We start from the raw sequence: 72,089 nt of genomic DNA, 5'->3' as shown, positions 1-72,089 counted from the left end.
CAAGCCAAAAAGACGTCCTGTCTATCACACAAATGAGCAATGTGATATATGAATTTTAATGCCAGTGTGATGCTAGGTATATAGGTCGTATGTCCCAAAGACTGGTGGATCCTATCAAACAACATGTCCCTTCCACTGTTCGCAACGGCCAAGGTACAGGCCGTACCCAACTAGCCCGTGCGTGCAAAACTCAAAACACAGTGTCCAATATGAGATGTGATTTGCGATTGGACAACATTTGCTAAATAATCCACAGTGCGCTAAGAATTACGCTGACAACCAATTTAAGATTGTTAGTAGAGTTTGCAGTGTGGTGCATTTGCACGTACTAGAAGCTACATATATTAATACACAGGGCCCTGTTCTTTGCAGACATAAAAAATATGTAAACACATTGCACCTGTTTCAGCTAAACAAAATAAGTGACAGCCGTTCGCTGGTTCATTCCTCAGGGCAATGCCTTGACCAATCAGAGTCAAACTGCCTGGTTAAAATTTCAAACAAAGCTTGGCAATTAATTGTCAGTCACTGCAAACTGGTGCATTCTCCATGGCAATGCCTCTACCAATCAGAGTTCGCTTGCCAACCAATCAACACTCTCTGCTCATGAAGTAAAGGTGGTTGTTGTCCCTTACATTGGTTATTCTTGCATATTGTCTTGATGAGTGCAAGGCGAAAAGCTTTGCCAACATCTCTCTATTTTCAGCAATTCTCAAGTTGTGTACTCCCAAATGAATTCTCAAGTTATGTACTCCCAAATGACTCATTATTTTTATGTTGTCTGATGCAACATAAATGAGATGCACAGAGTTCAGTTGGTTGAGTATCTCAAAACAGGTTTATTACAGCTAACTATTATATACAGTACAGAGATAACTATTTACAGACCCTTACTCTGGGTGTTACAGTTGCACAGTGACTCAGGCTCCAAGTAACATGACTGCATCCTGATACTTAGCTCATTAGCATTCTCAGATCTTAAAGGGACATCACTCTTCAAGGCAATCATACAACACACTGCAGCAGGTCGCTACTATATTCCAGTTGTCCATTCATATTTTCCATACTCAATTGGAGTCAATATAGAAACCAATGTTTACTGTCTGGGCTTCAACTCATTTATTCTCTCATTATGATGCATTGCTTTCATAAGAACTTGGGACAGATCTGGTCCATTTTTGTCATGATTATGTCAGAATTAAGTGATACAATACTGTTTCTTTTAACAGAAAGGTATCTTTCAACATGAAGTGCATCACTGCACTAGGAATTTGGCACGCAAACAAAAAAGGCTCAGGAAATGCTTTTGACAAATAATGTCAATGACATTTTTTTGGTTTGAAATCAAAAGTACATTGCTGAGGTTTTTTTATAGTGACCATGGAAATGGTGCTAAGTGGTGATTACAGAGGTGTAAATGTAGTGATGAAATTGGTAGAACTGCTCCCGCTGAAAGCATGCAGGGATGACATGTTGCTACAGCAGAAGGATCAGGCAGTTGGAATGATGGAGTGACCATCAGATTTGATGAAGTGGTTAAGCATAACTTGCAAACTGAAGAAAATCAGGGCCCTGATCTTATCTGGGAGCCACAGGAGGAGCAGGGGTGGGTGGGTGTCCAACATCACGTGGGAAAACCAGAAGTATGTTAAGTGTACCTGCTAGTAGCTTTTTTAATACAACTACCTCGTTATCATTTTATTGACCAGTTTGGCCAATGAGCAGCAGCAGGTGTGATGAGGATCTGTATGATGCACTCTCAACTCCAGTGTTTAAGAAGAAAATGCAATGAGGCAATTTGGAGGCGTTGGGAGTTCATGAAAAGAGAGGAAGAAGTTGAGGGATAGAAGTGTGACATGCAAAGGCTGTGCCCTGTTTCAATGATGCCTCCCTGGATATGCTGCTGGGGGCTGTGCCCAGCTGGATAGAGAAACTATTCCCAAGTAATGGGAGGAAGAAACATGCAACAGAAAGCAAAAATACTTGGTTGGAGGTTGCTGAGGAGGTCAGCAGCAGGGAGATAGGGCCATGCTCCTGGCTGCAGTACAGGAAATACTTTAATGACCAATCCAGGTCAGGGAAGGTAAGCACAGCGGCACATTCACCAACATCCTGCTGTGCGTATCACCCCACCCCCTCAGTCTGCTTTCTGGACTGGCCAAATCAAATTGGCAAAGGTATACTGGAAAAAAAAGTTTGTAGAATGCTTGCACAACAGTTTTCTGGAACAATATATTATGGAATCAACTAAGGACAAAGCAATTTTAGATCTAGTATTGTGCAATGAGGCAGGGTTAACTAGTAATCTCATAGTAAAAGATCCACTGGTAAAAAGTGATCATAATACAATTGAATTCCATATTAAGTTTGAAAGTGACATACAAAAGTCTCAAACAAGCTTCTTAAACTTAAACAAAGCCAAATGCATACCTATGAGAGAAGAGCTGGCTGAGGTTGATTGGGTAAATAGGCTGAAATGTATGGCAGCAAATAAACAGTGGGAAGTATTTAAAGAAGTGATTCAAATTGTTCAACCAAAATACATTTGTCATGCCAACTTGCTTTGTTGAATGATAATTTTCTTTAATCCACTGATTGGAGATCTGAATTTATATTGTTTTACAGAAACTTTAAAAAAGAACAGATAAAAGATGACTTTGTGAGCAACTTAAAATGGCCATCTAATTTGCAACACTGTATCCTACAATCCAAGGTCTGTGAGGTGGGAGACAAAATGCCTGCTCATCCCAGAAAGAACCAAGACCCAGGAAGTTTAAGGGAACTTCTTGTTCTTTGTCTTTTAGCAAGAAGAAATACTGCTAACTACTATAATAAAAGCAAAATACTGCGGATGCTGGAAATCTGAAATAAAAACAAGAAATGCTGGAACCACTCAGCAGGTCTGGCTGCATCTGTGGAACATATAACATATTATAACATAACATAACATTAACATATTGTTTGCCTTTGCTCCATGACCTCTTGGTCAGCTTTGTGGCCTTGTCCAATCTACACCTTCTCCTTTGTTATCTCTTGCCCCACCCCCGGCTCACTTGCTTATAACCTTTGACATTTCTAATATTTGCTAGTTCCGAAGAAGGGTTACTGACCCGAAACGTTAACTCTGCTTCTCTTTCCACAGATGCTGCCAGACCTGCTGAGTGGTTCCAGCATTTCTTGTTTTTATTTCTGCTAACTACTATGTTTGAATCATGGAGTGACTGTCATGCGATAAGCCCCTCCCCATCTGAGAATACTGAGATTCAGACTACTAGGCTAGATGGGATTGAGGTTCACAAGGAGGAGGTGTTAGCAATTTTGGAAAGTGTGAAAATAGATAAGTCCCCTGGGCCAGATGGGATTTATCCTAGGATTCTCTGGGAAGCCAGGGAGGAGATTGCAGAGCCTTTGTCCTTGATCTTTATGTCGTCATTGTCGACAGGAATAGTGCCGGAAGACTGGAGGATAGCAAATGTTGTCCCCTTGTTCAAGAAGGGGAGTAGAGACAGCCCTGGTAATTATAGACCTGTGAGCCTTACTTCGGTTGTGGGTAAAATGTTGGAAAAGGTTATGAGAGACAGGATTTATAATCATCTTGAAAAGAATAAGTTCATTAGCGATAGTCAGCACGGTTTTGTGAAGGGTAGGCCGTGCCTCACAAACCTGATTGAGTTTTTCGAGAAGGTGACCAAACAGGTGGATGAGGGTAAAGCAGTGGATGTGGTGTATATGGATTTCAGTAAGGCGTTTGATAAGGTTCCCCACGGTATGCTATTGCAGAAAATACGGAAGTATGGGGTTGAAGGTGATTTACAGCTTTGGATCAGAAATTGGCTAGCTGAAAGAAGACAGAGGGTGGTGGTTGATGGCAAATGTTCATCCTGGAGTTTAGTTACTAGTGGTGTACTGCAAGGATCTGTTTTGGGGCCACTGCTGTTTGTCATTTTTATAAATGACCTGGAAGAGGGTGTAGAAGGGTGGGCTAGTAAATTTGCGGATGACACGAAGGTCGGTGGAGTTGTGGATAGTGCCGAAGGATGTTGTAGGGTACAGAGGGACATAGATAGGCTGCAGAGCTGGGCTGAGAGATGGCAAATGGAGTTTAATGCGGAAAAGTGTGAGGTGATTCACTTTGGAAGGAGTAACAGGAATGCAGAGTACTGGGCTAATGGGAAGATTCTTGGTAGTGTAGATGAACAGAGAGATCTTGCTGTCCAGGTACATAAATCCCTGAAAGTTGCTACCCAGGTTAATAGGACTGTTAAGAAGGCATATGGTGTGTTAGCTTTTATTAGTAGGGGGATCGAGTTTCGGAGCCACGAGGTCATGCTGCAGCTGTACAAAACTCTGGTGAGACCGCACCTGGAGTATTGCGTGCAGTTCTGGTCACCGCATTATAGGAAGGATGTGGAAGCTTTGGAAAGGGTGCAGAGGAGATTTACTAGGATGTTGCCTGGTATGGAGGGAAGGGCTTACGAGGAAAGGCTGAGGGACTTGAGGTTGTTTTCGTTGGAGAGAAGGAGGAGGAGAGGTGACTTAATAGAGACAAATAAGATAATCAGAGGGTTAGATAGGGTGGATAGTGAGAGTCTTTTTCCTCGGATGGTGATGGCAAACACGAGGGGACATAGCTTTAAGTTGAGGGGTGATAGATATCGGACAGATGTTGGAGGTAGTTTCTTTACTCAGAGAGTAGTAGGGGCGTGGAACGCCCTGCCTGCAACAGTAGTAGACTCACCAACTTTAAGGGCATTTAAGTGGTCATTGGATAGACATATGGATGAAAATGGAATAGTGTAGGTCAGATGGTTTCACAGGTCGGCGCAACATCGAGGGCCGAAGGGCCTGTACTGCGCTGTAATGTTCTAATTCTAATTCTAAAGATCTGTGGGTTTAAGCTTGTGTTTCTCTGCATCAGCAAGGAGAAGCATCTGGACTCTGACACATGCAGACCCAAGTGGGGGGTCTCTCTCTCTCTCCAGTTCAGCTTAGAAGCTTCAAACTCTGCCTGTTGACTGACCACCTTTGCATACTCCAGCTACAATCAGAAACCCCTTTGGAGGAAATCAAGCACATCATTGTCTCCAAGAGACCCACCAAATCCATTATCTATCTCTTAAAACTAAAAGGGTCAGAACCACCGAATTTAGCTCGAAGCCAGCCAAATCACCAAACTCCACAGATGCTATACTCTTTTTTCTATGGACTCTCTCGACCAATCTACCTTTCCCCATTCTGTAACCTATTTGTCTGTGTGTAAACCTCTAGTTAGTGTGTGTGTGTGTGTGTGTGTGTGTGTGTGTGTGTGTGTGTGTGTGTGTGTGTGTGTGTGTGTGTGTGTGTGTGTGTGTGCAAGTTGGAGTGTAGTTTATTATTTTAATTAGTTTGGTTTAAGTATAATCAAGTTAACCTCTTCCTTTGTTAAACTCAAGAAAACCTGTCTGATTACTTACTTGCTCTGATCATAACAAGAACCAATCAAACACCTACTGAATTGGCCAGTACATCCACTTTTAAAAAAGAATTAAACCTGTTGTGTGCAAATAAGGAGAAGGAAAAGATGGAAGCCCTTCAATCCCTCCTCACCTGTCTGCAACACATTCCATTAAAAAAAAAACTCAGCAAGAAAGATCCATCTGTGGCTTACTAGTGAAGTTAAGAATTAGATTAAAAGAAGAGGTTTGCAATGTTGGCAAAGAATAGTAGCACTCTGAGGATTGGATGTGTTTTAGAAACCAGCAAAAGGTCACCGAAAAGCTGACAAAAATGGAAAAAAAAGAATATGAGACAAGGAATATAAAAAAATGATAAGAGCTTTTACAAGGATATAAAAAAGGACAGTAGCTAAAGTAAATGTTGGTCCCTTAGAGGCAGAGGCAGGAGTAATAAGCATGGGGAACAGGGAAATGGCTGAGATGTTGCACAAATATTTTGTGTCTGTCTTACCAGTAGAAGACATGAATTACATACCAGAAATAGAGGGTAACCAAGGGACTAATGAGAGTGAGGAACTTAAGGTAATATATCAACAAAGAAGAAGTATTGGAGAAACTTTAACGAAATAAAGGCCGACAAATCTCCAGGATTTGATGGTGTACATCCCAGGGTTTTAAAAAAGGTAGCTGCAGAGATAGTGGGTACGCTGGTTATGGTTTTCCATAATTCCCTAGATTCTCGGACAATCCCAGAGATTAGAAGTTAGCAAATATAACATTGTTATTCAAGAAAGGAGGGAAAGGAAACAGGGAACTACAGGCCAGTTAGCCTGTCATCAGTCATCTGGAATCTATTAAGGAGGTTTTAACTATCCACTGAGAAAATCATAGGACTGAATTTTCCGAGCCTGTTCGAAACAGGTTGGAATGTGGGAAGGCTGGCAATATGGGCCGGTAGGGGGTGGGAAGGTGGTGGTGGGTTGGCGGGGAAGCATAAGAAAGGGGGCCCAATGTCTTCCCAGAGCCATGGCATATTGCCAGGGGTGGGCACCTCAGCGGTGCAGCCACCTGCTGGATGGCCAATTGGGCTACTTAAGGGCCCAATTAAGGCCACTTGTCCTCCAGCGGGCATTTTGCACATGTCACGTAGGGAGATTGCCAGGTAAAGCATATCACCACCAGATGTGTCATTGAACAAGCCATTTGGCATGTTGAAGATGTGCTTCAGGTGTCTGGACAGATCTGGAAGCATTATTCAGTTCACAAAGTGGATGATCATTGTGTGCTGCGCTCTGCAACACATTGTCCCGCAGCAAGGTTTGGACCAGCAGGAGGACTGAGATGCAGAGCACAGATCGTCTTTGCAAGATTCCGAGGAGGAGGAGGAAAGTGATGAAGACAGTGCATCAGCAGCTGCACACATTGCTGCCCAGGATGCCTGATTATTGCAAGGTTCACTTAGGTTCCACCAATCGATTCAATCTAACAATCATATGCAACAGTGACTTTTTTGGCCCCACCCCAGTACCACGAACACAAAGCAGTCCTGCAAACAACAAACTACCTTTTTCAAATCCCTGCCCCACCATTGGTTGCTGTCAATTGATGTCCTTCCAATCATCAAACAACTTAAAAGGCCACGAAGAACCAAGAACTTGTGAGATGGAAAGTGGTGCAAAAGGATAATATTTATGTGTTTCAACTAAAGAACAGAAACTTAACAGGATAACAATGTCTAAGACAACCATGTGCATACCCTTATTCATAGACCCATAGGCTGGAATATTTTGCTTGTCGGACGGGAGCTGACAACTGACCGAAAAGTCGGTGGCGATCCCACCTCTGCCGGGCCTGGGGATCCAGACTGGATTTTACGGTGCCCGGGCCCTGAATTGGTCTTAGGCGGGACTTACACCTCATTGAGACAGGAAGTCCCGCCTAATGGAACTACTGGCCAATTAGTGGGCTGGCAGCTCTTAGTCCCAGCGGTGACACTGTGAACAGTGGCCACTGCTGGGTCTACACCCAGCTTCAAGGTGAAGAGGAAGGACGCCCCGCAAAAGAAGTAGGTTTTTGGGGCCTCATCAGGGGTGATTGGTCAGGCCCTGGTGTGGCAAGTGGGAGCGACTGGGGCGACAGGGGGCATGTTAGGCATTGAGGGTGGTTGGGGCATCAGGGGCAGCCCTCCATCAGGCACAGGGTGCCCGATTAGGAGGGCAACCCCCCAGGCCATCAGTAGGCCGCCTACATTTGTCAGGCGGCTTTTCTCAGGCCTGGGCTGCCCGTCTGCCAACTGTAAAATCCCAGTGGTGTCGGACAGAGGCCCTTTAGTGGCAGTCAATTGGCTACTTAAGGGCCTTGATTGGCCTGGGGTTGGCGGACCGTTTCCCACCGCTGCCCCGCGTAAAATGGTGACGGGGACAGGTTGGGAATGGCCTCCCTGAGCTTCCCACTCCATTTTACACTGCCCCACCCCCCTCCCGCCTTCGGGGTGGCGTAAAATTCAGGCCATAGAGTCTTATATGGTATAGAACTATTAGGTCCATTGAAACCATGCCAGCTCTCCAGTCAGTTCTACTCCCTCGCTCGATCTCCATAGCCCGACAAGTTTATTTCCTTCAAGTGCCCATCCAATTTCCTTGTGAAATCATTGATTGTCTCCGCTTCCACCGCCTTTGTGGGCAGCGAGTTCCAGGTCATTACCACCTGCCTCGTAGAAAAGTTCTTCCTCATATTCCCCCTGCATCTCTTGCCCAAAACCATCACTCGGTGTCCCCTAGTCCTTGTAACATTAGATATTGGGAACAGTTTTTCCTTGTCTAACTTATCTATGCCTGTCATAATCTTGTACACATCTATTAAATTTCCCCTCCATCTTCTTTGATCTAAGGGGAACAACCCCAGCTTTTCCATTCTAACATTGTAATTAAAATCCCCCATCCTGGTAAATCTCCATTGCACCCTCTCAAGGACCCTCACATCCTTTCAAAAGGAGGGTGGCCAGAACTGGACACAATACTCCAGTTGGGACATAAACAGAGGTTTTTAAAGGTTCAGCATAACTTCCCCCACTATTGTACTCAATGTCTCTATTTATGAAGCCCCAGATCCCATATGCTTTACTAACCACTCTCTTAACATGTCCTGCCACCTTCAAAGATCGATGCACCCCCAGGTCCCTCTGTTCCTGCAGGCTCTTTAGAACTGTGCCATTAATTATATATTGCCTCTCCCTATTCCTTCTACCAACATGAATCACCTCGCACTTGTCAGTATTAAATTTCATCTGCCACCTGTCTGCCCATTCTGCCAGCCTGTTTATGTCCTGTTGCAGATGGTTCATATCATCCTCTTGTTTGCCACACTTCCAAGTTTGGTGTCATTGGCAAATTTTGAGATTCTACTCTGTATTCCAAGATCTAAGTCATTTATATATAGCAAAAAAGTCAGTGGTCTCAGCATTAACCCTTTGGGAACACCACTGTTTATCATTCTTCAGTTTGAAGAACAACCATTTACTACAACTCTCAGTTTTCAGTCCTTAATACAATTTTTTAAATTCCAATTAGACACTGACCCTCCCATTCCATGAACCTCAATTTTGCTAACTAGCCTTTTATGTGGGACTTTATCAAACACTTTCTTAAAATCCATATGAACAACATCCACTGCATTCCCTTCATCAACCTCCTCTGTTACTTCAGCAAAAAATTCAGTTCAATGAGTCAAGCACGGTCTATCTTTTACAAATCCATTCTGGCTCTCCTTTAATTGACTCGAACCTTTCCAAGTATCTGTTGACTTTTATTTTTGATTATTGTTTCTGAAACCTTACCCACCGCTGATGTTAAATTAACTGGCCTGTACTTTCTAGGAATGTCCTTTCACCCTTTCTTGAATAAGAGTGTCACATTTGCCACTCTCCAATCCTCTGGCACTTCTCCCATATCAAGGGAAGATTAGAAGATGATGGCAAGCCCTTCCACTATTTCCACACCGACTTCCTTTAGCAACCTGGGATGCAAACCATCTGGACCAGGTGATTTATCTACCCTCAGCATAGCCAGCCTTTTTAGTACCTCCCCCTCTCTTAACTTTTATCCTATCCATTGCCTTTACTCTCTCCGCTTCTACCAATATTTTGTAAGATTCTTTTTCCCTTGTGAACACTGATACAAAGTACTCATTAACTATATTAGCCTTGCCCTGCACCTCTAAGCATGCATTACTCTCTTTGTCCCTAATAGGCACCACTCCACCTCTTACTATTTACATGCCGGTAGATGATTTTTGGGTTCTGTTTTATGTTGACTGCCATTGTATTCTCATATTCTTTCTTTGCCAGTTTTATTTTCCTCTTCACCTCCCCTCTCAACTTATTCTGGTTTTTACCTGACGTGCATCCATACACCCTCTTTTTTTGTTTCATCATAATTTCTATCTTCCTTGTTATTCAAGGAAACCTGTTTTTCATTCTCTTAGCTTTTGCCCTTGCTGGAATGTATCTAGCCTGTACCTGAAGCATCTCTTCCTTAAGGATAACCCATTGTTCTGATACAGCTTTTCCTGTCAGTCTTTGGTTCCATTTTTCCCTGACTAGGTCCCTTCTCACCAGACTGAAATTAGCCCTCCAGGAGTCCCATTGAAATAATGATACAGGGAAGTCTCCTGAGGCTGGAGGATCAATAGGAGGCCCTCCAGCACTGAGAGATCAGCAGTCCCACCGTCAGAGGTGGCAGCTGCCAATGTAGGTAGGAGAAAGAGAGGGTGCCTCAAGGTGGAGGCACCTTCTGAAGAACCTTTACTAATTTTTAAGATCAAAGAGGCCAGAGCTGCCAGGATATCATTGTGGATGGGCAACCCCTCCACTGGCTGCAGCTGTGGCCCTATTGGCTATAGTGGGTCTGGGAGAGGGGGTTTTCTACCTGGATGGAGTGCTGGAGGCCGCCTCCATCCCTCAGCTGTGTTTTGGCCCAGGTTGGACCCGCATTCCAAATAGAAAATTCAAGTCGGCATGTGCAGAGTGGCCTAAATAGGCCCTTCAACTGGCCTACTTGGCTATCTGCCACCTATGGGCGGGTAGCCTACTCCACCCGCACCCCTCCTACCCCCAATTCCTGCCGCCATGAAAATTGCCCAGAAGCAGGAAACCGGCAGACCGTGCTGGTAGTGGGAAATTGCGGGCCGTCTGCTTCCGGCTCTGCTTCTGCAGCCAAATGGAAATTCGGCTCAACGTTTCAGGTAGCAGATGATGAAAGTTCTGATGAAAGGTCATCGACCTGACACGTTGAGCAGGATTTGCCTGTGGACTTCGGGAACCCGTCAGTACTAAATTGGGTTTCCGAGCCCACACTTGGCCAGGAGTCAAATTAGAGGAGCTATTTTCCCAGAGGCAGCCTCCTAATTTGCCACCGACGAGCTCACCATCCAATTAAGGATGGCAAAAGGGCTCATGATACTGCTGGCCAAATCACAGGACCAGCAACTCTAGAGCTTCAGCAGCCTCGACAGGAGAAGTGGTTGCTGCTGAAGCAAGAAAGAGAACCCAAGGGCACCTCAAAATGGAGATGCCCTGAGAGGGGTGAAAATTATTTCATCTTTTAGGGGACCAAGCAGGCAGGCCTCTCCAATCAGAGGGAAAACCCTTCTGGTGGCAGCATTTAGGCCACAGGTGCATCCTTTGATGCTGATGGAACCCTCTTTGGGGGATGGAGCCTCTGGCTCCAATGGCCCCCTGACTGCTGCAGGAGACTGCCCCCTTTAAGCTGGTCCCTCCACCGCCAAAATGCCAGTGAGCACTCGAAATGGCCCCCTATTGGGCCTTAAATATGCAAATTGATTGCTCGACACCTTGCCCTGGAAAATTTTCCCAGCGGTGGGAATGCATCAGGGAGCCATCGCAACACAGCTTCCTGCTATTTTCCTGACCCCACAGCCTCCATTACCTCAGTTTCTCTCGCCACAGATGCTGCCTGACCTGAGTATTTCCAGCATTGTCTGTTTTTATAATCTTCCAAAGTTTTCTCAATTCAGGAACCATTCCTTCAGATTGGAAAATTGCGGATGTCATTCTGGTATTTAAGAAAGGTGAGAGAGGAAAAGCAGGCAATTATAGACCAGTTAGCCTAGCATCTGCTGTTGGGAAGTTGCTAGAGTCTATAATTAAGGACAGAGAGACTGAACACCTTGAACATTTTCAGCTGATCAGAAAGGATAGACTATGCCTGACAAACCTGATTGAGCTTTTTGAAGAGGTGACTAAAGTCCATCCCAATCCATTAGTCTTTTCGACTATTTCCTGTACCTGTTCATGATATTTTAATAATCTGTGTATCTGGACATCCAAGTTTCTTTGGACCTTCACTATTTCTAGCTTTTCACTATTTAGAAAGTACTCTGTTTTATCATTTTTATGTCCTCACATTTGCCTACATTGAAATCCATTTGCCAGTTTTGGCCCATCTGCTTAATCTATTCATATTTCTGTGAATGTTACGCTTCCATCTACACTTCTTACAATGCTGCCTGTCTTTGGTAATTGGCAAATTTGGATATGTGAATATTAGGGATGTTATTTATATAGACTTCTAAAGATATTTGATAAAGTCCTTCACAAGACATTGTTAGCTGAATTTGAAGCCCATGAAATTGAAATCAAATATTGACCCGGTTAGGAAATTGACTTAGTGGTAGGAGACAAAAGGTCAGGATAATGGACAGTTACTCTAATTGGTAGGATGTGACTAGTGGTGTTCCACAAGGATCTGTATTGGCCTCCAGCGTTCACCATATTTATTTGTGGCTGAGATGATGGGATAGAAAGCCACATATCCATTGACAATGACACAAAGACAGGTGGCATTATACGGGACATAGTGCCCAGGCATGTGCCATGGAGAGGTCACTTGATAGTTGCCTCACAGCGACTGAAACAACACGGAAGGCAGCAGTTATGGGTTATGAATCCAGCTAAATTGGCGTACAGATTGGGCGCCACGGGTTGCCTTTGTCGGTGGGAGAGGTCATCGCACCTCACTGGACAGCTACCGCCCGCCTCAAACCGGGCAGCCCCCGGTCAATAAGGTTCTGTCCCGCCACAGTCCACCTGCTTCAATGGGTGCTTGGAGCTCAGGGTCATTGCCCGAAATGTGGACTGCAACACCGCATCAAACAACATGAAAAAAGGAAAGAAGGTACCAGCCCTTCGCTTTGCAAGCCGGAACGTCAGAACTATGTGTCCTGGCCTGTCGGAAGACCTTACACAAATCAACGATTCTCGGAAGACCGCCATCATTAACAACGAGCTCAGTAGACTCAATGTGGACTCAATGAGCACTTCAGGAGACACGCCTCCCCGCGAGTGGATCTCTAGCAGAGCAAGACTACACCTTCTTCTGGCAGGGCAGGGATCCTGAAGAACCAAGACAGCATGGAGTGGGCTTCGCCATCAGAAACTCCTTGCTCAGCATGATAGAGCCTCCCTCAAATGGCTCGGAACGCATACTGTCCATCGGACAGCTCACCACCTCTGGTCCAGTACACCTACTCAGCATCTATGCTCCAACACTCTGCTCCCCGCATGAAGCTAAAGACCAGTTCTACGAGGAACTCCATAACATCATTAGCAGCATCCCCAACTCCGAAGACCTGTTCCTGCTGGGGGACTTTAATGCCAGGGTTGGGGCCGACCATGACTCATGGCCCTCCTGCCTTAGGCGCTATGGCGTTAGAAGGATGAATGAGAATGGGCAGAGACTGCTTGAGTTGTGTACCTATCATAACCTCTGCATCACCAACTCGTTCTTTCACACTAAACCCTGTCACCAGGTTTCATGGAGGCACCCAAGATCGCGTCGTTGGCACCAGCTAGACCTCATCATCACAAGGCGAGCCTCCTTAAACAGTGTTCAAATCACGCAGCTTCCATAGTGTGGACTGCGACACCGACCACTCCCTGGTGTGCAGCAAGGTCAGACTCAGACCAAAGAAGTTGCATCATTCCAAGCAGAAGGGCCACCCGCGCATCAACACGAGCAGAATTTCTCATCCACAGCTGTTACAAAAATTTCTATATTCACTTGTAACAGCCCTTCAAAACACTCCCACAGGGGATGCTGAGACCAAGTGGGCCCACATCAGAGACGCCATCTATGAGTCAGCTTTAATCCCCTACGGCAAACGTGCAAAGAGAAATGCAGACTGGTTTCAATCTCACTTTGAAGAGCTAGAACCTGTCATAGCCGCTAAGGGTACTGCCCTGTTGAACTACAAGAAAGCCCCCAGCGAGTTAACATCCGTAGCACTTAAAGCAGCCAGAAGCACTGCACAAAGAACAGCCAGGCGCTGCGCAAATGACTACTGGCAAGACCTATGCAGTCATATTCAGCTGGCCTCAGACACCGGAAACATCACAGGAATGTATGATGGCATTAAGAGAGCTTTTGGGCCAACCATCAAGAAGATCGCCCCCCTCAAATCTAAATCAGGGGACATAATCACTGACCAACGCAAACAAATGGACCGCTGGGTTGAGCACTACCTAGAACTGTACTCCTGGGAGAATGTTGTCACTGAGACTGCCCTCAATGCAGCCCAGCCTCTACCAGTCATGGATGAGCTGGACATACAGCCAACAAAATCGGAACTCAGTGATGCCATTGATTCTCTAGCCAGCGGAAAAGCCCCTGGGAAGGACAGCATTACCCCTGAAATAATCAAGAGTGCCAAGCCTGCTATACTCTCAGCACTACATGAACTGCTATGCCTGTGCTGGGATGAGGGAGCAGTACCTCAGGACATGCGCGATGCCAATATCATCACCCTCTCTAAGAACAAGGGTGACCGCGGTGACTGCAACAACTACCGTGGAATCTCCCTGCACAGCATAGTGGGGAAAGTCTTTGCTTGAGTCGCTCTAAACAGGCTCCAGAAGATGGCCGAGCGCATCTACCCTGAGGCACAGTGTGGCTTCCGTGCAGAGAGATCGACCGTTGACATGCTGTTCTCCCTTCGTCAGATACAGGAGAAATGCCGCGAACAACAGATGCCCCTCTACATTGCTTTCATTGACCTCACCAAAGCCTTTGACCTCGTCAGCAGACGTGGTCTCTTCAGTCTACTAGAAAAGATTGGATGTCCACCAAAGCTACTAAGTATCATCACCTCATTCCAAGACAATATGAAAGGCACAATTCAACATGGCGGCACCTCATCAGACCCCTTTCCTATCCTGAGTGGCGTGAAACAGGGCTGTGTTCTCGCACCCACACTTTTTGGGATTTTCTTCTCCCTGCTGCTTTCACATGCGTTCAAGTCTTCTGAAGAAGGAGTTTTCCTCCATACAAGATCTGGGGGCAGGTTGTTCAACCTTGCACGTCTAAGAGCGAAGTCCAAAGTACAGAAAGTCCTCATCAGGGAACTCCTCTTTGCTGACGATGTGGCTTTAACATCTCACACTGAAGAGTGCCTGCAGAGTCTCATCGACAGGTTTGCGGCTGCCTCCAATGAATTTGGCCTAACCATCAGCCTCAAGAAAACGGACATCATGGGGCAGGACATCAGAAATGCTCCATCTATCAATATTGGCGACCACGCTCTGGAAGTGGTTCAAGAGTTCACCTACCTAGGCTCAACTATCACCAGCAACCTGTCTCTCGATACAGAAATCAACAAGCGCATGGGAAAGGCTTCCACTGCTATGTCCAGGCTGGCCAAGAGAGTGGGAAAATGGCGCACTGACACAGAACACAAAGGTCCGAGTGTATCAAGCCTGTGTCCTCAGTAATATAAAAGCAAAATACTGCGGATGCTGGAAATCTGAAACAAAAACAAGAAATGCTGGATTCACTCAGCAGGTCTGGCAGCATCTGTGGAAAGAGAAGCAGAGTTAACGTTTTGGGTCAGTGACCCTTCTTCGGAACTGACAAATATTAGAAAAGTCACAGATTATAAACAAGTGAGGTGGGGGTTGGGCAAGAGATAACAAAGGAGAAGGTGCAGATTGGACCAGGCCACATAGCTGACCAAAAGGTCACGGAGCAAAGGCAAACAATATGTTAATGGTGTGTTGAAAGACAAAGCATTAGTACAGATTAGGTGTGAATATACTGAATATTGAACATCAGCAAGTGCAAACCTGAAGAAAAACAACCTGAAAAAAACAGTGGGTAAGCAAACTGAACAAACTAAGATGAAATGAAATAAATGTATTTATTTCATTTCATCTTAGTTTGTTCAGTTTGCTTACCCACTGTTTTTTTCAGGTTGTTTTTCTTCAGGTTTGCACTTGCTGATGTTCAATATTCAGTATATTCACACCTAATCTGTACTAATGCTTTGTCTTTCAACACACCATTAACATATTGTTTGCCTTTGCTCCGTGACCTTTTGGTCAGCTATGTGGCCTGGTCCAATCTGCACCTTCTCCTTTGTTATCTCTTGCCCAACCCCCACCTCACTTGTTTATAATCTGTGACTTTTCTAATATTTGTCAGTTCCGAAGAAGGGTCACTGACCCGAAACGTTAACTCTGCTTCTCTTTCCACAGATGCTGCCAGACCTGCTGAGTGAATCCAGCATTTCTTGTTGTTGTTGTTTCTGTGTCCTCAGTACCTTGCTCTATGGCAGCAAGGCCTGGACAACGTATGTCAGCCAAGAGCGATGTCTCAATTCATTCCATCTTCGCTGCCTCCGGAGAATACTTGGCACCAGGTGGCTGGACCATATCTCCAACACAGAAGTCCTTGAAGCAGCCAACATCCCCAGCTTATACACACTACTGAGTCAGCGGCGCTTGAGATGGCTTGGCCATGTGAGCCGCATGGAAGATGGCAGGATCCCCAAGGATACATTGTACAGCAAGCTCGCCACTGGTATCAGACCCACCGGCCGTCCATGTCTCCGCTTCAAAGACGTCTGCAAACGCGACATGAAGTCCTGTGACATTGATCACAAGTCGTGGGAGTCAGTTGCCAGCGTTTGTCAGAGCTGGCGGGCAGTCATTAAGGCGGGGCTAAAGCGTGGCGAGTCGAAGAGACGTAGCAGTTGGCAGGAAAAAAGTCAGAAGCGCAAGGGGAGAGCCAACTGTGTAACAGCCCCGACAATCTAATTTTTCTGCAGCACCTGTGGAAGAGCCAGTCACTCTAGAATTGGCCTTTGTAGCCACTCCAGGCGCTGCTCCACAAACCACTGACCACCTCCAGGCGCTTACCCATTGTCTCCCGAGACAAGGAGGCCAAAGAAAGAAAGTCTGAATATTAGAGCCAAACCTTTCAGGAGTGAAATTAGAAAACACTTCTTCACACAAAGGGTGGTAGAAATTTGGAACTCTCTTCTGCAAATGGTAGTTGATGCTTGATCAATTAATAATTTTAAATCTGAGATTGATAAATTTTTTATTAACAGATATGGGATATGTGGAGTTAAATTGCGAATCAACCATGATCCCATTGAATGACAGAACAGGTTAAAAGGGCTAAATGGCCTGTTCCTATGTTCCTATGCTTTAGAAGGTAAGTTAGTGAGAGTAGCATGCTTTACAATATCATAGTTTACATTGTCCATTAGATCCAGCTGGGAAAATACAACAAGTGTTGTACCCCAAAGTGATAGTATGAGTATTTTGGTTCAGGTTTCTTTATTCCACTTATGGTCTTCTTCTTTGGCCTCCTTATCTCGAGAGACAATGGGTAAGCGCCTGGAGGTGGTCACCACTTATGGTGGTTTGCGAATAATTCTAAAGCTCCCATGATATAATCTATCTCCTTCCCTTCTGTAAAACGTGACTTGCTGTTGGTACTGTCAATTCAAGAGCACACTGCTGCTGGCTTTCAACTTTGGCCACCTTGTGTTTGTTTCTCCCCCAGGTCTAACAAGCTACCCCATAAACCCTCACCTGCCATGATTTGTTTGCTCCTGCTCCCTGCAATCAGATCCCACCCGAATATTATCTGCTCCCCCCCGCCATTGAATTCACTATCCCAGGTGTTTAAACCCCCTCCACCCCCAATTACCACGCCTCTTCCCCATGATCTCTTCCACCCCCTCCAAATCTATTTGCTCTCACTTCAGCTCAGCTGTGACCTTGTGTTACAGGCTTTCTTACCCAGCAAGCAACCAGCCCATTCGATCAGGCTGGCTGTGGGTAGGAAACCCACAGAATGACAATTAAAGACGTCCTGCATCTTGGGAAAACTGTACTTCCAGGTTTTCTAACCTTACAGCATCTTCACCTCCACCACATGCAACCACCCCACCCCCCCACCCCCACCCCACAACCTCGGTCTCCGAGCTAGCATCCAGCCCTATGTAACTGAAAGTCATTTCAAACAAACTACATTTCAGTTTGATCTCCAATTTTTTAGGCCAAAATCTCTCTGCTGAATCAGCTTCCTTTTCACTCTGCTGGACTCATGCCAATGGAATGCCTCCCACTGTACCACCTACATAAATTCACTTAATCAACAATCCATGGAAACAACTAATTCAAACACAGGTACCAATTTTAAAACTGTCAAATCAGTAAAAGAAATTGCAACCGGTATCCACTACTTCAACACAATGAATCAATGACAATGCTTGTCAAGCAAATCAGCCCCATTTATATTTCCAAAAAGAAACCAACCCAAATTAACAGCTAACTTTTTTCAAAATATAATTTAATACTTATCCACTCACTCACTCACTCCAGGTCAGGTCAAAATCCCTCCATCCATTCAGCTGCCTAGCCTCTGCTGGCTCTAGCAATTCACCTGAGTTGATAATGCTTGGGAGAAGCTGTTGATCTGTATCATGGGGAAAGTAGCTATGTTATGGTTGCCAGACAAACTGTCCAAATCACAATTTACACTATGGCACTGCAATGGGAAAAATAGCCTGTTTATTGCAATTAGAATAATGCTACAAATGACTATATAAAACCATATGGGTCAGCCTGCCTCAGTATAGCACTTTTACCTCTGAGTCAGAAAGTTGTGGGTCCAAGCCCTATTCCAAACTGACACTTCAGTGCAGTACTGAATGCGTGCTGTAGTGGTAGAGGTGCCATCTTTCAGATGAGACATTTAACCGAAGCCCTATCTGCCCTCTCAGATGGAGATAAAATAAACCCATGGGATTATTCAAAGAAGAGCAGTGGAGTTCTCCCTGGTATTCAGGTCAGTATCTGTTGCTTAATCAATGTCACTAAAAAAGATTATCTAGTCATTATCTCGTTGCTGTTTCCTGTGTGAAAACTGGCTGCTCTGTTTCCTACACTGCAGCAGTTCCACAATTCAAAAGTATTTAATTGGTTGTAAAGTGCTTTGGGACATCATGAGGTCATGAAAGGCACAATAGAAATGCAAATTCTTTCATATCCCAGTGGAACAAACTTGAATTCTTATAACAAACTATTGTTTCTTCTTAACTAAATACAACAGGGTGAAAGCAGTCTGAGTGAGAAGAAATCAAAATGGAATTCCTCTTTAGATGCAGCATAAGTCTATAATCAAGGCTGAAAATACTGCATGATTGGGACATTTTTGAGATATTAATTACAATCAATTTCAAATTGGACCATATGTCCTTTCCAAACATTTCAGCTAACTTCAGGTTAATTTCATACATTTCAAATCATTCAGCAGATGGTAATCTTTCTGAACTGAAGCTCTTGTCAAAGCATAATCAGAAATAAACAAAGGGAACTTTAACCACTAAAAACAGGTGGGTTTGGTCTGTCGGCATGTAAAAATATGTATTAAAAAATCTGAATTCAGACCCTAAACTGCCTCCAACCCTCCCACTTCTAGATTTAACAGAATGGGGGTAGAGGCGAGTAACCAACCCAGCCGCAGGAGATGGGTTGGTTATTTAAATATTATAATAAGATGGTATAGCTCAGAATTAACTACCCGCTTAAATTTAACCCTGGATGGCTGGTTTCCCAGGCTGTGAGAAATCTGGCAGCTAAAGGGAGGTGAGGACTGCTGGATCCATACCTGTTGGATCCAGTTTACCTGCTTCACCCAGCCCACATGATCAAACATTCCCTCAACCCTTCCAATCTCCCCCTTGACTCTTCTGATCTCTACCGCCCACCCCCCCCACCACCCAAGGCCCCTGATCTCCACCCTTCCTCACACCCTTGAGACCTCTGATATCCTCCACCACCAACACTTTCGCTCTCCTCTGAGGTCCTTCTGATTTCCCCGAGACCCTTCTGATCTCCTATCCCACCAAATCCTCAAATCCCCTCCACCACCAACCTTTCTGATCTCCGTCTTGAGGCCTCCAACCCCTTCCTCCCTCTTCTCCACTCATCTCCCCAGCTGTGCCCTGGTGCCAAAGGCCTATCTGCCTGACGGCCATCCAGCCTCACAATCTGGCGGACTGCTGCTGGGAAACAATGACTAAAATGTTAATCAAGTCCTGCTGTTAAATTTGGCAGGACCTGAGGGAAACTCATTCCTCTGGGTTCCCCAGCCACCAAACAGCTTCCGCCACCCTGTCCTCAGTTCTCTCCCCACCCCCAGGCTAATATCTGGGCCAAAGTGATCATTGAAATGACTGGAATAAAATAATTCCATTGGAACAGGTGCAATGCACTTACTGGTATTGATTTTGTAGAGCGGAGTGCCTTAGGAGACAAAACCACAACTTGAATACTTTTAAAAACCAAAAATTTACTGAAAGTGCTCAGATGGCTAAATTGTACTGACTAAGCATTATATTTTAGAATATAACGTACTCAAATTTGCCAAACTCAGTTGTTTTCAGGGTGCCTAAATGGAATGCATCCCAATAATTTAAAAATATATTCTGTGTCAGTCTCACAGGCATGTAAACATTAATGTACTATCTTTTCATCCATACAGAATCTTTCTTGTCTCTCATCGACAAACACTCTCCCTATTGCCAGCATTCTTGTCTTTCTCTGAAATTAAAATTACTACAATCAATGCTCCTCTGAAATTTCCTCTTTTATTCATCCTAAAGCCCAAATATACCACCATAAAGTCATAGAGAGATACAACACAGAAACAGGCCCTTCGGCCCACCGAGTCTGTGCTGACCATCAACCACCCATTTATTGCTAATGAGGGACCTAACACATGTTTTCAGATCCTCTCTATCATATAGAAGTCCACAGCACCATCATTTCAGCTCTGGAACAAAATTAGTAAGCGTGTCTCTAACAGAGGAGAAAAATGAAAAAAAATCTATACTTTAGACAAGTAACATTTCAGCATGGAAATAAACAATGTACCAGATCTTGCTCCAGCAGGGCAATGAATAGTGTTTGCTATTAATTAGATTTACCACTGCACTCTTCCGTGCAAAACAATTTTCCCACAAAGTTGCTGAAAGCATGAGTCAATAATGGTGCAGCAAGGGAAGCAGGGCATCTGAGACATAGGTGAACAGGGCAACCAACAGGCTATCTCCTTAAATAATGAAATTCAAGGACTCGGAAATAAATAGCATAAGGACTGAGAAGGAGGGTGAATTAAAGTGGGTGAATTTAATGTCAAAACAGGTACAGAAAGGGAAATCAAGAGAAGAAAAGATTCAGTTGATTAAGAGAGTGAGTAAAAAGAGACAGAAAGGAAAAGTAAGGGAAAAAATTTTAACATTGAACATTTGGCATTTTTAAAATCTCCTAAAACAATTTACAAACTGAAGAAATGAAATTCCACACATATATTTGTTCATTTTCAGTGCCAGAGAGGTTGGCTGTCATTAAGACTTATCACATCGTTAAAAGAGTATTTATGCTTGCAATTATTTGCAAATATCCCTAATATTTATAGTGAGTTTTGTTTGTATCTACTGCATGAATACAGCAACTTCATGACATTCAAGACATGGCAAAGGTGTATTAGAGAGTGAAATGCGTTTTTGCGATCCTAAAGAGGAGTGGCGCAACTTGGTGAGCAACTTTTGGATATTTGCATTTAAACATACATTTGCTTCTCACAGTAGTTACTGTGTAGTTACACTTGTTAACAGTCTTTCCCCAACAGTGAGAAAAGTGTAGCTACACGCAGCTGCTCTCGCTTGTTAATTAAATCTGTCGCAATAAATAACGGTGTTTGGGACAGAAATGCAATACTGTACCAATGTGCCTCCTAGCTTGCCATAGTCATGTTACCTCTACCATGAGGCACTCTGATTGGGAGCAGCCATTACAATCAGTTTCATTAAAGGCAGAGTACACAACAGACTGGTGTCCTGTGAGCTCATAACATGGTGTCAGAGTGGAGCTGAGATTGAGTGTTCCAGAGTTGTTTACAAGCACAGCTACAGAACAAAGGCCACACGGATGGTCAGAACTGCTAAAAGCTGCTAAAAGCCACAGGAAGTCATAGAAAAGGAACAAAGAAACAGCTGAAAGCACAGGATAAGACAATGGCTGCAAATTTTCCTCTGCCTGCCCTGATTGAAATGAAAGGTGATATGAAACAGAACTGGCAGATTTTCACTCGCAATGGCAAAATTACAAAATTGCGACAGATTTAGTTAAGCTGTGAGTTGCTACACTTTTATCACTGTTGGGGGGAGACTGTTACCAAGGGTATTCCACCCTAAATCTCTCTGAAGAACAAAAAAAAATGAACAGCATAAATTTTGAAAGGCCTGAAGGCATGCTTTGAACCCCGTGAACATAACCTATGAATGGTATATGTTCAATATTAGGGCCCAAGGTGAAAAAGAGTCCATTGATCAATATGTGACTGCATTAACACAGCTTGCAGAATCCTGGGAATTTGCGCAACTAAAAGATGATCTAATTAAAGACAGGATTGTTATTAGGCATGAGATCCCGCAGTGAGCGCATGTCTACTGAGAGAGGAAAAATTGACTCTCAGGAAAGTGATCGACGTGTGTACAAGCACTGAGGTTGTAAGTCAGCAGCTAGAGCATATTCATGGCAGAACAGACCAGGCCTTGCATTATGCTGATAGACATTCCAGGCCAAAAGAGCAGAAAGATCATGGACAAAGGGCAGGATGCAAATATTGCGGAGGACATCACACACAGGAAAAGGCATGTCCAGTGTGGAGACAGCAGAGATCTCACTGCAAGAAGCTGAATCATTTTTCACGCGAATGCTTGGCTAGAAGGAAGCCCGGCAAGGAGGTACTGATGGCCAGAGGCGAGACATCAGCTGAAGATTCTGATGAATCACTATACAACAGACAACGGGTTGCTTCAGACAGGTCGATCGGTGATAAATGGTTTGCGACTGTTGAAATGATGACTGGAGAAGGAGAATATCAAGTCAACATAAAGTGTCAGATAGACACCAATGCGTCAGACAATATCATGACCTTCACAGACCTGTGTGAAGTGGCTCAACATGGCGATCCAAAAATGAAGCACTCAAAAGTAAGGTTGAGGCTATATGATGGCACTGTACTAGTGCCAAGAGGACAAGTTACTCTGAGAGCCCATTGCAATGACAAGAATGAAGATCTGGCATTCCAAATCATAGATGGCAAGCAAAAGTCACTCATCTCAGCAGAAGCAAGTCTAAAGTTTGGACTGGTAACCCTAAATGTGCAAAAAGAGAAAACTCAGGAGATGGCCTACAGGAGCGGGCGCCGGAACGAGAACCCCTTTGCCAGTCGCAAGGTGACGCAAGTCATACAGGTGGTGAGGAAGAAGAAGATCTGACAGTCGTCTGCTCAGGCATCCGGGAAGATCTGGCAGTCGCCTGCTCAGGTGCCCAAGGTGGAGCCTGTGGGGAAGGAGCGCTTGGATTCCGCAGAGCAGGCAGACAAAATAAGGTGAAATGGCAGAAAGCCAAATTTCATTTTGACAAAAGTGTCAAACCATTGCCAGAATTAAGCATTGGAGTGTCAGTCGGAGTACAAACCTTCAACGCGCTCAACAAGAGTCAGCCCAAGTGGCAATTTAGGACCTGCATAGAGCAGTTGTCACCTTGATCGCATGCAGTGGCAGTGAAGGACCAGAGATACCATCACAACCGCAGGCATACACGCACAACTGGAGAAGCTGTTCCAATCAGGAAGTTGAGAACTCACCAACTGCACAGACCACAGAACAACCAACATCCCCAGAGGTCCACAGCACCCCAACAATGGAAATGAACTACAGTTACTGGGGCAACAATTGACAAGGGAGTGACTCTCACTGAAGAAGGAAAATCAACCAGATGAGCAACCAACGACAATGCGCACACGAATCATTAAGAGGCCGGCACGATTTAATGACTGTGTGCAATGCATGTGCAGAGACTGACAAGAATGACAAACTACTAATGCATGAGAACATTTGTGTGCATAGTGGGTAACTTGAGCAACTCACAGTGTAAATGATAATGCATGCACATTTATTTTGTGTTTTTTTCTATGAAAAGGCAGATGTTTGGGATAGAAATGCATTGCTGTACCAATGTGCCTCCTGGCATGCCATAGTCATGTGATCTCTACTGTGAGGCAGTCTGACTAGGGGCAGCCATTACAGTCAGTTTCATTGAAGACAGAGTGCACACCAGCCTGGTGTCCTGTGAGCTCGTAACAAACAGCAAGTACCATTAGCTTCACTGTTATTGTGACAACAGTATCTGGCCCAAAATGCTCTTCCATCTGCTCAGTGTCACACGCAAATCTATTCACTTTAGGAAGAGATTATAGGAACCATTAAAAAACTAGTGATATTTGAAACTGAACCACGATGGAACCTGACTCATTTTTAAACATTTTCTCCCATTCATTGCTTCTCTTGTTAAAATAAATAGGAAATATTTCCATGACAGGGGCAGTGTCTAACTTGGAATGTGGTATTACAAAAAGAAACTCATCTCCTCATTACTTTCATTTGAAAGTTTCCAGGCTGGAACATTCTAATCTCCTAAGAGGTCACGAGGATGAGAAAAATGGATAAAACATACTTTATAGTTGCAACTTTACAAATTTGTGTTCCTGGCATGGAGCTTCACCTGCTGAGAACATACAGTAGGAATTTGGGTGGCAGCTCCCCAGAATTATCCATTGGTCGAAGCTCCTAGCTGGGTGTCGAATTTGGAAAATTGTCCATTACATGTACAGTAATCTAGGACATGGTCTAAAAAAGCTTCTTATAATCAAACTTATACATAACATGTAGTGGAGATGAAAAGAAAGTCTGTAAATGTTTTCAATATGACATAGATTTACTAAACTGATTCCTGGGTTGACAGGATTGACATATGTGGAGAGATTAGGTGGACTAGGCCTATATTCACTAGAGTTTAGAAGAATGAGAGGGGATCTCATAGAAACCTATAAAATTCTAACAGAACTGGACAGGTTAGATGCAGAGAGGATGTTCCCGATGGCTGGGGAGTCCAGAACCAGGGGTCACAGTCTCAGGGTATGGGAGTATGCCATTTAGAACCGAGATGAGGAGAAATTTCTTCACTCAGAGGGTCGTGAACCTGTGGAATTCTGTACTGCAGAAGGCAGTGGAGGCCAAGTCATTAAATATATTCAAGAAGGAGATAGATATATTCCTTAATGTCAAAGGGATCAAGGGATAAGGGGAGAAAGTGGGAACAGGGTACTAAATTAGACGATCAGCCATAATCTTTTTTGAAGATTTTTTTGAAGAAGGCCCGAAGGGCCAAATGGCCTTCTTCTGCTTCTATTTTCTATATTTCTATAAAACAAAAAATATGCTGGACTCGCATCATCATTTGATAAATTAATATTTTGAAACAGCAGATAGTTTTAACTAGCAAAGACCAGCAAAACATTTGAAGTCAAATTAGTATCTTTATTGCAACAGTACTTCTTTAAATACAGGATTAAAGTTTTTGATGGAAAAAATAACCATATACTTTTTTCTTTCATGGGATGTGAGCATCACTGGCAAGGCCAGCATTTGTTGCCTGTCTCTAGTTGCCCTTGAGAAGGTGGTGGTGAACTGCCTTCTTGCACCAGATGGATTGCAGCTATTCAAGAAGGCAGCTCACCATCACCTTCTCAAGGGCAATTAGACATTGGCAACAAATGCTGGCCTTGCCAGCGATGCTCACATCCCATGAAAGAATAAAGAAAAAACATTTCTAGTTATTATTTCATCAAAGACTTTAACAGAACCAAAACGTCTTACTCTAGGAAAAGCTACATAAAGCTTTCCATGTGTAAAAACAGGCCTAGGAATATACATACAAATTTTGTCAAAAGTCTGGCCTTGTGGCTTGTCTATAGTCATAGAATATGAAAGTCTGATTGGGAACTGTTTTCTCCTGAGTTGAAAAGGCTCAATATTATTTATGGAATGAACACTCAATTTCCTTGAAATCTGCCTATTATAATTTTAGCATCTATCATCAAAGAAAACAGCTTCCTAACTACCAATCTTGTTCCATGCCAAAGTCCTTGTTCAGGATTCAGGTTTCCTTGCAATATTCCAACAGCTCCTTCCTTGAGTCTAAGTTTGTGTGGTGGCATGTCCATTGGAGTTAGACTGTGTAGAAACTCTGGAGTGTATAGACTGCTATCATCTTTTTTTATAGAATCAGTGCTGATGTATTCTTTTAATTCACCTGACAGATTGTCTAAAACTCTTTCATTCAAATCTAGTGAATCTTCATTTTTAGCACAAAAAATATATTTTGAATAATAGTTGTATCAAATAATTGTTTCCGCCATTTTGCCACTCATAACCAATTCCATCATCTCATTCACCCCTCCCATGCTATTCCCTCCCTCCCTTGCCATGCTCATCCCATGCAATTCTATCCTTCCCATGCCATCCACATCTCTCTCTTGCCATCCCCATCCTTCCCATCAATTCCACCCCATCCCTCACGGAACCAATCTCTCCAGCCAGGGTAGCTTTGTTGTTGGGCTCCCCTTACCTTCTGCTGTTTATTTTTCCTCATCAACATACACCCAATCCCACCATCACCACCAACCACTGGCAGCCACACGTGCGTCACGGGCTCCAGTCCTCCAAGTGCCCCATAGACCTCCACATGCACCAGGCACTGCTCACCAAATAAACCCATCAACAGACACGTCCCATAAATTTACCAATCAAAACAGTCTGGACAGATAAAAACTATTATTATTACAGATGTAACCCTTCATCAGGACTCTTCTGATAACATTAACCTACTTTTCCCTTTTAGCTGATGATCAAACTGCTGTGTATTCCGAAGAAGGGTCACTGACCCGAAACGTTAACTCTGCTTCTCTTATCACAGATGCTGCCAGACCTGCTGAGTGATTCCAGCATTTCTTGTTTTTATTTCAGATTTCCAGCTTCTGCAGTATTTTGCTTTTATTATTATGCTGTGTATTACTGATGTTTTCTTTTACCATTCCGTTTTTGTCCCCGACATAAGCAGCACATGCCCCAATCAAGAGACCCAAGGCCAGCCTGAAATTAGGCCTAAGGTCTTATTAACATTTTACATGCAAGCATCCTCGTGCTGCCTGTCCTGTCTCCACAGGCAGCTCACAATTTGAAGACCACAGAATTTGGAACCACTTGCCTTGCTGGGAGAGACTTGAAGGTCAGTCCCGGGATGGGGATTGGAGCAGGCAACCAGGAAGGTTGGCGGGGTGGGGTCAGGGGGCTGGGTTGAGAGAAGGGGTGGTCACCATGGTCTTGACTGCACAAAAATAAATTTTTTTCAAACAATATGTCTTTGAAAAAAACCTACCTTTCATCGTGGCCGCTGCTTCGGCTGCAGTAGCCACTGAAGAATCCTGAGTGGAGTAACCTGCCTGATGTCTGTGAGGTGACCTAAAACAGACAGTGGACCCCTAAGTTACAATCTCAGGGACTTAGTACCTGTTTCAGGCGACCACCAAGGTTGCCCAAAAAAAAACTGACCCAATATCAAGGCAGACATTTTTCAGACATCCTTGGGGCACAGGACATTAGGCTCCAAAATTGAGCCTTGCTGCACCCCTTTTACATCCATAAACCGTGTGCAAGGAGATTGCTAAAAACCTGAAATGTACGTAGTTTCAAATAATGGTAATAATAAATTGAACAGTTTAGTGTGGAGACCGATGTGTAACACAGTTCAGTCTCACTTTGTGGGCGGATTGCTCACTAAACGGGCCACAGCTGCAATTTATGCTTCAGAAGCACTGGAGAAAAATAACTTTGTGTTTCAAATCTGAGCCAAATCTTTCACAAAGCCTTTGTTTGTGGAGCATACCAATAATTTCTAATTAGCTATACTAAAGAATTATTGTTTGGGCAATGATCACATCTTCCCTGAAGCTATTATTATTTTGTGGTCACTGTAGTTAAAAAAAAATCAGAGTTTAACAAAATTGGAGCAATCCTCACTCTGCCAGCATTTCCATGTAATCCTCAGGGAGAGACATAGCTGAAGTCTTTAATAATGCGAGACAGCCCTACCATTAGAGAAGCACGCGTTAGAAAAACCTTTTTTAGTCGCTATGAATGAATGAATTACTGACACAAATATCAAACCAAAATAAATGGTAATAAATAGCCGACTATTCCAGATGCAAAAGGTATTCCTTATAAGTGCAGAATTTGAAAATGTAATACTCTTCAATTTAAATTCGATTAAAAGTAAAAATATTTGCAAAACTTCCTTTTTCAAGCTTGTCAACACTCATGCATGATATATGAGAATAATTCATGTTGACACCATTTTGCCTTAGTAAATTTTTAAATGTCACGATAAACCAAGAGTAGGGTAAATTTGTAAAAGAAGCAGTCAGCACTAGACCAGTAGGACTGGATTCAAATGGAAGGAAGGCAATGCCATTTCAGATATTTTAAAGTACTGATTCTCTCCTGTTAGTGGGCCTTGTGCCCTAGTCTCAGAAGTTGTATCTCTTTGCAGTCTTCCCTGGCAGAATGTATATGGACCATAGGACCAATTATCTCCTTGCAGTAATCCATGCACAGGAATATACACAGGGGCCGATTTCCATCATTGGCACTTAGTGGGCTGGCAGTGGGTGAGGAATTCACTCTGCCCACCCAAGGATGTCAGCGAGAAGCTCAATTGATTTAGGTGGTCAGGCCTCATTTGAATAAAACAGGCAAGTTGTCAGCATCAATCATGTTGCTATTAGGCAGCTGGGTGTTTGGGAGGGCAGCTGACTGTCATAGGCCTGCAGCAATATCTTAAAGGAGTACAGCAGAAGTTTTGGGATTAAAATAGAGTGACAGTTTTCAGCAGGAAAATCTTTGCAGCATCCAGAGCAGCAATGGATGAATTATTGGAACAATAATACAAAAGCAAAATACTGCGGATGCTGGAAAACTGAAATAAAAATGGAAACATTTAGCAAGTCTGGCAGCATCTGTGGAGAGAGAAACAAAGGGCTGGATTTTGTATTGGAGGCAGGGCTCCCGGTGTTGGGCGGAAAAGGTTGAGGAAAGCCTGCATTTTTGTGCCGCCCCCCGGAGCGATCCTCCGTCTTTTTAAATCAAAGTTTCAGGAGTCGGGATCCCCATCCCTCTAAAGATAGGGATTCCACCTCCAAGAGCTGCCAACCAATCAGAGGGCTGGCAGCTCATCAGTATTGGAAGCGCAGTAGGAGCGGTGGACACTGCCAGTATAAAGAGATCTCAGACCCAGGACCAGCATTGGAACTCCACACCCAAGATGAGTGAGGCGGTGTTGCCGAATCCAGTCCAGAACGCCCCGGTGAGGTGGGGTGGGTGGGTGGTTGTGCATCCAGGGGAGAGGCTCCCAGGGGGTAAACTGGGTCATGCGGAGGTCCTCTGTGGGTTACAGATTGTCGACGGAGGAGGGATCTCCCCGCCAATTCTGCAGGGAGGGCGCCTCGTTTTACAAAGCCCCTCCCCGCGTGGTGGGGGTCCCCCTCGCCATTGGTAAGATCCCAGCGGCAATGGGAAGAGGCCCTTAATTGGTTGTTAATAGGCCACATAAGGGTCTCAATTGGTTCTGGTTGATTACTTTTTCTACCTGTGCACTTGCTTTTAGTGATTTGTCTACTGGAAGACTTAAGTGTGTTAGATGTTGGTAGTAGGCTCACTGCTGATTCAGAAGGTTGTGGGTTCAAGTCTAATTCCAGAGGCTTGAGCACAAAAATTGAGGTTGATGCTCCAGTGCTGCACTGTTGAAGGTGCTGTCTTTTGGATGGGAATTTTATGGAGGCGATGGAGAGCTCAGTCACCTCCTTTGGGGAAGGCCTGCTATATGATGAGCCAATCAGGCACTTGAGAGGCTACTTGCGGGTCTTTGCCAGGATCAGGACCCTGGGGGTGGTAAGTTCCGCCTGCCGGCCAATCAGAGGCTGGCAGCTCTTTTACTCAGGGGCGCCACCAGAGAGGCAGTGGCTGCTGCCAGAACAACATCCATTAAAGGCCCAGAATTGCGAAGCGACCCAGCTCAGAGGTGAGTGATGATGGGAGAGGTTTTGCGGAGTAGGGGAGGCAGGTGTACAGGGGTTGGCAGCAAGGGAAGATGGGGTGGCTCTAGTGGGCACTGACTGCCTTGGAATGAGGGACCCCGTCTGGGAGACCACAAGCAACCCCACATGTGTTTGCATGTCATGCTCCCTGGATGGTGACAAGCCCACCTGCTGCTGGGTTAATACCAGTGGCAGTGGGAAGAGGCCCTTAATTGTGCATTAATTGCCCCTTAAGGGCCTCAATTGGTGGTGGGGTGGGAAGGCTGTCCATAGGCCTTCCCACCATGGACTTAATCAGGGTCGAAGCAGGAAGATGTTAGGGTCCCCACCCGATACCATTTCATCTGATTAATTGCCCTCCCCGCCTCCAAACTGGCCATGGGTGGAGAGCATAAAATACCGAGACCCTGACTGCTCTCTCAAGTGGACATAAATGTTCCCATGGAAGTAATTCAAAGAAGAGCATGGGGAGATATCCCCAGGGTCTGGGTCAATATTTCTCCCTCAATCAACATCACAAAAACAGATTATCAGATCATTATCACACTGCTGTTTGTGGCAGCTTGATATTTGTAAATTGGCTGCAGTCTCCCCCCATTTCTCTCTCTGTCCCTCTCTCTCTCTGTTCCCCTTTCTTTCTCTCTGTCCCCGTTTCTCTCTCTGTCCCCCTCTCTCACTCTCCCCACCTTCTCTTTCTCTCTGTCCTCCTTTATCTCTCTCTCTCTGTCCCCCTTTCTCTCTCTTTCTGTTCCCCTTTCTCTCTCTCTCTGTTCCCCTTTCTCTCTCTCTCTCTGTTCCCCTTTCTCTCTCTTTGACAGTTGCAGAGAGTGGGAGCTCTCAGCAGACGGTTGGTCAGTTTTTTTTTAATTTGCACTGAGTTTCACAGTTGACAACTGCTGACATTGGAAACAGCTGTTTCCCACCTTCGGAGAGATTCAAGATTTTCTGGGGGCTTCTGACTCTTGTTTAAAACACCGAATCTGTCTGAAGTTGAGAAACTGCTGTTTTCGATGTCAGCAGCTGTCAGCTGTGAAACTCAGTGTGAATTTTTTAAAAGCTGGTCTGCAAGAAGCCAATGGGAAATATCTCATCTCCAGTCATGGACCCCCGGCGAGGATAAGGAACATTTTGGGTACAGTTTACATCTGCGGACCAGTTGGAAACCTTTGGCGGGCCAGATTCTGGAATTCAATTGAATGCCTTTGTTACAAGCTCCAAATATTTCTTGTCTAGTGCTCTGTCCAATAGTATAAGTACTGATAGGGGGCCTAATAAACTACTCTCGCCAGTCTTTTCCAAGCTTCGTTACTCTAATCTCCATCCATTCCTGATCTTCTGCGTTGCGATCCTTTCTTACTACTGTCCCAATGTCACCTTTTATTATCAGGGCTACTTGCCCTCCTTTTCCATTCTGCCTGTCTTTTTGAAATGTTGTGTACCCTGGAAAATTTATTTCCCAACCTTAGTCACCTTGCAACCATATCTCTGTAATGGTGACTATTGTCAAGCCCATTTAGTTCTGTTTGTGCCATTAGTTTGTTTATCTTGTTACGAATATTTCGTGGATTCAGAAAAAGAGCCTTTAGTTTTATTTTTTTACCACTGCTCGTTGCATGGATCTTACTCACTGGTGCACTATTATCATTAAACTCTGGGCTGAATTTTCGACACGGAGGCAGGAAACAGGAGCTGGGTCTGTTTTTGCATCAGAAATCTGCCTTCGGTGGGAAACAGATTAAAGTTAAGATTTTCAAGGGGAGGACAAGCCCTTAATTGATATGGAGATGGGTTTCCTGTTCATTTAGAACCCATGGGGATGGGAATGGAGGTAGATCAGATGAAGTGTGGGACTCATTTAGACACCCCATGGCAGCCATTACTGAGGCTGCTGATGTCCTGAGGGACAGATTTGCCATTTGTGTCAAAGCCATCCACTGTACCAGAGGGAACTGAGATGTCACAGGGGAGCCAGAGGCCTGGCACCCAGGGCAGGGCAGCCCCTCGCTTCATTGATGCCAACTTGGATCTAATGCTCGAGGCCATGAGGGAGAGAAGGGAGGTCCTCTTCCAGGAGGATGGCAGGAGGAGGCCAACTTGTTGTGCAGCAGAAGCACCTCTCTGTCCAGTGTTATCTCCTTTAACCTCCAATTCCTCCTCCTCTCTTACCTTTTGCTCCTGCTCCTACCCTGTCAAGCTGTCTCGTTTCAGGGCATCACGTCCTCAAGGTCCACAGCTGTCCGGAGGGCTATGTTATGGAGAGCACAGCAGACCACAATGACTGACACTCTTGTCGGAGGGTATTTGGAGGGCACCACCCGACTTGTCTAGGCATTGGAATTGGCACCTCCTCAATGGTTGTCCTACTGAGCAGATGGCATTGGATGTTATTATCTCTGTACCTATGTCTGGTGCTCCCATTAAGGCGTCTGTAGTCATTTAGTTTAGAGAGATACAGCACTGAAACAGGCCCTTCGGCCCACCGAGTCTGTGCCGACCATCAACCACCCATTTATACTAATCCTTACACTAATTCCATATTCCTACCACATCCCCACCTGTCCCTATATTTCCCTACCACCTATCTATACTAGGGGCAATTTATAATGGCCAATTTATCTATCAACCTACAAGTCTTTGGCATGTGGGAGGAAACCGGAGCACCCGGAGGAAACCCACGCAGACACAGGGAGAACTTGCAAACTCCACACAGGCAGTACCCGGAATTGAACCCGGGTCACTGGAACTGTGAGGCTGCGGTGCTAACCACTGCACCACTGTGCCGCCCAAGGGATTTCTCTTGTCCCCTATCCATGCACTTTGGGGGTTGGAGTGAAGATCTGAGGCAGCTGCAAGGAAAGCGAGGGCGCGCATGGAGGAAGCTCTTGTCGTGGTAACAGACCAGCTGAATATTGAGGGAGTGGAAGCCCTTCCTGTTGATGGATCTCACTGGCCGGTCACTGGGTGCCTTGATGGCCACATGGGTGCAATCGATGATGTCCTGCACCTGGGGGAATCCAGCGATGGAGGTGAAACCCAATGCCCTCTGTCCCTGTAAGGCCATACCTACCATTATATGAATGTGCTGCCAGCTGGGGCAAAGAGGGCATCAGTGACCAGCAAGATGCAGTGGTGTGCAGCTGTTTTTGAGATGCCTCTAAAGTCCACAGCTGATCTTGGAAGAAGCCAGGAGCAAAGAAGCTCAAGTCCATAGTGACTTTGACAGCCACTGGCAGGGCATGGTGACCAGTGCTGTGAGGTGCGAGGTCTTCGGCATCGAGGTGACCGATGTCTGTGACTACCTGCCTGGAGAGTCGCAGTCTCCTGCGGCACTGGGTCTCAGTCATCTCCAGGTAGTTCTGTCTTTGCCACTGTATCCTGTGTTGAGGGTTTGGCCTCCGTTGCCTTCCTGCCCTTCTTTTCTGTCCTGTGCCCTTCTGATGCTCAGGGTTCTGTTTTCCTTGTGGTGAGTGTTGCCCCTCATCACCACTGGGCCCAAAATCTGACAGTTGCGCCTCCATTGACAGCTGGAGCCTTCTGGGCAGATGGCCACCCTATTGTGATTGGCAGCCTTGCCTCTATTCTTCTGCGCCTGCGATGGCAGGTGTTGCCAACCATGTTCAAAGCCCGGGTGCTGAGTGCCCACTCTCCCTGCCACCTGTGCAGTGCCAAGGGTATCCCCTTACCAACTTTCCTGGCCCACTTTGCCCCACTGACCCTCTTATGGGGCCAGTTTGATCAGCCATGACTGACTCCCACTCTTTACCCCCATGCCTTCAGCTGTTCAGTTTCTGAAGACGTGCCCACCCCTTTAAAAATTAGAACTTTAGCCCCTGACAAGCTCTAAACAAGGTTTTTAACTAGTTTAATTGGACTGAATTGGAAGGAGAGTGGGATTCTTGTCCCGCCTTCCCCCATCCTAGCAATATTGCTGCACCAGGATCAGTGACATGAAATTGACATGCCACCCGGCTCCAGTATTTTTGAGGTCCCCCACCTTCATTCCCAACTTCGGGATGCCCTGAAAATTCAGCCCTCTGTCCCTTCCTGTCCTACTCTTCTTGTTTTTACCCAAATCACTACACTGCTCTATTGCCTTTTTTCTTAGATTTCCAAACCTCCCTTCACCCTGACCCCTTCCCCCTGCTCCACCCCGGCTTTTAGTTTCAAGCCCTATCCACAGCCCTAAACACACAATTTGCCAGGACACTGATCCTAGCCTGGTTTAAGTGGAGCCCATCCCGACGGAACAGCTCCTTTACCCCCAGTTCTGGTGCCAGTGCCCCATGAATCAAAACCTCTTCTTCCCACACCACTCTTTGAGCCACGTGTTTAATTCTCTAATCCGTTTTACCCTATGCCAAGTGGTCTGTGGCTCAGGAACAATCCAGAGATTATTACCTCTGAGGTTCTGCATTTTAATTTGGACCCTAGCGCCTCAAGCTCTCTCAGCAGAACATTATTCCAAGTTCTACCTATGTTGTCAATTCTTATGTACAGCATGACAACTGGATTGTTCCCCTCACAGTTAAAGTTCATATCCAGTCGTGGGGAGATGTTTTAAATCCTAGCACTGGGCAGGTAACATAACATTCGGAACTCCCATTTTGTGGCTGCAGAGAACAGTATCTATCCTCCTGACTAAACTGTTCCCTATCACTACCACATTCCTTTTCACTTACCCCACCATGGTGCTATGGTCAGTTTGCTCATTCAGCTGACAGTCGTCGTTCTGATCCACATAGGTAGCAAGCACCTTGAACTTGTTGGTCAAAGCCAAGGGCCGAAGCTCCTCCATCACTGCATCCTAGATCCCCATACCTCCCTGACTCGCAGTCATACCCTCCTGTCCCTGACCACTGACCAACTCTAGAGTTCTACTAATCTAAGGGGTGTGACTGCCTCCTGGAACAAAGTGTCCAGGTAATTCTCCCCCTCCCAGATGCCCCATAATGTCTGCAGTTCAGACTCCAGCTCAACAACTCTGATCTGAAGTTGCTCAAACTACAGACACTCACAGCAGGTATGGTTGTCTAGGATCACAATGCTCTCCACATGCTGCAATTATGGCACATCATCTTTGTAAATGTAAGTCCTTCTTCAAATCTCTTTGTTCCTCTCACCATTAAGAAATTATTCTGATTCATCCTTGTAACAAAGATTGCATTAGTGATATAGCTAATGTTTCATCTTCTGACTGCATATGTAGTGATATAATACTACAAAATATATTTCAAATTTCAGCAAATTTACAGAAAGAAAATTTACCTTAAATGGTGATTACATATTTGTTTTTCTGTTACTCATCAGTGCAGCAGTCAAAACAATTTAGATTAAGTATGATGGAATGTTTTTCTGGAATATATATTTTAACAATTTTACATGACTGTCAGAAATTGCTATAAACAGTGAAGTGATTGTAAGTTTGACATTTTTGGATGATGTGCTTTTAGCACTCAGGAAGGGCCAGGAGCTCTACTGGTAGGCAACTGACAGATTTTCTCAACTGGAAGGATTTAAACCACTGCACCTTTTATATTCACTTCACTGCAAATCCCTTGATAGTGCATCAAACCCATGTGGATAATAGAACACAGAGTGAAATAGGGAAACTATGACAAAAAAAACACCTACTGATTAATGACCCTCAGTTGGATGTGTCGATGAATAATTTTCACTCGCAAACTAATAATAGGTTTCTAATTTGACCGTTGCTGAGGGCAACTTCTGTTGCGCGTGGAATCCATCCACGTAAATAGTGAATTAAAGGGTTTCATATTTGCCTGGAGTAATAATCTGCACTTGATTCATTCATGAAATGTCATGTGCTTAAAAGGAGTATTCCTTAGCACCATCTTTTACCTGGGTATATTTAGTGCATTGATATCAAATTGCTTTAGTAAAAGAATCACATTTAATGCAATGCAATTCTTGTGTAATACTGTTACTTATTTCCCTAATATTCTCAGTTTTATCCTCCTCCCTTGAAGGGATGTTGATTTATACTGAGATATATGGCGGAACCTTGTCCACTTAGTCCCTGCCGGATTTGCGGGTCTACGTTTGGGTCAGGAATCTGATTTCCTAATGAGTGAGCTATGGTGATGCTCTTTCCCAGAGCAACAGCATTAACATCCTACTACAGGCTCCCCGACCAATTAGGAAGGGTGAGTGGGATGACGCATCCATTCTGTCAATGGAATGATTTCCAGTTAAAGGGACCACGACATGAGTTACAAGGGCTCACCACTAGAATTTTTGAGTCTGCAGAAACCATAGGAAAGGAGAGGAGACCTACAAAGGCTGCTCCCTGGATCTCAATCTTACCTGGAGGTCTTGAGCGATCTTGAGGGGCTGCTGTAAGGCGAGCTCTCTCAAGGATGGGAGGAAGAGCACAACCTGTTGAACCAAGCAAGTGTGGATGGAAGTGGCCAAGGAAGTCAGCAGCAGGAGTGTGGTTCCTCCAACCTGGAGATAGTGCACCAAGAGGATCCATAATCTCAGGACGGCATGCCAGATGAGTGGCACAGCACTTTCTGGTGCCAAGCCCACACTCTGACCTATCCAGCATTCTGCTGCACAGCACCCCTCAGGTCAACACACCTTGCAGCTCCACTCATTCCCTTCTCTCCAGGCATCTCACATCCCTGTCTGAGCAACCAACAGTCACACTCACCCTCAGGCTATTGCTCATTCTTAACAGTGCCTCACAGTCACCCTCCACTAATGTTGTCCTTCCCTCCTCTCCACACAAGCTGTTATGAACACTCACATTTCTCTGCTTTCTCTCCTTGTAGTAGAAGAGAGCACACTACTTGGTGAGAGGCAGAGATCTGGCCCTGGCAGTAGGGGAGAGGTGAGTGGTGATTGGGGGTGTGTGGTGGGCTGGTGGGAAATGGCTCTCTAATGACAGGCACCTTGTTGGACGTTGGCAATGTATGCCCACCTGCTCCACTGGAAAAGGAGGTCTTTTTCCAGGTGGAAACAGAGATATCAGCAGCAACCTGCTGTGACAGCCTGACCTGAAGCACTGATGCCCAGACATGTTGAGAGAGCTGGTACTCTGTCTGTAGACCCTTTGTTGGAGGTTGCGCCTCCTTCCAGCTGGATTTCATTATCCATCCCATCTGCCCTGTGGAGAGACATGCAGCAGAGGAGAAGGCAGATAGTGCTTATGCTGCTGGTTCTTCTGCTGTTGTTGGCGCCATTGACAGTGGTGTGGCTGCTGCTCTTGCCCATCAACAGATGTAGGTGGAGCTATATAAACTGCTGCCATGTCATATTGAAGGCTGGCAGTAGGGAAGTGCATCTGAAGGTGAGTAAAGTACTAGACAGGTGAAGTGCCTTTAACATGGTGGCAATCACCTGTCAAGCAACAATTGCACTCTTTGAGAGAAGAAGTGCTTTGAACAGCAGTCTGTCAATGGCCAAGGCTGGAGCTGTTCAGTGTAACTGATCAATCTTCCCAACTTGTCAGTTTGACTGAAGCAGTTCTCCTCGCTGTGCACTCATCTCGGTCACCCTGGAAAGATGTAGACATTGCATGGAAGCTAGGCACTGTTGGGAAAGAAGAAACTCATGGATAAAAAGGCTGTTTGTTGCATTTTTAATCACCCCAATTGCTTTCTTACCATACCCCTGGAGGATCCCCGCTGGACTCAGATCCCAACCTAGGAATTGCTGGAAGAGGGCAGGATTACATCAGGATGCCGACTTGATATCATTTTCAGGGACTTTCCCACCCGCATGTACTGGAACTTGCCTCCACCTGGTTGGTAAAATTCTGCCCATGGTTATTCTGCACTGCAAGGGCCCATTCTTTATGTGTAAGCTATAATTTTACACATTTAACTCCTAGCATGAAACTTCACATATATCTGAACTTTTGTGGGATTCTGCATCCAAATTCCCAATATGCAACGTTCTGTATAAAATCTATCCTTAAGTGACTGCAGGCTATCAAAAGTATTCTAGATATCCATACATGCAAACTTCACATGAGAAGAACACTGAATTGTAATCAGGAATCTGAACTCTGCTTCATTTCTCTCATCCTAGCTCAGTAGCGCTGAGACGATTTGAAACGACCCAGTGCTATCCCAGCTGAGATCAGTTAACTCAGCAATCTAATGATGTTATGAAGTCTTCATGTTGAAACTGAGTTCTGTACAGCTTGTGGTTTTGAGACAATCCCTGATTTGGGGCTGGGGGTTTCCCGGGTAAAAAAACACAGTCCTGTGATATAAACAAACAGTTGTTTTTGTTTTTACCAAGGACATGTGACTGGGAAGTTACATTTCAGTTTCAAGAAAATTCTACAGTATTGGAGACAGCTGAAAGAGTTGTGTGTGCTTTTCAAAGAAGGATTTCAGAATTGTGAAGGTCTGCAGTGGTTGTTTAAAGAAGCCTAGACTGAAGGCTGACCATTGGTTGTCCATGCTGCTGCACCATCAGGACGGTGGTGTGAAGGCCGAGGTGGTTTGAGAGGCAACAAGACCAAGCCATTCAAGGGAAATTTGCATCACTCGCTATCAATGGGACATCATTACTTCCATATCTGCATCCTTGAAGACTCGACTTGGAAAAACTACCTGAGGAAGATCCTGATCTTGTTGTACTGCAGAACTGTTCAATGCCATTTTGCTGATAAGATTGTTCAGCGGACTGTAAGGACTACCTTTGTTGCATCTGCTAATTAACATGTAACCTTTAAGATATAAAAATTGATCGTGATTTATCTGTTAGTTCATTTTGGTTTTATGTTTGAGTGTTAAAGTAAAATTTATAAAAGTGAAATCTTGTCCTTTTTTTTTGTTTTTCTAGATTAGGGTCAGTCGGTGGATTCGATTATTTTGGTTTGTTGGTAGTCCACAGGATCATACATAATCAGACCTTCTAAAATTGCTTCATCATGACCTCATCAGCGAAAAACCTATAACTACCTTAATGTTGCATACCTCAAAATAGTCTCACACACAGTCTTAGTTTGAAGGACAAATCTCTAGAGTAAATAAAAACAAAAAAATGCTGGAAATACTCAGCAGGTCTGGCAGCATCTGTAGAGAGAGAAGCAGAGCTATTTTATTTTATTTTAGTGTTTAATTCACTGCCACTTCTCTTCCAGCTTTTATTTTAATGTTTAATTCTCTAACTATATTGTTGTGTATGCAAGTGGATATAGTATGAAAATTCCACAAATCGAGCATCCAACTTTGCTGAAATCCTTGTGATCACAAGATATTTGCAGAAAAGGAAGCCCATCTGAATTCATCCAATAGTAATTTAAAAAATGCACATATAATAATGCCTTTAATGTAGACAAATGTCCTAAGGTGCTTCTCAGAGATGTAATCAAAGAAAAATGGTTGCCGAGCTAAAGAAGGAGATATTCATCCAGAAAGATCCTGCAGTTTCCACCTTCCATTGCTGCGTCTAATTGTATATTAAACATTACCAGAATTTTCATCTCCATTCCAAGTGCTGATTATTCTCTGTATGAAGTACTTCCTGCTACCTTTTACTGGGTTGAACGTGTGTCCCCTAATCCTACTTCCGTGGTTTAATTTAATGTTCTGGAATAACCATACTGAACATTTTATTATAGTATGTACTTCTACAAGGCCACCTTTCTGACACCTCCTTTCCATGAGTCTTTCCTCATAACTCAGATACCTGTCACTAACCTCTGCCTCTTCTCTACGTTACTTGGTCATCAGAACTGGATATAATTCTCAGTTATAATCAGAGCGCCATACAATTTGATCACAAACATCCTCTGACTAGTATTCTAACAGCTTGGATCATGTACATCAACAATAACTGGCATTTATTTAGTACCTTGAATGGAGCAAATCATCCCAAGGTGCTACACAGGATTGATTATCAAATAAAATCAAAGTGATAATCAAATAAGTTAGGGCACAAAATGTACTCTGGGTGGGGGACTTCAATGTCCATCACCAAGAGTGGCACGGTAGCGCCACTACTGACAGAGCTGGCCAAATCCTAAAGGACATAGCTGCTTGACTGTAAAGGCTGGCTACCTGACCCGAGCCCGACGGGACCCGATGACATGTGTTGGGTACGGGTCAAGTCGGGTTGCACTTCCGGGTGCAGCATTGGGGCTCGGGTTGGACACGCGCTATCACAGGTAAGTGGCTCCAAAGTTAATTTAATTTTTGGACTAGAAAGGTGGTTTTTATAGTTATTTTAAGCTTGTGCAGATCAGCAACAAAGTGAAAAATGGAAGGTAAGTGAACTGATGGTCGGGTTGAGTCGGGCGCGGTAAAAAATGGAAGGGCTCGGGCCGGGTCAGGCTCAGGTCGGATGTAGTTCTGTTGGGCTCGGGTCAGGTTTTTTTTTTTGCAGACCCGAGCAGGCCTTTACTAGATTGGGTCTGTGGCAGGTGGTGAGGGAACCAACAAGAGGGAAAAGCCTACTTGACCTCGTCCTCATCAATCTACCTGTAGCAAATACATCTGTCCTTGACAATTTTGTTAGGAGTGACCACTGCACAGTCCCAGGTTCACATTGAGGGTACCCACCATCATGTTTTGTGGCACTACCACCGTGCTAAATGGGATAGATTTCGAACAGATCTAGGGTCTACAAACTGGAAATCCATGAGGCGCTGTGGGCCATCAGTAGCAGAATTGTATTCAACCACTATAACGTCATGGTCTGGCATATCCCCCACTCTACTATTACCATCAAGCCAGGGGACCAACCCTGGTTCAATGAAGGGTGCAGGAGGGCATGCCAGAGCAGCACCAGACATACCTAAAAATGAGGTCTCAGCCTGCTGAAGCTATAACATAGGACTACCTGCATGTCAAATAGCGGAAGCAGCATGCAATAGACTAAGCGATCCCACAACCAATGGATCAGATCTAAGCTCTGCAGTCCTGCCACATCCTGTCATGAATGGTGGTGGACAATAAAACAACTGACAGGAAGAGGAGGCTCCACAAATATCCCCATCCTCAACGATGGGCAAGCCCAGCACATCAGTGCAAAAGACAAAGCTGAAGCATTTGCATCCACCTTCAGCCAGAAGTGCCAAGTGGAAGATCCATATCATTCTCCTCCTGAGGTCCCCAGCATCACAGATGCCAGTCTTCAGCCAATCTGATTCACTCCATGTGATATCAAGAAATGGCTGAAGGAACTGGATACTGCAAAGGTTATTCCAGTAATAGTACTGAAGACTGGTGCTCTAGAACTAGCCGCGTCCCTAGCCAACTTGTTCCAGTACAGCTACAACACTGGTATCTATCCGGCAATGTGGAAAATTGTCGACATGTGTCCTGTGCCCAAAAAGCAGGACAAATCCAACCTGGCCAATTACCAGTCTACTCTTGATCACCAGCAAAGTGATGGAAGGGATGATCGACAGTGCTATTGCGGCACTTGCTTAGCAACACCCTGCTCACTGAAGCTCAGTTTGGGTTCCGCCAGGGCCACTCAGCTCCTGACCTCATTATAACCTTGGTCCAAACATGGACAAAAGAGCTGAACTCCGGAGGTGAGGTGAGAGTGATTGCCCTTGACATCAAGGCAGCATTTGACCAAGTATGGCATCAACGAGCCCTAGCAAAACTGGAATCAATGGGATTCAGGGGTAAAACTCTCCACTGGTTGGAGTCATACTTCGCACAAAGGAAGATGGTTGTGGTTGTTGGAGGCTAATCATCTGAGCTCCAGGACATCACTGCAGGAGTTCCTCAGGGTAGTGTCCTAGGCCCAACCATCTTCAGCTGCTTCATCAATGACCTTCCGCCCATCATAATGTCAGAAGTGGGGATGTTTGCTGATGATTGCACAATGTTCAGCACCATTTGTGACTCCTCAGATATTTAATCAGCCCATGTCCAAAATCAGCAAGACCTGGACAACATCCAGGCTTGGGCTGATAAGCGGCAAGTAATATTCGCACCACACAAGTGTCAGGCAATGATCATCTCAAACAAGAGAGAATCTAACCATCTCCCTTTGACGTTCAATGGCATGACCATCGCTGAATCCCCTACCATGAACATCCTGGGGGTTACCAGAAACTGAACTGGACCAGCCACATAAGTGCTGTGGCTACAACAGCAGGTCAGAGGCTGGGTGTTCTGCAGTGTGTAACTCACCTCCTGTTTCCCCAGTGCCTGTCCACCATCTAAAAGGCACAAGTCAGGAGTGTGATAGAATACTCTCCATTTGCCTGGTTGGGTGCAGCTCCAACAACACTCAAGAAGCTTGACGCCATCCAGGCCAAAGCAGCTTGCTTGATTGGAACCCCATCTACAAACATTCATTCCCTTCACCACAGACTCACAGTGGCAGCAGTGTGTACCATATACAAGATGCACTGCAGCAACTCACCAAGGCTCCTTAGACACCACCTTCCAAACCCGCAACCTCTACCACCTAGAAGGACAGAGTCAGCGATGCATGGGAACACCACCACCTGCAAGTTCCCCTCCAAGCCATACATCATCCTGACTTGGAACTATATCGCCATTCCTTCACTGTCGCTGGGTCAAAATCCTGGAACTCCTATCCTAACAGCACTGTGGGTGCACCTACACCCCAAGGACTGCAGCAGTTCATGAAGGCAGCTCACCACCACCTTCTCAAGGGCAATTAGGGATGGGCAATAAATGCTGGCCTAGCCAGCGATGCCAACATCCCCCAAATGAATATAAAATAAAATAAGTTTTTACACCAAGCCACATAAGGAGATATCGGACAGGTGACCAAAGGTTTGGTCAAAGAAGTAGTCAGGGAGGTTTAGGGAAAGATTTCCAGAGCACAGGGACTAGGCAGCTGAAGGCATGGCCACGAATTGTGGAGCACTTAAAATCAAGGATGCACAAGAGACAGAATTGGGGGGAGTGCAGAGTTTGGAGTGTTGTAAGGTGGTTATAAAGACAGGGAGGGAAAAGGCCATGGAAGGATTTGAAAACAAGGATGAAAATTTTAAAATGGAGGCGTTGCAGAACCAGGAGACAATGTACATCAGCTTTGTTGATTGTTGCTCTGCATCAGCTGAACACGTTCAGCATTGAAACTGCTATGATTCCTAGGTCTCTTTCAACTTCATCTTTAGCTATTTCAGCACTATTAAACTGCTATCATCTGCTCATTGATATCAGTAGTGAATGATATCAGTAGATAATAAAACAGCATATAGTGCACCTGTTTCACAGAACACAAGTCATGGCTCGTACAAAATGGTGAACATTTTTATTCCTTTAAAACAAAAATTCTAAGTATATAATGAAAGAATGATCACCTTTCATGGGCTACGAGATTGGTGATTGAATCTTGAATTATGAAAGTGGCCAAGAATGTACAGCTTTTAGTCTTTAGTTTCAGTCAGTAACTCTCACATTCACTTTATGGTTACAGAACACAACCCCAGTCTCTCTGAGCAAATGAAAAGTTGATTAGTCCAAGAAAGAATATAACTATTTAAGCAGTTTGCCAGCACTGGGATATTAAGGTATCACATTGTTAACCACAAGGCACCTTCCAATTAGCTTATAAATAAAAATGTCTGGCAGGCTCTCCAAATGGTCCAGGGGGCAAATACAAGCATGGAGTACCAGTGAGAGGAATTTTGAACTCTGATCTGTAATAAATCAATTGATCCTCAGCTGGACAATCAGTGCCCTGCAATTGGATTCAGAGTCTCTTGGCTGGGAAGCAGAAAACTAGGCAACCAGAGTTTCAGCTTCTGATCTTGATCCAAATGGGATTGAAGGCTGATAAATCCCCAGGGCCTGATAATCTACATCCCAGAGTATTTAAGGAAGTGGCCCTAGAAATTGTAGATGCATTGCTGTTCATTTTTCAAAATTCTATAGACTCTGGAACAGTTGCAATGGATTGGAGGGTAGCTAATGTAACCCCACTATTTAAAAAAGGAGGTAGAGAGAAAACAGGGAATTATAGACCGGTTAGTCTGACATCAGTAGTGGAGAAAATGCTAGAGTCCATTATCAAAGATGTAATAGCAGAGCACTGGGAAAACAATGACAGGATCGGACTAAGTCAACATGGATTTATAAAAGGGAAATCATGCTTGACAAATCTACTGCAATTTTTTGAGGATGTAACTAGTAGAAAAAATAAGGGAGAACCAGTGGATGTGGTGTATTTGGACTTTCAGAAGGCTTTCAATAAGGTCCCACGTAAGAGATTAGCATGCAAAATTAAAGCACATGGGATTGGGGGTAAGGTACTGACATGGATAGAGAACTGGTTGGCAGGCAGGAAAAAAGAGAGTAGGAATAAACAGGTCTTTTTCCTAGTGACAGGCAGTGACTAGTGGGGTACCGCAGGGATCAGTGCTAGGACCCCAGCTATTCACAATATATATTAATGACAGAGATGAGGGAATTAAATGTAGTATATTCAAGTTTGCAGACGACACAAAGCTGGGTGGGAGTGTGAGCTGTGAGGAGGATGCAGAGAAGCTCCAGTGTGATTTGGACAGGTTGAGTGAGTGGGCAAATACATGGCAGATGCAGTATAATGTGGATAAATGTGAGGTTATCCAGTTTGGTGGCAAAAACAGAAAGATTATTATCTGAACAGCGATAGATTGGGAAAGGGGAAGGTGCAGCGAGACCTGGGTGTCCTTGTGCACTAGTCACTGAAAATAAGTGTGCAGGTGCAGCAGGCAGTTAAGAAGGCAAATGGTATGTTGACCTTCATAGCGAGAGGATTTGCGTGCAGGAGCAAGGATGTCTTGCTGCAATTGTACAAGGCCTTGGTGAGGCCACACCTTGAGTATTGTGTGCAGGTTTGGTCTCCTTATCTGAGGAAGGATGTTCTTTCTATGGAGGGAGTGCAGCAAAGGTTCACCAGACTGATTCCTGGGATGGCAGGACTGACGTATGAAGAGAGATTGGGTCGATTAGGCTTGTATTCGCTAGAGTTTAGAAGAATGAGAGGGGATCTCATAGAAACCTACAAAATTCTAACAGGACTGGACAGACTAGATGCAGGAAGGATGTTCCCGATGGCGGGGGAGTCCAGGACCAGGGGTCACAGTCTAAGGATAAGGGGTAAACCATTTAGGATTGAGATGAGGAGAGATTTCTTCACCCAGACAGTGGTGAACCTCTGGAATTCTCTACCACGGCAAGCAGTTGAGGCGAAATCATTAAATATATTCAAGAAAGAGTTAGATATAGTTCTTAGGGCTAATGGGATCAAGGGATAAGGGGAGAAAGCAGGAACCGGTTACTGAGTTTGGATGATCAGCCATGATCGAATTGAAGAGCGGAGCAGGCTCGAAGGGCCAAATGGCCTACTCCTGCTCCTATTTTTCTATGTTCTATGTTTCTATCCCTTCTGAAAATTGAGGCTTGGATTTCACCCTGGGGTGAGTACTGTGTGGGGGGACTGTTGTGTGGTCAGGAACCCCAGAAGAATGAGTTTCTCAAATGTCCTGCAGAATTTAACTGCAGGGCTTCTTTAAGTGTGGTTCCCACCCACAGGCAGCCTGATTGACAGGTTAAAGGCCAGATGGACAGGAAGTCTGCTTTACAGGGATGAAGCCTACAACAGCAGTTAGATTTATTGGGGGAATGAGACCGATTGGGGGCGGGGTGTTGAGTGCATGGTGATTTGGAATGCAGGGGTCCAAGACCCAATGGTGGTCCAGGAATCCTGAGTATGGAGCAGGGAGGGGGTCAGATAGTGGTCCCGGGGTTCCTGATTAATCGGGGTAGTCCTCAGATGCTGGCCTGGGGAGAAACTGGTGATCAGAGTGGTTTCTGATGGGTGGCGGGGATGGGGGCATGGTGGTGTCTGATGTTGGGGGGTGGTTGGCAGGGATGACACAGACAGATCAAGGGTTGATGCAGTTTGCTAGGTATTTTGATAGGTCTGGAGGAAATATTCCTGCTTCCCCTATTCTATAAGGGAGTGCTTTAAAGGCACCTACCTCAGATTCAGCCCCCCGCACCTTCTTTCACCCGTTGGTTTCCCAAGGTCTGGGAACCCTGGCCATATGTGGTTAAAAATAGAACAGTTGCTAAAATGTACATTAAAGATTTAGACGTGAATATAGGAGGTATGATCAGTAAGTTCGCAGATGACACGAAAATTGGTGGTGTCGTAATTATTTATTTATTTAGAGATACAGCACTGAAACAGGCCCTTGCCCCACCGAGTCAGTGCCGACCAACCACCCATTTATACTTACCCGACAGTAATCCCATATTCCCTATCACCTCCCTACACTAGGGGCAATTTACAACGGCCAATTTACCTATCACCTGCAATTCTTTGGATGTGAGAGGAAACCAGAGCACCTGGTGAAAACCCATGCAAACACAGGGAGAACTTGCAAACTCCGCACACGCAGTACCCAGAATCGAACCCGGGTCCCTGGAGCTGTGAGGCTGCGGTGCTAACCACTGCACCACTGTGCCGCCCATAGTGAGGAGGAAAGCCTTAGATTACAGGATGATATAGATAGGCTGGTAAAATGGGCGGAGCTGTGGCAAATGGAGTTTAATCCTGAGAAGTGTGAGGTGATGCATTTTGGGAGGACTAACAAGGCAAGGGAATATACAATGGATGGTAGGACCCTAGGAAGTAGAGGGTCAGAGGGACCTTAGTGTACTTGTCCAAAGATCACTGAAGGCAGCAGCACAGGTAAATAAGGTGGTTAGGAAAGCATATGGGATACTTGCCTTTAGTAGCCGAGGCATATAATAAAAGAGCAGGGAGGTTATGATGGAGCTGTATAAAACGCTAGTTAGGCCACAGCTGGAGTACTGTGTACAGTTCTGGTTACCACACTATAGGAAGGATGTGATTGCACTGGAGAGGGTACAGAGGAGATTCACCAGGATGTTGCCTAGGCTGGAGCATTTCAGCTATGAAGAGAGACTGAAAAGGCTGGAGTTGTTTTCCTTGGAGCAGAGAAGGCTGAGGGGAGATATGATTGAGGTATACAAGACTATGAGGGGCATTGATCGGCAAGATAGGAAGAAATTTTTTCCCTTAGCAGAAGGGTCAATAACCAGGGGGCATAGATTTAAGGCAAGGTGCAGGAGGTTTAGAGAGATTTGAGGAAAAAAAATTTCACCCAGAGGGTGCTTGGAATCTGGAATGGACTGCTTGAAGTAGTGGTAGAGGCAGGAACCCTCAACATTTAAGAAGTATTTAGATAAGCACTTGAAATGCCATAGCATACAAGGTTACGGGCCAAATGCTGGAAATGGGATTAGAATAGTTAGGTGCTTAATGGCCGGCACAGACATGATGGGCTGAAGGGCCTGTTTCTGTGCTGTATAACTCTATGACTTTATGACTCTAAAATGAAAGCATGCAGCCTCACTGTAACATTTAAGTGATCAACCTGCTTCCCGCAAGTCGATTGGTCCTCTGTCCCTCGTCCTGCCTCCATTAAAGCTGGAAGTGCGCGGGTTCACCGTGGGTCGGGTTCCTGTTTCAGACTTCTTGGATTTTAACCTGTGACACAAACCTGCCCATCCATTTTTGGGAGTTAAGATTTAGCCCTGCATGTCTGTGGATGCTAGATTAATACAGGATTAGATTTCACTATATGCCTCTAACGATCAACTAACCTTCCAACATTGAACATGAGAATGGTAACTTATGTGAGGTACTAGCAGACTGGCAGTGCCCAAGGAACTAGCCCTATTGTGAGTCAGTGCCATCTAGAAAAAATGAAAAATTCGGGAGATAAACAATCAATGTTAGATGAAGATTTATCTTTTATCTTTCTGAATTATGGAAGAATTTGTTTTAAATGTTGTAGTAGGATTACGTGATGCAGCTGTCATAATTTATAATCTGAAATTGAAAACGGTGTGATGTAGAAAACAGATATTTATGTTATGAACTATGTTCAGTTTTTTGGATCCAAATGAAGTGCTTTGATGTGAAGAGCAGGAAGCTGCTGATTGAATCCTGAATTACGCAGCTCATTAGGTAAAATAACATTCTGTCCAGGGAAAAGAAAAGAACAATTATTATTAAAACCTTCGCTGTTCAGAATATGAGTAAAATGAATTGCTAGATGGACAGCAAGGCTTTTGATCGATATACACACTGCTTGAACAGACAAGCAAGTCAAATGATGAAATAGCAACAGACAACTTGTCAACTGATAGCAAGCAAAATTTTGCAGGACTTAGTGAAATATTTTTTGCATCAGTTGTTGTTATGTAGATCTTTCACTGTTTCACATTTATTGCTAATCAATGGTATTCCATAAAAACATGAAGGAAAGATTATAAAAGTGTTTATACATTTTTTAAAGAAAAGGCAATAGCCATAACAGCAAATCCAGATATCCAGCAAATGTTGGCTGGTGACACAAAACAAAAACATCAATATCACCCGATGACATATTGTTACATATAATCAATTCCACCAACTCCTCCTCAGTATCTTACAAAACAACAGGGGCTCTGGTCTGTTCTTAGGTCAACTAGAGCATTTCAAAATGGCTACTCACAGATGATATCCCCACTAATTTAGGAGAATCTTAATCCTTTGTATGGTTTGGGAGAGCCATCTGGTACCTCAGTATGACAATGACACAAGGATTCAACCCCTCCGAAGAAATAATTATCAACCTCCCAATCTGAGAAAATCAAACAACTAACTCATTGGATGGGAAAGCAACAAAAATAAATGAATTTTCTGACCCCCTCCACATTTTCAGATACTCCCCTGAACAACAATTCTACAAACAATTCCAAACCCTGAGTGGCCAAAAAGTCATGCATCCACCTTATGTTCCTATAGTATTGAAGATAGGGAGAAATAAACTCCCAAGTTTTAGGCACTATTATTGAAGAGTTCAACTACGAGGGATCGTCACCTTGAACATGGCTTCTTTAGAAGCCTGGCTGGGCATGGAAACCTAAGCCTTCCTGCCATAAAGCCTGAGCAATCCAACTTCATTTAATCCTCTGAAAAGGTTGTCAGAAGTTCAGAAGCACCCCTAATAGCATCTACCTTGATGGTTTGGAAGGAGAACTGCATATTACTGAAGATATGTAAAGATAGCGGTCAGTCCTCTCCTCCCTATTCTGGTACAATTGACAACTCTTAAAATGATTGCCAAAATGATTTCAAAACCTGAGATGAAGAAATCATTACTATAATAGACTGTTCTGAAGAAGAGCTAAATGTCATTGATTTGTGCTTGAATTTGCAATGTTGAAACTCTCAAAGATTCAAACCACCCAAACGCTATGTATCATGCTAAAAGTCGGAATTTATGATTCTGAGTAAAGAAACTACCTCTAACATCTGTCCTATATCTATCACCCCTCAACTTAAAGCTATGTCCCCTCGTGTTTGCCATCACCATCCGAGGAAAAAGACTCTCACTATCCACCCTATCTAACCCTATAGTCTGCAGGCTAGCAGAGAGTGTTGCTGTGGATAGAGCTTTTTTCAATCTTGGAGGATTTCAAGATTGACCAGATCAGGATGGGAGGCACCTCGGATATTTTTGATTGTGCATCAGAAGAGGAAGACCATCACCATACATGGCAGTGGTGACATGCTGAGCTGGAATCAGAAGAAAGGTTTGCACCTGGCGAGACTTATCGCTCATCTTTGGTTGATGAGAACAGAGGAAGAGGAGCAGGAGGAGGATGAAGATGGTGCACCCGTCATCAGACCTATCGCTTACATTGCCACCTGGATGCCAGAGTTTCTGTGATATCGTAAAGGTTTACCTACTGTGAAACATCAGAAATGAAATCTTGCGGTCTGCTCGCACCAACTGAACCAACCCCCCTCCCCCCTCAATCCTGTGCATTAAACAGTCCTTCAACCAACTGATCCATCTACGGCATGCCTGCTCAATGTGCCCTGTCATGTAATGATGTTCATCATGAAACAAGTGAAAGAGCGAGTTGCCACTCGGGACACAATAATGTGCAAGATGTAGAAGTGGTGCTAATTAAATTTATGTGGCATGGTTAAAAAAAGTCAACATAACATTTTCTCAAGCACCCATATGTATACCCTCGATAAATTACAATTTCTTCAACTTACACTTCCTACAGCTTCTACGTGTGACTTCAGCAGAGGTACAGGCAGGCTGCTCAGATCCCTGCCCTGACAGCTGAGATGCTTTTGGTTGGAAAACCCCTGAAAGCCCTGCCAAAGACTGCTCCACCTGCACCTGTGCAGGGGTAGACAAGGCCATCATCAACAACAACAATAGCACCATTAACATCATAAAATATTCCAAGGTGCTTAGCTGGAGAGGAGGCAGCATATCAGGTCCAGATGGGCGGAGGGGGGGAAAAGCGAATGAGAAATGGGAGAGCTTTGAGTGGAGCTCCCACTTCCATGTCCCCTTTTACCATTATCCTGCTGCACTATTCTGCTGCAGACCAACATGGTAGAGATAAATGAGAAGCTGTAAGCCAACGGATAAAGTAGCTCTCATCCTGTTTAAGGCAGCAGACAAGTTTGCATCCAAAGTCTGCACGAACATAGTCCTGACTTGCATGGCCTCATTTGACAGCCGTGCTTGAAGCTCTTTGTTGGCAGCCACAATCTCTATTCTTGCAACACCCTGCACCATGAATGCACCAGTGATTGAGTTGGACTCCTCCATCCTCTCTACTATTGTGGACAGTGTGCATGCCATGTCTGTCAGTACCTGGCTAAGTTGCTGATGCACCTCTAACATTTCCTTCGCAACAATAAGAGTTCAGCATTTATGTCCAGCTGAGCAGAGCTTGGAGATGATGGCGACCCCGGACGCAGACTCTCCACAACTGTCCCTGCCTCCTGTGCCTGCCCATGATCACTTGTGACGTGTTAATCACTAGGTGAAAATCCAACTAACTGTCTAAATGGAACCAGCAAAGTGCAAGTATCTGTGCTGATGCATAGCTCTACATCCCGTGGCAGTGCACCCTTAGAAAGAATGAGGTCCTCTGAGGAAGCATTCTCATGGATGTCCTGCAACACTTGCTGTATGTCTGAGGTCCTGGAAGACACAAAAAAAGGATATAATTTAGTCACGGCAAAGTCAGTCTTGGCAATCACCAAACTCAGTCGTCTCATAGTTCAGTCATTGATGAAATGAAGTCAGCATATGTGTGTCAGAGATATTTGTAATTCTGTTACCAGCTATCTGCGAGCTCCCAGTCTATCTGATTGTGAGCAACACTGATTTAAGTTGATCGGCCAAAGAACCAGAGGTGACATGAGGAAAACTCTTTTTACACAGCAAGTGGTTGGGATTTGGAATGCACTGCCTGATGGATTGGTGGATACAGATTCAATAGTTGCCTTCAAAAGGAAATTGGATAATTACTTGAATGAGAAAATATTGGACAAATATGGGGAATTGTTTTTCAAAAAGGACTTGAAGGGGCAAATGGCCTCCTCCTGTGCTGTACTATTCAGTGATTCTAGGATCTATAGTAAAGTAATGCATCCATTGGGTGAATACATGACCTGCAGTCACTCAAAGGTTTGTTTCTTTGCCCCTTGTAGTAAAAGAGATCACAGAATGCAAGGGAGGTGGCAGGACTGGAGCTGACCCGCCACAAATAGTCCAGGTCGCAAATGCAGAAGAGGATTCAATGGAGATAACTAAGTGACACATCAGAACCCTGATGAAAGGTCACAGAGCTACCCCTGTTTCTCTCTCCACAGATGCTGCCAGACCTGCTGAGTATTTCCAGCACTTTATGTTTTTATTTCAGTACTCCTCCATGTTGAACATCACTTGGAAGAAGTATTAAGAGTAGCAAGGGATCATAATGTACTCAGGGTGTGAGAAATTCAATGCGCATCACCAAGAGCGGCTCGATAGCACCACTACTGGCCGAGCCCTGAAGTAGACAGCTGCAACAGGTGGTGACAGAACAAACAAGAGCTTCACCTTCTCCTCACCAATCATAGATGCATCTGTTCATAACAGTATTGACAGGAGTGACTACCGCACAGTCCTTGTGGAAACGATGTCACGTCTTCACAACGAAGATATCCTCCACTATGTTATGTGGCACTAAATGGGATAGATTCAGAACAGATTTAGAAGTTCAAAACTGGGCATCCACAAGGTGCTGCGAGCCATCAGCTGCAGCAGAATTGTATTCCATCATAATCTGTAACCTCAGGGCTTGGCATTTCCCTCACTCTACCATTACCATCAAGCCAGCGGATCAATCGTGGTTCGACGAAGAGTGTAGAAGAGCATTCCAGGAACAGCATTAGGCATGCCCTGTACCCACTTCAAATTCAAGTCATTATATCAAAAACAGCAATGGTCCTAGTACTAAACGTTGAGGAACACCGCTGTAGACCTCCCTCCAGTCCAATAAACAGACATCTGCCACAACTCTCTGTTTTCTATCCCTTCGTCAATCTTTATCTATGCTGCTACTACTCCTTTGAACACATGGGCTTCAGTTTTGCGAACAAGCCTAAAATGTGGTACGTTATCAAACACCTTTGAAAGTCTATATAAACAACATTAACTGTACAACCCTCATCCTCCCCCACTGTTAACCTAATCAAAAAATTCAATCAAGTTAGCCAAACATGACATGCCCTTAACAAATCCATGCTGGTTCTCCTTTATTGTCCAAGTGGCTGTTAATTTTCTCCTGGATTATCATGTCTAATAGCTTCCCCACCACTGATGTTAAACTGACTGGCCTGTAATTGTCAGGTTTATCATTCTCCACTGGATGTAATATTTGCAACCCTCCAGCTTCTTAGCACCACCCCATTACCTAAGGCAGTTTGGAAAACTGTGACCAGCACCTTTACAATTTCCACCCTTATTCCCTCAGCAACCTGTATAAAGATTGGGGTGAGTGTCAACTGTGGATGAATAAGTCAGGTGGTGATGAAGTGTACACAAAATGAAGGCTGGATGCTGCTGAAAGTTGAGTAATGTGATGGAGAATGCTTGGCAAGAGTTCAGGGGAGGAAGATGGGGGGTGCATGCTTAAACCATAGGATGTAGTTGAATTATCAAATGTACTCACTTTTCCTGACCTGGTTAGGTCATTAAGCTGCTTCCTGAATTGTATCCATGACCTGGCTTCTTCTGCTGACATCGTCAGCTACCTCCAACCACACCTTCTTGGAGAGAGCAGCCAGTCTTGGCCTCCCATTGCTGAGAAATGTCTGCCCTTCCTCCTCCTGACAGCACCCAGCAGTAATTCCAGTGTGAAATCATTACATTTGGGTGTTGCCCTTACTCCATATCCACCAGCTATCCCGAACACCTCCAATTTTCTTTTGTGAATAATCCCTTTAAATACAGCTGAAATCACTTAATGAAGGTTCTACATAACACCTGCTGCAGAGTTGGAAACACTAAACCCAGTAGTCAAAATTGATTGAACCGAGTTGAGATTGCAGGTTCTGGCCCACTCAGTTGACTTCCAGGTTTCCCCCTGGCAATTTCACCCCTGCGCCCCACACGGAAGCAGCCTTCAGATTAATATGGGAGCCAACGTGTTTACTGTTTCATCACTCGGAGCACACAAGAAAAATGTTCTGCTACGAAGTGCAAAAATCTAATTCCAGTGATGAATGGTCACTATATTTATTTTATGTTAGTTTTCAAACACAGAATGCAAAAATATAAATTGCATGTGCATCATTGCATCACTTCCATATGATGAGAAAAATGTATAATGTAGCTCATTGCTCTACCTTCAGATAACAAGCTTTTTACCCATAAAGTGGATGTTGAGTTATTTGAAGTTAACTGCTAACAAAGCTGTAGGCATTGGTCTTTGTTGTGAAATTTTTGACCAGAAGCTCAACTGGACCAGACACATTAGTGGTACGTCTACTAGTGCAGCTCGGAGACTAGACATTCTGTGGCAAGCGGATCACCTTCTGAATCACCAAAGCCTCTGCACCACCGACAAGGCCACTTCGATTCGCTCCATGTGATATCAAGAAATGAATGAAGGCACTGGATACTGAAAAGGCTTGGGCCCTGACAATATTCCAGCAATAGTACTGAAGACCTGTGCTCCAGAACTTGCCGCGCCCCTAGCCAAGCTATTCCAGTGCAGCTACAACACTGGCATCTACCCTGCAATGTGGAAAATTGCCCAAGTATGTCCTCTACACAAAAAGCAGGACAGGTCCAACATGGCCAATTACCACCCCATCAGTCTACTCTCAATCATCAGTAAAGTGATAGAAGGTGTCATCAACAGTGCCATCAAGCAGCACTTGCTTAGCAATAACCTGCTCAGTGACACTCAGTTTGGGTTCTGCCAGGGCCACTCAGCTCCTGACCTCATTACAGCCTTGGTTCAAACATATACAAAAGAGCTGAACTCAAGAGATGAGGTGAGAGTGACTGCCTTTGACATCAAGGTAGCATTTGACCGAGTATGGCATCAATGAGCCCTAGCAAAACTGAGGTTAATGGGAATCAGGGGGAAAACTCTCTGCTGGTTGGAGTCATTCCTAATGCAAAGGAAGATGGTTGTGATTGTTGGAGGTCAATCATCTGAACTCCAGGACATCCCTGCAGGAATTCCTCAGGGTAGTGTCCTAGGCCCAAACATCTTCAGCTGCTTCATCAATGACCTTCCTTCAATCATAAGGTCAGAGTGGGGATGTTCGCTGATGATTGCACAATGTTCAGCACCATTCACAACTCCTCAGATACTGAACAGTCCATGTAGAAATGCAGCAAGACTTGGATAATATCCAGGCTTGGGCTGGTAAGTGGCAAGTAACATTCATGCCACATAAGTGCCAGGCAATGACCATCCCCAACAATTGGGGCGGCACAGTGGCGCAGTGTTTAGCACCGCAGCCTCACAGCTCCAGCGACTCGGGTTCAATTCTGGGTACTGCCTGTGTGGAGTTTGCAAGTTCTCCCTGTGTCTGCGTGGGTTTCCTCCGGGTGCTCCAGTTTCCTCCCACAGCCAAAAGACTTGCAGGTTAACAGGTAAATTGGCCAATATAAATTGCCCCTAGTATAGGTAGCTGGTAGGGGAATATAGGGACAGGTAAGGATGTGGTAGGAATATGGGATTAGTGTTTCTTTTGGGCCTCCTTATCTCGAGAGACAATGGATATGCGCCTGGAGGTGGTCAGTGGTTTGTGAAGCAGCGCTATAAAGGCCAATTCTAGAGTGACAGGCTTTTCCATAGGTGCTGCAGAGAAATTTGTTTGTCGGGGCTGTTGCACAGTTGGCTCTCCCCTTGCGCCTCTGTCTTTTTTCCTGCCAACTACTAAGTCTCTTCGACTCGCCACATTTTAGCCCCGTCTTTATGGCTGCCCGCCAGCTCTGGTGAACGCTGGCAACTGACTCCCACGACTTGTGATCAATGTCACAGGATTAGTATAAATGGGTGGTTAATGGTCGGCACAGACTCGGTGGGCCGAAGGGCCTGTTTCAGTGCTGTATCTCTAAATCTAAAAATCTAAATCTAAAAGAGAGAATCTAACCATCTCCCCTTGACATTCAATGGCATTACCATCACTGAATCCCCCACTATCAACATCCTAGGGGCTACCATTGACCAGAAACTGAACTGGAGTAGCCATATAAATACCGTGGCTACAAGATCAGGTCAGAGGCTAGGAATCCTGCAGCGAGTAACTCACCTCCTGACTCCCCAAAGCCTGTCCACCATCTACAAGGCGCAAGTCAGGAGTGTGATGGAATACTCTCCACTTGCCTGAATGGGTGCAGCTCCAACAACACTCAAGAAGCTCGACAGCATCCAGGACAAAGCAGCCTACTTGATTGGCACCCCATCTACGAACATTCACTCCCTCCACCATCGACGCACAGTGGCAGCAGTGTGTACAATCCACAGGAAGCACTGGAGTAAGTCACAAAAGAATCTTTGGCAGCACCTATCAAACCTGAGATCAACCATCTAATAGGGCAAGGGCAGCAGGTGTATGGAAACACCATCAATTCTAAGTTCCGCTCCAAGTCACAAATCAACCTGACTTGGAAATATATCGCTGTTACTTCATTACCACTGGGTCAAAATCCTGAAACTCCACCACACGAACTGCAGTGGTTCGAGAAGAGGTGAATCATCACCCTCTCAGGGCAGTAAATGGTGGCCTTGCCAATGATATCCACAACCCAAAATGATTTTAATAAAAGGTTTAAAAAGCATGAAATTTCACCTGGCTACAGATCTTACATGGATCTGTGACTTTATGATTTCCTATTTGATTATGATTGGTTAATGTTGAATATTGAATAGTTAAATTTGTATGCTGACATTGCACATTGTTTTCATTTTCTAAAGGACTTTTTATAATCTTCTCATGGTAGAATTACTGTACAGAAATTCATATAGCTACACAATTCATATTAATTTGCATAACTCCCTGGATAAATTTAAATACTGTCACATGCCCACCAAATAAATTTGTTTCAGATGATTTATGTTTCCAGATCACATGTTTGTGTTTCTTTCTCAGGAGAGTTACAGCTGAAACAAAGATTAATTGAAAGTGTGGCTTGTGTTTCATGAGGACCAAGGGGACAATATTTCCCTGCAAATAAATTAGTGCTCTCCATGTCGAAGCACTATAGACTTTTGATATATTACAGTGGTAGCACAATCCTATAATGTATATAAACTGTTGAATGTCGTCAGTTTCATTGGAATGCTACTCTAGTGGCTACTGAATGGGCAGCTTTAGTTTTGAACTTGAGCTATTAATAGTGTTATGTATGTCTGCTTCAGTGAACACTGAGAAAGACTTCAAACAAAGCTGAAAAATGTAACTTTATGGGCAACACAAACCTTAACTAGATAAATTCAACCTCAGGGTCTAATTTTCTATTCAACTGTAAGCAAGCATCTGGTCTGGAAATCTTGCCCGTCTTGCAAATACACAGATGTGTAGATATTCTCGTTTCACTGCAGTGTCACTTGGGCCAGTTAACCGCAGGGATCATCTTAATCACACATAGCTGATATCAGTCTATTTTCCAAGCTAAGTTCATTTGATTAAATATTTGAAGCTCACTGCAGGATCATGCTTTGCGCAGGGAAGTTGCCTCATGGGGTCATGGGGCAGTGAAAATATCTTTCACCCACCACCCCCTCCCCCTCAATGGTGCAGGTGCCCACCTACAATACATGAATGCCCCTGACACCAGAGTTCAGAATGGAGTCAGAGGCCCATGCATGTGGATGTTCTCTTCCACCCTATCTGTGCCCCCAGAAGTTCTCGCCAGGAATTTCAGGTCCATCTTTTAGGAGCAAGCCAAAGCCATGAGACCCAATAAGCACATTTTTCAGAGATTAATCTCACCTGTCCTTCTCATCATATCTCTCAATCCTATCACTTTCCAGAAATATATTCAAACATTGTTTTAACTCATTTATATATTTTGTTTCAATGACCTTTCCTGGTAATTTATTTCAGATCTGTACTATCCTTTTGTTGAAAATGTTCCATTTGATTTTTCTTACTTATTATTTCCTAATTTCTAACATTGTCTTCTGGTATTAAATCCCACAATGTAGTAAATAATTTGTGTGGATCCATTTTGTCAAATCTCTTCATTAAGGTCACTTCAAAGATACCGCTTTTCTAATTAAACAAGCTCACAGCACTTAACAGCACTTAAAGTTCCTGAATGGTTCTGTTAAATAAAAGATAAAATATGTAGAGACTCCTTCCAAACTCAAATAATGGTACATGCCTTTCAGAATTTAAAGTTTTCTTGAAGATTGGCTTAAATGAACACAAATCAAAAAAACTGCAGTTATTAAATGTTTAGAATAGGTTACAAAATACAAAGATAAAACAATCCTACATTTTCAAATGCAAAGTTTCATTTGTCACCCATTAGCATTTTCTATTTACTACATACAAGTCCTTGAATATAATTTGCCATTTGCTCTCAGAAAGAGTTGAAAAGGTCATGCTTTGTTTTGTTTTGACAACTATTGGCTATTTTCACTGCACTTAAAAAGAGTTTCCTGGGGTGATTTTATCCTCAAGTAATTTTTCATTGATATACAGGAGTGGAGGAGAGAAGGGCTTTACAAATAGTTGGGGGTTATGTCATATAGACTGCTTAAACATAGCCATACTAGTGCATAATGTCTTCCTTTAAGCTAACAAACTGGACAGTCCTGCAAACTCAAGCCTCAGGTTTCCCAGACAGGATAGACCTCCGAAAGCATTCGAGGCATTTTAAAGACATACATTTGAATCTATAGGTAAGCTTAATTTTTATTCTGCAACTTTTATATTTTTTATTATCTATTATGTTAACAGCCTTATTTCTGGTGCTAAGTTTTTTAGTTTATGAAAGTTTTAAGATTTTCAGAACACGTTTTGAGCAACTTCATTGGTTGGCCTACTATCTTGTGAGTAGCCCTTTCTGGCTTTGTTCTGGATTGGTTGTTTTCATCAGGCCTTATTTCTTTTCTCATTAAAAGTGCAGTCACCTGATCATTAGGAGTTTGAACTCTATGTTGCCACCCATTAACAGACAGAAATTCTGTTCATTACCAAGTTTTTTTTTAATATTTATTCAGGGATGTGGGTAATACTGGCTAGGCCAGTAATTATTGCCCATCCCTAATTGCCCTTGACTACTGTAATAAAAGCAAAATACTGTGGATGCTGGAAATCTGAAATAAAAACAAGAAATGCTGGAACCACTCAGCAGGTCTGGCAGCATCTGTGGAAAGAGAAGCAGAGTTAACGTTTCGGGTCAGTGACCCTTCTTCGGAACTCCGAAGTTAACGGAAACGTTAACTCTGCTTCTCTTTCCACAGATGCTACCAGACCTGCTGAGTGGTTCCAGCATTTCTTGTTTTTATGCCCTTGACTACTGAGCGGTTTGCTAAGTCAATGTGGACCAGACCAGGTAAGGATGGCAGATTCCCTTCCCTAAAGGAGATTAGTGAACCAGATGAGTTTTTACAACAATCGACAATAGTTTCATGGTCACCAGTAGACTAGATTTTAGTTCCAGGTTTATTAACTGAATTCAAATTTCACCACCTGCCATGGTGGGAATCAAACTCATGTCCCCAGAACATTTGCCTAGGGCTCTGGGTTACTAGTCTAGTGACATTGTCACTACACCACCACCTCCCCTGAAGTGGATGTCTAATTGGATGGGTAGCTACATCTGGGACAATATTAAGGTCATGAATAAGCCACAATGAGCACCATGGGCTGAATTTTATTGGGCCTGAAAGAACGGGGTAGGAGGTGGGGGAGAAGGGGATGAAAAATCGGGAGGGGACAAGCTCGTATGGAACCCTGACATGGTGACATCGGTTCCATATTTTACAAGTGGTGGGAAAGTTGGATGGCAGACTTGCCCCTATGACATGTCGGGACATCAATTTAGCTTGTTTAGAAGGTATTTAACTGAATTTACATGCAATTGAAAGGAATTTTGCGGGGTGTTTATTATTTCACAAACGGTGCATGGGAATCATGGGCCTTCAGATACCCCAACTGGTTAAAGGTAACAGCTATGAGGTAAGGCCTGAGTACTGCCTCTGGGAGCCAGCCATTTTGAACGTCTTTGTTGGCCTGAAGGGGAAGAATGCGGAGTGGAGGCCATTGCTGGCTATTGGTTGGAGGCCAGTAGGGTGGGAGTTGCATCGGGTGGTGGCCCTGTAGGGTGGGAGCTGGAGGAGTCCAGATGGAGGCAAAGGGGTTTGGGGTCTTCACTGTAGCCATAAGGGTGGATGAGTCCAGATTGAAGCCAAAGGGGTCTTTAGGACTGCTGGTGCAACAATCTGGATGAACATGGCACCACTGCATGCAGGGTTAGCAGCACTTTAAAGATGGTGCCAGCACTTCCCTTTCTGTCAGGTGGCACAGAGATTGGAGCCTCGTTGCCCACCCCTGCTTATCCATTGGATGGGTCTCATGCCTCCAGGCCATTCATTGGCTGGCAGCCGCATGATCGCGGTCGGCTGGCCGTATTTCACTCATGCGGTGACAGCACCTGTTTCCAGTACTGCCATTGAGACACACATCATGCACATAAAATTCGGTCTACATGTCATCTGTTAGCCACCTCTCATGTTAAAGTGTTTTTTTTACTTTTATTCTCTCCATTGGCATCAAGAACAATATGCAGTACAATTTAAAGATTGAAAACTCACCATAACTTTTGAGATGTTTAAACTTGTATGTGCATTTTTCATCTTCTTCCTTCTTCTTCTCTTCCCACAACCCTCCAAGATATCTGTACTCCTTTAATTCTGGCCTCTTGAGCATCCCTGCCTTTAATAGCTCCACCATTGGTTGCCCCGCCTTCAGTTGCCTCGGACCCAAAGCTCTGGAATACCCTCCCTACTTCTGTACCTCGCTTTACTCCTTTAAGACACTCCTTAAAACCTACCTCTTTGACCAAGCTTCTGATCATCTGACCTGATATCTCCTTTTGTGTCTTGGCGTCATACTTTCTTTTATAATGCCTCTGTAAAGCACTTTGTGACACTTTATTACGTTAAAGGTGCTATATAAACATACGTTGTTGTTATGCCATTTTACTGGGCAATTCTGTAGCATTCTTTGCATCTGCTTGAATATCAGTTCTATTCACTTGTATAACCAATCATCACACCCTTACCTATTGCTTCTCCCTGAAACCCAATCTTTTTTCTGACTATTCCTCCTAAAATGCTTCTCTCTAACATGTTCCACACCAACTTCTAATCCAAAGGTCGTATTTATTTATTTTCATTCTGAAGTCCCTGTTCTCAGAATAGCACCCTTAAACCAGCCATTTTTTTTCTTTTTCATAGATAAGAATATCCTCAGAATCATAAAATTTTATAACACAGAAAGAGACCATAGGGCCCATCGTACCTGTGCCAGCCCTCTGAGGGAAATATCCATTTTCTCCTGTTCCCATGTCCTCTCTCCCTACCATTTTAAATTATTTTTCAATGATTTAAGCATTTCTCCGTTAAAATGTACTGTGGAATCTGCTTCCAGCACGCTTTCAGGTAGGATACATCATGTTCTAACATGGCTCTGCGTAAAAAACAATTCTCCTAACCTCTCTCACTTCATTCTTTTAGTGATGATCTTAAATTTGCCTTCTAGTTACCTACTCATCAACCCGTGGAAATAGTTTTTCCTGATTTACCTTATCAAAATAACTTACAATTTTAAACATATCTGTCACATCTCTTAACCTTTTTGATCCTGATGAAAAGAAACCCAATTCCTCAAGTGGCACCTGATAATTAAGGACTCGCATAACTGAATTTCTATGATTTATATAATTTTAACATTTCCTCTGCTTTTTTTAACAGCATCACCAACTTGGCCTTCCACTTTTAAAGATCTGTGTATCTGAACTCCTGAGACTCTTTCCTCCTCTACTTATTTTAAAGTGTTATCATTTTGCATGTGTATCCTCCTCATTCTTCCAAAAGTACATCATCTCACTTTTCTCAACATTAAATGTTACGTGACATCTATCTGCCCAATCAACTAACCTGTATGTCTTCCTGAAGTTGCTTAATGTCCTCTTCACAGTTAATCATACTCTCTAGTATTATGTTATTTGCAAATGTTGATATTGTGCCCCCTAAATCCAAATCCAGATCATTTATAAAGAGAAACAGAGTGAAAGAGATGGGCAAAGGTCCCTACAGTGACCCATGGAGGACATACATCTATCCAATTCAAAACACATTTGATAACCTCAACTCTAATTTAACTAATTTACTATCCATGCTGTCACACCCCCTTAAAAAGGTTCCTTCATTTTATTATCAAGCCTCATATGTGACGATTTATCACATGCATTTCACTTACTTTCTCAACACACTATTTCCCCAAAGAACTCAAATTCCTCACCTCATTAAAAAATCTGCTGTCATCATCACTCTCCTAACTTTCTAGAATGTTTCAACTTTTTGTCAAATTAAATGAAGTCTGTTCTTGAAGATTTCATTGTTCACCATCTAAAATGCTCCTGCTTCTATTTTTCTACTGATCAGCCTGGCTTAATGCTAAGTCCTTTGTTATCCTGAATAACACACTAATCAGCTCGCTGTTCTCTGATGGGGCTATTAACTCAAATAATCTCCTAGACTTTTTGCTCACATCCAATCTGTATTTCTCATAGAATTATAGAATAATACAGTACAGAAGGAGAGCATTTGACCCATAGTGCCAGCTCTTTGAACAAACTATCCAATCAGTCCCACTCCCCTGCTCCTTCCCCATAGCCCTGCAACATTTCCCTTCAAGTTTTAACCTATTCCCTTTTGAATGTTATTGTTGAATCTGCTTCTACCACCCTTCCAGACATTGCATCCCAGATCATGACAATTGCAGCAGAATTTTTCTTCCCTCATATTGCCTCTACCAGCACAAACTCCATTCCCTAGCCACTGGCTCCATTCCTCTCTCTGGTCTGAGGCTGAATTAGACTATTTGCAACCTTGGTGTCGTATTGGAATAGACATTGCGATAAGATTCTGAACATATATCAGAATTGGCCATGATACTCCATTTGGGGACTAACCAGTGTTTTGTAAAGGTTTAGCATATCCTCCTATCTTTTATACTCTATAGCTTCTATGTATAAAGCCTAGGATACCATATGCCTTTTTAACAGCCCTTTCAAATTGTCATGCCACCTTCAAAGATATGTGTACATATACCCCATCGCTCTGTTTCTACACCCTTTAAAATTGTAACATTTAGTTTATATTATCTCTTCTCATTCATCCTACCAAAACAAATCATTCCACACTTCTCTGTGTTAAATTTTACCTATCATGCCTATGTCACCATTTTTGTCAAATTAAATTAAGTCTGTTCTTGAAGATTTAGTTGTTCACCATCTAAAATATTCCTGCTTCTATTTTGCCACTTACAAATATTTCAACAATTGGGCTCCACTATTTACTGCCTCTTGCAGATTACATGGAATCGTATTTTGGAAACCACTCCCATCTTGCTTGGTACTGTAGGGGTCATTTTGCAGGTTAACATTCCAAGCACAAAGCCTCGTCTCCAGAAGAGACACATATCAGAAATTTATCCATCAGAAATGTGTGTCCTCACCATCCATAATTTTAATATCATCTCTCTTACTCTCCTCCTTTGTCAGATCAATGACTCCCTTCTCTCATCATCTAATCCTATGCAGTATTTTGCAGATGATTCCCTAATATAGTCACTGAGGAAGTCAATGCTAAGATCTTAGCTCCCAGAACAAGGCTGAAATTTTGAAAAAGGTTCGCCACCTCCAGCCTCAACTGTAAAATTACTCCCCTGCTCTGTTTTCCTTCAATCTTCTATAATCATTGCACCACACTTCGATCCACCTCCTTTTTTACCACTGCTGAAACCCTTGCTTCTCCACACCTCATATATTACACACTGCATAAGTATTCGATCATGATAGGCACGCTCCCTAAAAACCTCACAAGATTGTCACAAACACATTGGCCGGAATTTTACGCGGCCCCAGCGGGTCAGATGGTGGCGTGGAGGTGGTGTAAAATTGAGTGGGAGGCCTACCTGCCCCGATTCCGCCTCCGAACAAGTTTACGGAGGTCAGGCGGGGGGTGGGGTGGGTGGCAGGGGGTGGGAAACGGCCCGCCCGCCCGAGGCCAATCAAGACCCTTAAGTGGCCACTTAACGGCCACTTAAGGGCCCTCGCCCTCCTCCACGGGTGTGCTGGGAACGTGAAAGGCGGCCCAGCGATAGATGCCGGCCTGTCCGCGCTCCGGGTGGGGGGCATGGCAGTCAGGCACAGGGTGCCCGATTGAGGGCTGCCCCCTCCTCCCAATCTCCCTGGTGAGGCATGCCCCTACTTACCTTCCCTCCTCGATCCATGGCGTCAGCTTGGCTGCAGTCCCAGCAGTGGCCATTGCTCCTGGCGACGCTGCTGGGACTAAGAGCTGCCAGCCCTCAAGTGGGTGGAAGTCCCGCCTCGGGACAATTAAAACCTGGGGATCCATAAAATATGGCATGGATCCCCAGACTAGGCGGAAGTGGGTTCGCCACCAACTTTCACGTCGGAGTACGGTTCCCATCCATCCACTGTAAAATTTCAGCCATTAGCCTTCTTTTTGCAGGAGTAATTTGTGCACAACTTGTGCAGTCACTGGGGGAGGCCAACCTCACATACATATCCTGTCCCCTGCGAAAGGAAACCTGCTAGCCATCATGGGAAGGGGGAGATTTAAGGCCATGTTGAGTGGTAACACCGAAGTTGTGCGGTGTTTCTTCATGCTCTTATCTTCTTTTTCACTTCTTACTTCTAATTCACCCTGTACACTCTGCATGACAAATGGCAGCTGCTTTTACCAGACACTCAACTCTCTCTGTTCTGCCTACACACTAAACGCTAACCAAGCTCTATTTTTTCTTTTTAGCTGCTCTAACTGTGGATACCCCTCTGTCACTTCAGGAACCTAAAGATGCACCAACACTTGTTCTGACCCAACTCAGATACTGGCACCACAGAGACTTTAGAGGCTATATTAGAGGAGATTTCTTCATGTGGTAAATCACCAGCCATAATGTGCAGGAGCTAGGGCTGGGTGGTTGGATGCCACAGGTGCCAGTTCAGAGGGCTGATGAGGATATACCAAGAAATTCCAGATGAACTGGGAAACCTGCCACCAAGCTTAGTCAAAATGGCTTAGCGCACAGAGGAATCCAGCCCCAAAATCTGTTGTGGCTTTGCACAGAGCACAGAGACCATTCTGTTCAACAGGGACCGAGTGGTCAACTCGATGGACACACTGCTGCCATGGAAGCTCAGACAGCTGCCAGCTTGGCTCTGGGCATGTGGGGGGAAGGAGTGGCACTTTTGACAGGGGCTTCCAGAGCATCACATCACTCTGTACTCAATTCCTAAAACTGGCAACCACAGGCACATATACCATTATTTAAATTATCTAACACATACCTGGCCTAACTAATAATTTTGAGTATTCTTTTCAGTTCTCTGCAAAGAGGACCAAAGCAGGAAATTAAGCCCCAGTTTTAACCTCTCACACCTGATGAGAATGGGGCATGTGAGGGTTAACGCGGGACAGAGTACTTAACTCACCATTTGCTCCGTACTCTCACCGACCGATAATTTAGCTCTCGGGTTTTGGAAGAATGTGACACCCTCATAAATATTCAAAAGAAGGGATCTAATAACATCATTCGGATGTGAATTTAATCCCAGACCATGTAAGTTGTGCATAAAGCTGGCATCAGATGAATACAAGCCTAGAAGAGGCCCAACATGGTAAGTTCTTTTAAAGTTTTATTGGTTTATTTCTGGGTCAGGAGGAACAGGAGTGGCCTTCCCTCACCTGGGCTACTGCCTCCCCCAACTGCAATGGCCACCTGACCCTCCCGAAGAATTACCTCAGTGCCAGGGACCTGGGGTTCCACTCCTGCTGCCAGTGTCCTTATCATTACTAAACTAATGAACCCAGAGGTTATGAGTTCAAGTCCCACCATGGAGTGTCGTGATTTGAATTCAATAAATCTGGTAATTTGTGGGCTAACATCAGGGAAAAAAACCTGATACTGCATAACTCTTGATAACCACTGAGTTATGTCCATCTCATCTGCCCTGTGGAGGGGCATGCAGCTGAGGAGAAGGCAACTGGTGCTGCTGGTGTTGCTCCTGCTGCTGCTGGAGCAGTCAGCGGTTATGTGGCTTCTGTTCTTGCCCCTCATCAGAGGTGTAAGGTGGAGTTGAATAAGCTACTCCCATGCCATGGTGAAGGCTGGCAGCAGGGAAGTGCAGCTGAAGATGAGTGAAGTGCATTCTGAGGTGACTCCAAGATGTTGGCAACCACCTGCCAAGCTGTGATTGCACTCTCTGAGAGAAGAGGTGCTTTGACCAGCAGTCTCTCAATGGCCATGGCTGGAATTCTTCAGTGTAACTGATCAAAGTTTCACTGACGATGCTCTTCCTGCTGTGCAAATGCTTTCATCAACCTGATGAATTGAAGACACAGCAAAGATCTCGTGCGCCATTGGGAAATAAGGATTCCATGGTTAAAAAGATCTTAATTGCCTTTTTAAAGACCTCAATTGCTTTCCCGCCAGACCCAAGGGGGTTCCTCACTGGACTTGCATCCCGCCAGAAGTGGGTGGGATGGTGTTAGGATCCCAACTCAACGTCAATTTTGGGGACTTTATCACCCCACATGTACCAGATCCCGCCTCCACTTGGCTGGGAAATTCTGCCTTATGTAGATCAATAGACCACCTTAAATAATCTAGAGAAGAGATAATGAAAATCTGATGCTTACCCCTCTCTGGGTACCTGGTACCAGTCACAAACATTCCCAGCACAAAGGCAGAATAAGCACGATACGGGATAAAGCTTCCTCTACTCTAGCCAAACAATCAGACTTAGATCATTTAATGTTAGACTTTTACAGCTGGCATAGGTAGCAGACAGTTAATGCCATCAGTCTAGAATGGACACAAATCCAAATTCAAGAAGTGAATAGAACAGTTTCCTGGTCCACTCCATCTTAGAGTTTTGATTTTTAAAAGCTTATTGTAATTGCAAGTATGTCACAGGTCCTATTTGTATTAGAACTATGAATTACAAATGACCGTGTGATGTTATATGACCTCTGGAAATTGTTCTTTACGTCAGTCAACAATTACGAAGCAAATCACTTCAATTCATAGGATTCCATCAGGCAATTTTAAAATTCCGCATGATTGATTCTGGTAAGAAAATGTGAAGATTTATAACTATTCATTTCAAGTACATCATCAATGAAGTGGTTGAATGTTTGCCTCACACACTAATGTAATCTTGCAGGACAAACTGTAGATCACTTACCATAGAGGATCCTTTGATGTAATTTCAAATGATTTGCAACAACTAAAACTATTGCTTGCAATTATAAAGCACCTTTGTTGTAGGAAACACATCCCAAAGTGTTTCATAGAGTCGTAAAGAGAAAATGAAGCTCAGCCAAAGCAGGAGACATTAGGAAAGGTTTGCAAAATCTTAGGCAAAATGGTAGATTTTAAAGGAAGAAAGGGAAGTAATGAGATGGGGTTGGGGTGTAGGGCAGCTAGGGGAGGTGTTAGGTAGGGAACTCTACAGCATAAGACCCAGGTAGCTAAAGCCAAAAGTAGGGCAAAAGGAAGCAGGGGATACACAACAGGCTAGCGACAGAGGAACAGAGAGTTAAAAAGGATACTTGTAGCACTGAAATAGGGAGGACCAACATCCTGGAGGCATTTATTTAAACACAGGAATATGAATCTTTACTTTGTAGGAGTTGGGGGGATTGGAAGGCAATGAAAGGCAGCAAGCATTGAGATGATAGATGAGCAGGATTTAGTGCAGGATAGAATATGACCAACATAGCTTTAGATAAGCTAAATAATGTGGAGGTGGCCAGGAAACAATTGGAAAAGTCAGAGTCATGGATGAGGTTTTTTAGTGTCAGATGAACTGAGATATGGATGGAGCTGGATGATGTTATGGAGGTGGAAGTAGGTGGTCTTTATGATGGAGAGGATATGAGCTTGGGGCTGAATAAGAGACCCATGTTGTAAACAGTCCATGGTTGGGGATAGAGATTGTGCTGGGGGCTGAAGATAATAGTTTTAATCTTCTTACAATTTAACTGGAGAAAATTATGGCTGATTGAAGATAAGCAGTTTGATATCACAGAGGCAGTACAAAAGTCGTGAGGTTATGGAGATGTAGATCTCACTAGTATCAGCATACTTCTGGAACTTGATGCCATTATTGTGGATGATGTCACCATGGGGCAATATTTAGATAAAAATGAGTAGATCAAGGAAGGCTCTATGGCAGACTTTGGAGGAGACAGTGCGGAGATGGGAAAGGTAGATAAGGTGATTGAGAAGACAAACAGGATACTTTCCTTTATTGGCCAAGGCCTAGAGTATTAGAACAGGAAGATTATGCTAGAAATGTATCAAACACTAGTTAGACCACAGCTGGATTACTCGGTAATGTTCTGGTTACTGCACTATAGGAAAGATGTGATTGCACGAGAGAGGATACAGAGGAGATTTACGAGGATGTTGCCTGGACTGGAAAATTTTAGTTCTGAGGGAAGATGGGATAGGCGAGGGTTGTTTTCTTTGAAATAGAGGAGGCTGAGAGGAGACCTAATTGAAATGTATAAAATTATGAGAGGCCTAGATAGAGTGAATAAGGAAGGCCCTATTCCACTTGGTTGAGGAGTCCATAACCAGGGGGCATAGATTTAGGGTAAGAAGAATTCAAGGGGAATTTCTTCACCCAGAGTATGGTGTGGATCTGGAATTCAGTGCCTGAAAGAGTGGCAGAGCCAGAAATCCTCATCACATTTAAAAAAGCACTTGGATATGCACTTGAGGTGCTGTAACCTACAGAGCTATGGACCAAGAGCTGGAAGGTGGGATTAGTCTCTTTTTTTGCTGGCACAGACATGATATGGGTAGCAGTCTCATTTGTGACGTCAGGGGGTGGTCACCCCTGTCCTTTTGTGAGTAGCCTCAGGCCCAGATAAGTGTCCCATGCTCAGGGTTATGAGCCATGGCCAATGGCAGAACCAATGAATTTTCAGTGGTGATGGCAGAAGAGCTAGAATCTCGAGGGAACACAACTGCTTACAGGTGGAGGATCCTTCGGGAAGAGGACTTGTGTTTCCTTTAAAGCACACATGAGGAAGGCAATGAAAAACCACCTCATGTACTTTTTCCCTAGTCATATTGCTCATTTCTAATGGAAGTTAAAAAATGGGAGGTTCTTACGAGCAACTGAAGAGGAAAGCGCAGGACTGTGAGGCGTGGAGAAATGAGCAAAGGACCTGTCCTTGGGCAGATCACCACTACTACTATAGACATGATGGGCCGAATAGTCTCCTTCTGTGCCATAAATCTTTCTATAGTTCTATGTTTAGCACTGAACCTGCCATTCTAGAAAGAGAGGATGAGAGAGATAATTAATAAATCCAAACTGACGTTCATTCAGATTTACATTGTTCTTGTTCTGAGAACCCTTTCCCTGTGTTCCTCTTCTCTTCCCTTTCTGTTTCACTTCTTTCCATATTTGAGATTTCAGCTTTTTGTTTTTTCTTTTTTCGTCCTTTGCTTCTAGGTGCAGTTCCTCCAGTGATATTGAAGAAAAGTGAAACAAAATCTATGTCCTTTTTCCATTTTGTTTATTAGAAATAAGAACATAAAAATAGAAATTCAAAATAATGGTTATTAATTTTTGAAATTAAGCATTGAAAGTAAAGGTGTTTAAAACTTACCATTCGGCAACCAACTTCTCTCATGATCAAAAGGCCTCTGCCAAGCTAAACATTACAGGAAGGTTCAGTATTCAGTTCCCAAGACTTTAACAAAACTAAATGAATCTTTCAGCATAGCGAAGAAAGAGAGCCTCATCTGCATTTAGTTTCTGATAAGTGCTTTGGCTTTACATTTTACTGGCAGACAGCCCAAAACGACTATTCGCAGGCACTCAAAATCAGGAAATCAAGTATGTAAATAACTAAAGTGGTATCAATTTGCCCCATTGTGGTACTCTTCTCTGAGTCCTGAAGGTTGTGACGTCAAACCTTACTCCAAGGCTAGAGCACATAATCTAGGCTTCATAAAGTAATTTAATTGTTGTGAAGGGTTTTGGGACATTCTGAGGATGTGATAAGGTTCCACATGACGTAAGTTCTTCCTTAGTAATTTAATTTATTTTCTTTTAGCTTAACAACATACTGAAGTAACTGAAATAATAACTTAAACAAGTACTGTATTCATGTAAAAAATATTTGGCAAACGTTTAATGATCTAGAGCAGAGCAATCATGCGTTATTTAATGATGCAAGTGACTCGCTGAGCTGTCAGCTTTGAATAAAACCTAAATGCTATTCATTCACAAGCCATAAAAGAAAAATGCAAGAACTACAGAATAGTCGTAATGGGGGACTTCAATTATCTTAGTATAAACTGGGATAGTAACTGTGTAATGAGTGAAGATGGGGAGGAATACCTAAAGTGTATACAGAGAACTTTCTTGATCAGTGTGTTTCCAGTCCAATGAAGAAGGAAGCAGTGCTGATCTAGTTCTGGGGCAAATGGAGCATGATTAAGTGGGAGAGCATTTGGGGAACAGTGGCCATAATATCATCAGGTTTAGAATAATTATGGAAAAGGACAACGTACAATCAAGCATAAAAATACTAAAATGGAGGAGGGCTAATTTCAGTGAGTCGAAAAGAGATCTGGCCCAGACAGATTGAAATCTAAAATTGGTAGGCAAAACAGTAATCAAACAATAGGAGATTTTCAAAGGGGACATATTTCAAGTACAGAGTAAACATATTCCTTTGAAGGGGAAAGAAACAGCATCCAAAGCTAGGGCTTCCCAAATGACTAAAGACATAGAGGTTAAAATGAGACAAAAAAGGAGTCTTATGACAAATGTAAGGTTCAGAATACAATAGAGAATCAAGCTGAATGTAGAAAGAATAGAAGAGAACTGAAAAAGGGAATAAGCGGAGGAAAGAGAATGTATGAGAATAGAGTAGATTGACATAAAAGAGAACCCAAAAGTATTTTAGAAACATATAAATAGTAAAAAGGTAGTCAAAAAAAAGGTGGGGCCAATGAGAGACCAAAAAGGAGACCTTCTTGTGAAGGCAGGGGGCAAAGCTGAGGTTTAATTAAGTACTTTGCTCCTGCCTTCACTAGAAAAGAGAATGCTGCCAATATAGCAGTGAAGGTGGAGGCAGAAGTGATAATGGAGAGGATAGAAATAGATAAAGGGGATGTATTTAAAAGGTTGGAAGTCGTCAAAGTGGAAAAGTCACTTGGTCCAGATGGGATGCATCCTACGTTACTGAGCGAAGTAAGGGTGGAAATTACAGAGGCTTTGGCCACAATCTTATAATCATCCTTGGATATGGGCGTGGTGCAAGAGGACTGTTACATAATTGTTTAAAAAAGGGAGAGGGATAAACCTAGCAACTATAGGCCAATCAGCCTAATGTCGGTGGTGGGGAAACATTTAAAGACAATAACCAAGCTCAAAATTAATTGCCATTTGGAAAGGTATCGGCAATAACTGAAAGTCAGCACTCACTTATGAAAGGCAAATCATGTTTGACTAACTTGATTGAGTTCTTTGATGAAGTAACAGGAAGTGTTGTTGCGGGTAGTGCAGTTGATGTTATGTATATTGGCTTTCAAAAGGTGTTTGTCAAAGTATCACAGAGTAGACTTGTTTGCAAATTTAAAGCCCAAGTGTGTCAATGTAAGCATGATGGACGTGTAAGGCATGATCGCCATTGAAATCTCAGTAATAGAAACACTGAGGTGATCTTTTACTCTATGACTGAAGTGCATGGAAAGTAAATAATGATTGGCATATTGGCAAAATCAAGAAATAGTAACATGGATTTCTAAGGATGCATTCACACTATAATTATAAAGCAAGTTCACTGTATGGAAATAATGGGCTGGATTTTAACTGACCTGACTTGCTGGGAGCATTTATGACTTCCCCTGCACCCTTCCCACTCATATATTTGTAACCCATATATTTGTAAGCAGGTTTACCAAACATTTTTCTCATGTGAAGATACCATACCTTTAAAAATATGTGATTCCCAGTTAGCAAATAGACATCTTTTGCTATATGGGATAACATCACAGCTTACTTAATCTTACAATATACAGAAATCAACAAGCGCATGGGAAAGGCTTCCTCTGCTATGTCCAGACTGGCCAAGAGTGTGTGGGAAAATGGCGCACTGACACGGAACACAAAAGTCCGAGTGTATCAAGCCTGTATCCTCAGTACCTTGCTCTATGGCAGCGAGGCCTGGACAACGTATGCCAGCCAAGAGCGACGTCTCAATTCATTCCATCTTCGCTGCCTCCGGAGAATACTTGGCATCAGGTGGCAGGACCGTATCTCCAACACAGAAGTCCTCGAGGCGGCCAACATCCCCAGCTTATACACACTACTGAGTCAGCGGCGCTTGAGATGGCGTGGCCATGTGAGCCGCATGGAAGATAGCAGGATCCCCAAAGACACATTGTACAGCGAGCTCGCCACTGGTATCAGACCCACCGGCCGTCCATGTCTCCGCTTTAAAGATGTCTGCAAACGCGACATGAAATCCTGTGACATTGATCATAAGTCGTGGGAGTCAGTTGCCAGCATTCGCCAGAGCTGGCGGGCAGCCATAAAGGCGGGGCTAAAGTGTGGCGAGTCGAAGAGACTTAGCAGTTGGCAGGAGAAAGAACAAAAGCGCTAGGGGAGAGC

Source organism: Heterodontus francisci, chromosome 5 (assembly GCF_036365525.1).
Source record: "Heterodontus francisci isolate sHetFra1 chromosome 5, sHetFra1.hap1, whole genome shotgun sequence".
NCBI classification, from domain to species: Eukaryota; Metazoa; Chordata; class Chondrichthyes; order Heterodontiformes; family Heterodontidae; genus Heterodontus; species Heterodontus francisci.
This window is presented reverse-complemented; position numbering follows the sequence as displayed.